Source organism: Camellia sinensis, chromosome 7 (genome assembly GCF_055761805.1).
Source record: "Camellia sinensis isolate YWXY chromosome 7, ASM5576180v1, whole genome shotgun sequence".
Lineage (NCBI taxonomy): Eukaryota > Viridiplantae > Streptophyta > Magnoliopsida > Ericales > Theaceae > Camellia > Camellia sinensis.
This window is the reverse complement of record NC_138967.1, coordinates 29,064,048-29,136,136: the sequence shown is the minus strand read 5'-3', so window position 1 is coordinate 29,136,136 and position 72,089 is coordinate 29,064,048. Positions and strand designations below refer to the sequence as shown.

The following is a 72,089-nucleotide window of genomic DNA, read 5'->3' as shown; positions in this document are numbered from 1 at the left end:
AAAAGGACAAGTTTTAGCTAATTTTTTGGCAGACCATCTATCTCAAACAGAAAGACAAGAGATGATGGAACTTGATATGGCTAGTGTTGAACCATGGCAAATGTGGTTCGATGGATCAAAAGCCAATGGTTTAACTGGAATTGGTATAGTAATTAAGTCACCACAAGGAGTAGAAACCACACATGGTTTCAGAGTGGATGAAATTACTTGTTCCAATAATCAAGCTAAATATGAAGCCTTAATAATGGGACTGGAAATACTTATTGGATTACAAGCTCATGTAGTTGACATATTTGGGGATTCTCAATTGGTAGTTAACTAGGTGAAAGGCATTTTCAAATGTCAAAGTATAAGCATGTTGCCATACTATGTTGTTGCATTACATCTGCTTTCTCAAATTCAGATAGCAAATGTAACTCATGTCCCAAGATTCTTGAATAATAAAGCTAATGATGTGGCTTAGAAAGCTTCGAATTTCAAGAGAAGGGAAAATACTCGAAGGGATATAAGCCAAACAACATATCAAAAAGTAATACCACCCTTGAATAAAAGGAGCGTGGTCCTGGAAGTCAATCATAATGACTTACAAGAACAAGATTGGAGGTATCCAATAATGCAGTATATGGCTGGCCCATCTTCGAAAGCCAGTAGAAAAATTAAATTCCAGTCTATGCGATACATAATGTATGATAATGCTCTCTACAAAAGGGGGGGGGAGATGGGTTATTGTTGGAATGTTTAGGCCCAAAGGAAGCATTGACAGCTATGGCTGAGGTTCATGAAGGCATCTGTGGTGCTCATCAGCCTGGTGTGAAGATGAGATGGCTGCTTCGAAGGCATTCCTACTATTGGCCAACTATCCTTAAAGACTGCATAGAATATGCAAGAGGTTGCTAGGCATGCCAAAAGCATGGCACAATAAGGCACGTGCCCATAATTGACCTGTATGCAGTTGTGAAGCCTTGGCCATTTAGAGGATGGACCATGGATATGATGGGGAAAATACACCCACCCTCTTCGAAGCATCATTGTTTTATCTTAGTGGCCACTGATTACTTCACTAAGTGGGTCGAAGTTAAGCCATACAAGGCTGTAGACCAGACTGAAGTCATTGGATTCATTAAAGATTTAATCCATAGATTTGGTATCCCACAGACTATAATTGTTGATAATGGGACTATATTTGATGGGAAAATGGTAAAGTCTTTTGTGGCTGAGTTTGGAATTAGCCTTCTTAATTCCACTCCCTATTATGCACAAGCCAATGGTCATGCTGAATCATTCAATAAGTCTTTGAAAAGGGAAATACAAAAAGTTGTGGAAGACAATCCTAGGGATTGGGATAACTTATTGTTGGATGTATTGTGAGCTTATAGGACTTCTTCAAGATCAAGTACAGGAATCACTCCATATGCCTTAGTATATGGGCATGATGCAGTGCTACCTGTGGAAATTAATGTTAAGTCCTTGAGGGTGAGATGCCAAGACCAGTTAGATCTTGAGCAATACCATCAGAGTATGTGCTTGGAATTAGAAAGTATAGATGAAGCTAGGATTTTGGCATTAAATAACATTCTTTTCCAAAAGAAGAAAGTTGCCAAAAACTATAATAAGAAAGTCAAGTACATTGGCTTTGATGAAGGTGATTTGGTATGGAAGACAATACTCCCAATAGGGATTCAAAGCTATAAGTTTGGCAAATGGTCACCTAACTAGGAAGGACCATATCAAGTTCATAGAGTTCTGTCTTTTGGAGCATATCATTTGAGTAATTTGAATGGATATGTACATCCCAAAAAGATTAATGGCAGATATTTGAAGCCTTATTATCCAACCATGTGGGAAACACAAGGAATAGAATAAGTGCTAAATAGAAGAACATGAGAACACTTCAATGATAAATAAGAATTTATTTCATAAAGAGTCAAATACATGTAGCCATAGATTGGCCCAAAAGTCAGTACAGTGTTTAAATTGCTCTTTTACAATAGATGCTCTATTCTTGAGGGATGGAAACAATTGAATAGTTGTAGTCATCTCTTGCTTTTGATCAGCTAGCTATTGATTAGTGATTTGCAGCTTGGTAGTAGTCCAATCCAATGCTTGGTTAACTGCTGATAATTCTTCCTCAAGTTGAGCATTCTTCTCCAATAGTTGAGCTCGAAATTGGGAGATAGAGGAATGTTGTTCCTTCAATTCTGACACCTCAGTATGTACTTTGGAAACAAAGCTCTAATCCCTCACCAATTTCTCCTCTGCAGCCTTGGCAGCATGGCAAATGTTGATGTAAAAATCAATGGTGGCCGCTGCCTGAGATAAATAACTTGAGACAGCCATGTCGGATTGCTCAACAACCTTGCAACACTGGAGGAAGCCATATTTAATTATAGGCCTTTGTAAGGCTTCGAAAGGAATCCTCGAAAAAGATGCCAGCAGCTCTAGATAGCTATCCAAGTCTATCGAAGGCAAGGAAGTCTTACCACTGGAGGAAGAGCTCTCAAAAATTTCTAGCAGAGAATCAGCTAGAACTAATGGCTCAGTCTCGTTGCTAGTTAGTGGAGAGATGGAAGGTATGTCAAAAAGACTAGCTAGTCTAGCCTAAAAAATGTCCACCTCATCCATTGACATGGAAGGTGCAGAAAGAGCTCTGGTAGAAGGAAGAAATGACTACATAGGAATTGGAGAAGAAGATGGAGTATCTTTAGCAGTCTCTATGGTTTTTGCTGCCAGTTGGTCAAGAGAAGAAGGATTGGAGTTAGGCAGAGATATTGGACCATGAGTTGGAGAGCTACCAATACCTTCTCTACAGGAATCAGCTACCATCAAAGATGAAATGTCAGCTAGAATTTCCTTAGGAGGGGGAGGAGAAGCAAGGCTCGAAAGAGAATCAAATTGAGTAAAATCAAAAAGACAAATGAGGGAGGTATGGAGTTAAGCCAGAAGAAAGAGGAGCAGGAATACTTGGCCTCAAGAAAGGTATTGAAAATATAGGGCCAGGAAGTGGGAGAATTATTTGAATGGGCTCCACATCTTGAGGTTGTTCAACTTCGACTGAAGCTGATGGAGTCCTTATTAGAAGAATAGGCAAAGTAGTTGTTGCTGCAAAAGAAGAAATACAAAACAATGTCAAGCCTCAACACTAAGAGTTTGAGAAAGATGAATAGAAATACGAAGGAGCTTACTGGTTTCAGAAGTAATGGCTATGATTGGGAAGCTGTGAAGAGTATAGTGTCCAGCAGCTTGCTGTTTTCTTGTAACCTCTTTCTGGAGTGCATCGACGGCAACGACTTCATCCCTGAGCATTTGTTGTTGCTTCCTCTTATCAGCCCTTTGGAATATAATAAGCTCTTTGGAATGCTCTGCTTGCACTGTTTTAGCAGATGCTTCGTGGATAGGATCTCCAGTGAAGTCAGCAAGAGAGATAGTCATCTTCTTTCTTCTTTTTAGGGTGTTTCTTGCTCTTGTTCTGCCTCTTCTTCTTCTGCTGCCTGAACCCCAGGTGCTTCCTCTTCAGGATCAAGTAAAAGCTTCCTTTTCTTTTGTTGCTGTTTGCTCCCGAGTTGGACCTTTTGGGGAGAATCTCCCTGTGAGGCACCCGCACCATCTTCACCAAAAAGAAGAACTATAGGTAAGGCTAAAAGCATTATAAAGAAGAAGAAGAGAAAAGAAACAAGGGTATATACCTTTCTTGGAGGCAGCTCGAGTAACTCTAGGAGGAGTTGAGGCAGTAGGAATAGACTGTGTGGTGGCAAGCACAGGAACTGAGTAGTAGGAGCAGTGGAAGAGGTGACAACTCCAGCTCCTTTGGGCTTGGGCTGGGGCACATCCAGCACCATTAATAGGTCTTGGGGAGGAATGGCCAAGTATACCTCTATATTGGTCACCCACCAGTTTTGGCACCTTTTCAATTAGTTACTTTGAGGAATGAAAGGGATATACTCAAACTCAATCAAGTCCTGGATAAATTTAGAAGTTGCTTCTTCTAGTCTAGATCTTCGAACCTTTAAATCCCTACTAGTAAGACTTAAATTGGTCTAGCTGCAGAGAGCTATTGGGACCCCTTGTGAGAGGCCAAATTGCCTAGCAAATTGAGCGAGACAATAGGGCTCAACAATGCACTTGTAAGCTCTGGGGTTCATAGTCCCAATGAATAACTCTCTGGGGATTAGAATAGAGGCCCATATGTTCTTGTGTTGAGGTGAAGAGCAGAACCTATCACTTAGAAAGTTTTTCAACCAAGATGGGCCAATGGTAGTAGGTTTGAAGGGACGAAAGCTATAAGAAGGAAGGGAAGCTGGAAGCTGGTGGAAGAAAGAGAAGTAAAAAGCAAAGGTAGAAGGATAGAGTGAAGCGTTGGCTAGCCTCGTGCCATGAGTAGTAGGGTTTGGCTCAAAAAATTTAAGGCATTTAGATTGTAGCTCAGTAAAATAAGCAAAAAGCCAAAGCTGAAGTATCCAAAATGGACCCCCTTGATTGGCATCCAAGGGTTTCTCACAAAAAAGAGAACAAGCTCTATATACATGACCTAGAACGTATGGAGCTAAGGCCACATTTTTCTGTAAAACAAGGGCTTTGGCAAGAGGGGCGAATTTAGGCATGATTCTTTGAGAAGAGGTGCAAAAAAGGAATTTGCAAAGCCAATACAATATGAAAGAAAAGAATTCCCGATCAGTCACAGGGCCCTCCCTTTTATTCCCAGCCTTGACAAAGTCACTATAGGATGAGTTAAGAGAAGGGAGGGAAAAAGGGGTTGGTAGGTCAGGATAATCTGGTCCAATGGGGGTTCCAGTGCGGGACAATCCTAATAAATGGCAGATATCAAGAACAATAGGGGCCATCATCCCATATCTGAATTGAACAAAATTAAAGGCAGAATTCCAAAAGCAAAGGGCAGCAGGTATTAAGAAAGGTCTTCTGAGATAGTGAACCTGGATAATTGGAGGGCATCGAAAAGGCAGAGCTCTTGAAGGTCCTGAGTCCTATCAGGGACAACTCGATCATACCATTCTTGCCACTCTGGTCTCACCGTGGACTAGCAGTGATGGGGGTGGTTCATCCTCTAGTTTCCCCAGTCAAGACCACCTTCGTAAAGGAAACAATGGTCTTCTAGACGTGGATATAGAGCTGGAAACTCAATAGGAATCTCTTTGAAGATGGGCCCAAGCACATACTCTTGCTGCTCATGACGATGAGGAATGAAGATGCGTCCGTCAATGGCGCTTTTCTCACCAGCCTTGTACTTCTCACATTCTGTGTCAATAATCCTTTTCAAGGTTACAGACGGGCTTGCACACTCTACGACTGGTATTTTCAAGGAAGAAGAATCCATTGATAGAAAGCTTTCTCAGAGGACGAAGTTGGGAAAGAGAGTAGAAAGAAGTGGAAGGTCGGTAGGGATAAAGGGATTGTGCGGTAGACAAATAGGTGAATTCCGAGCACAAAATAAAAGGGTTTTAAAACTTTTGTGTTTGAAAATATACCCGGTCGTTTGATACAGACGGAATTCACAAAAAGTAACAAAAAATACGGATGCGAAAGGTTTCCCTCAATCTTGATAGTTTTAGAGGGAAACATATCTCAAATACTGATATCAGCTTCGAAATAAAATATTTGGCTTCGAAGCCAAATTTTGGCACCGAGATTCGACAACAAGTAGCTTCGAAGGCAGGAGGCCGACTTCAAAGCACACTCCACGCCTAAGGATGCAAGGATGTTCAAGTATTTGTTTACCTCAACAGGATTGAAAGCCTGTTTTAGGGTTTCTTAGTGAGAGTAAATCCTTCAAAGCAAAACTTAAGATCCCTTAAGGATGGGAATTGTTGTTCGAAGTATCAAAACCAATAGTTGGTTTCATAATATACAAAGCCAATATGTAATTATATGGAATCCAATGTAGAGCTGACTAGGCATATGGGTCCTGGGCATCTTGGAACTCGAAACCATATGGGTTTTATGCAGTTGAACCTTTAGAAGAGTTTGAACTGTCTGAATCCTCTTCTGGATTACTGTTACCAGAATCTGTTTGGGCTTCGGCCTGATCCACCAATAGACGAGCCATTTTGAGCAACTCATCTCTAGATGATTTGGACTTGGGCTTACCCTTGGACTTGGATTTATCCTCTGATTTGGGCTTAACAGTGCTGGGCTTTGCTGGCTTTGATTTATCCTTTGGTTTAACCTTTGACTTGGATGACTTGGGCTTGGAAGAACTTGAAGTTAGACTTCCAAGGTTGACTGTAGGAAGCTGGCTTTCTTGGGTGATTGAAGCAGTTGGGTTCTGCTGAGCTTTAACCATGGCAGGTGTAGGAGCATGAACATTAATCGAGAACTCAGTTTGAACAATTTCAACAATGCGGGAAATTTTGTAGTTATCCCACCATTTAACCATATATATCCTTTGAACAACATCATCAGAAATGCCATAGTGCCATTTAAATATCCAAGAGACTTTGTATTTGGATATAAAAATGAGCAATTTAGGGAATTTTCTTCTGTTGGGGGGTGAATGAGAAGACAGTTGAGAAATAGTTAGCCTGTTCCATCACAGTTAATGGGAAGATACCTGAAATGACACCATAATGAGTCCACCATCTCAAAAACCATGTAGGAAATTCTGATTTAAATTTTTGATCAAATTGAAGAAACCAGGAGTGACTAAATGTATCAGTTTGATAGAGGAATATTTTGAACCAGGCATCAATATAGTCATAATAACTATATTGAAGGGATTGATTAGGCAAATCTCTAAGCTGATAAGGAGAACCCATTCAGTTAGGGAAACAATGTTATGAATGTAGAGTGAATGATCGACAACTTTACTAGTGTAGGTGCGGTCATAGATAGGTTTAATCACAATTGACTGATGGTTGAATAGAATGTCTTTATAGAAAGTGATGGTTTTTTTTGGATGGAGAGGAACAAAATGCCATTCAGGAGGAAAATAGGATTTAACCAAATCATTAACAGACAAACTCGTAGAGTGACTAGGTTCTTTGAAAAACAGATTAGTAGTGGTGGATTTAACATAATCAGAACGGACTGTTTTAATAGGATTAGGAGGGTATGGAGTGACTACTTGGCTGGATGAAGCAAAAGGATCAGTAGCCAAAGCAGAGGTGTAACTAGGTTTAGGAATGTTACCAAGAACTTCGTAACGATTTATCATTTCAATTGGATGGTATTGGGTTACTAGCTCCAAAGGAGGAGGAACAAAAGGTTGACTAGATGGGACCAAGGCTTTTGAAGGAGGCCTGGGACGAGACATCTGTTTAATAAAGAAACAAGGATTAGCAACAATGATTAACAACCACTAAGTAGGTTTAAATAATTTTGATGATAATCCAAACAGTTGTAGTAATCAGCAAGAAAATGGCAACGAGCTTGAATCTGGTGATAATTAATATACTGAGCACGTGCTGTGGTTTTTTTGGCTAATTTTAATTGGGCAATGCGGTAAGCAGTTTGGTGTATCAGGGTTTTATAATGGGTGATTTGTGATTTGTGGTAAAAGGTAAAAGGAGTGGCCATCCCTATCCCCCTTGTAAAAATTCTCGGGTAAGAAAATCAGGAATAGAATTTTGACAACCAGGAATGTATTCAATATCAAAATCAAAAACGCTTAAAATAGATTGTCATCGGGCAAAAATTTGCTTACTAGCAAGATTTTGAACATCATTTTCTAAAACATATTTAGCAGATTTACAATCAACACAAAATAAAATTTTTTGATTTAAAATGTCATCTTGAAATTTACTAATGCATAAAACAATAGATAAAAGTTCCTTTTTAATAGTACTATAATTTAATTGTGCTTTATTCCAGACACCAGAATGATAACGAACAATTTGTTCGGAGGACTGAGGAGTGAGCTTTTGAAGAGGAATGCCACCATAACCAATATCAGAAGCATCAGTTTGAATAATTTTAAATGAATTCTCAGTAGGAATGCCAAGACAAGGAAGCGACTTAACATATTGTTTGACCTGTTTAACAACAGAAGTATGGATAGAAAACCAAGGTGGAGGATTATCTTTCAACCGATCAAACGAAGGTTGACAAGTTTTCCTAAGGTCTTTGTAGAATTCAGCAATGTAATTGAGTGAACCTAAAAATTGTTGTAATTGGGTTTTATCTAAAATTTCATCAGGAAACTTAAACGCAAACTCAATGGAGCGACTAATAGGTAAAATTGTATTTTGGTGGATATCATATCCTAAAAATCGGACCTTAGTTTGAAATAATTTAATTTTAGGTGCAGAAATGACTAAACCATGACTTTTAATAGTGTAAAAGAATGCAGTTAAATGTTTCCAATGTTCATTAATGGATTTGGAAAAAATTAATATGTCATCGATGTAAACAATAGAAAAATGACTAAAGGGGTTAAAGATATCATTCATTATATTTTGAAATTCACTAGGAGCATTTTTTAATCCAATTGGCATTACATTCCATTCATAATAACCAAAAGGTGTAGTGAAAGCAGTTTTATATCTTTAGGATGAATTTGAATTTGCCAAAAATCACTTTTTAAATCAAATTTACTAAAAATAACAGCTTGACTAAATCTTTTAATTAGATCTTTTTTATTACGAATAGGATATCGAATCCATTCTAAGACTTTGTTCAATGGTTTATAATTAATGACTAATCGAGGGACGCCTCATTCTAATTCAGTATTTCTATTAACATAAAAAGCAGGGCAAGACCAAGGTGATTTACTAGAACTAATAGTTCTATTTTTTAATAAGTCATTAATTTCTTTTTTACACATTTCAAGTAATTCATGATTCATTTGAATAGGTCGAGATTTAGTAGGAATTTGTTTTTCATTAAAATTTTTAATATATGGTAGGGTAACTACATGTTTCTTTCTATGCCAAAAGGCAGTAGGTAAGGTAGAACAAATAGTAGTTTCTAATTTTAATCTGAATTCATTAATTTGAGATATAATAACTGGATTAGTTAATTGTTGATCAATTCTTTTGTAATTAATTTCTTCTTTTAAGATATTTCAAATGATGAGTTAAGCGATTAATAGTGTGAGAAATAGAGCAATCTTTTAGTTAATTTAATTCTAACATTTCAGGAGGTGATAAAAATTTAAAAGTAACAGGTTGTCCTAAAATATGGGTAGTTATTCCCTCACTAGAAGTAGTAAATGGATATAATAAAAATATAAATGGTGTACCTAATATAACTTTATCGGTCATATTTTTGACTAAAACAAATGATGTTTTAAAACAAATATTATTTTGACATATATGAACTTTAGATAATTTATATTTAATATGCATACGACTACCATTAGAAGAAGTTAATTTTTCACGGCATTTTTCATAATATTTAGTAAGGAGTAATCCTTCTTGAATACAATTAAGATCAGCACCAGTATCAATTAAGGCAATAACATCTAATTCAAAATCATTAATAATAATTTTAACTTTTGAATACCATTTTTGAATATGGATTTTATTAATAAGATTTAATCTTTTATCTTCAAGGTCATGCGAATGATGTGATCTATTATCAAATAAAAGATTATTAGGATCAGTATGATCAGAATCATGTTCAGATTCGTGAGGAGATTCATTATTATTTTCTTGGAAATTGTCTAAACTTTTAATAAGTTTTAGAGTAATAATTTCATCTTCTAATACTTTATTTTTATTGTGTAAATCTTTAATAGTTTGTTTAATTTGATTGATTTCTTGTTGTAAATCTTGTAAGGTAACTTCTTTTTGTTTATTTTTAAATCTTTCTAAAGTTTTAGATAAGTTAATAATAGGTTTATCAAACTTAGGTTTGGAATCAGTATTGATTAATAAAGATTTTAATTTTGCAGTATATTTTTGTTTTAATTCTAGATCTTCTATTTGACTAATAAGATTAATAAGAGCAACTTCTTCCTGATTTTGTTTAGTAAGAACAGTAATTTGTTTAACAGGTTTGCAATAAACATCATTACATCCTAATTCAATATTGTTATCAGAGGTTTCACCAGGTGAATTATGATCAGATGAAGTAGAAGGATGATCAGAAGAGGTGTTACTATCAGATTGGTTTAATTGGAAGATTTCATATAATTGATCTTTTGATTTATCATCAATTTGGAGTTGATTTACTTTATCTTTTAATTTTTGTTTTTCTTTACATTTATTAGAATATGGCCTTTTTTACCACAGTTATAACAAGTAACATGTTTGTCAGATTTAGATTTTGGATGTGATTTCTTATAATATTTCTTTTTTGGTTTAGTATAGAATTTATCATTTGATTTGGAAGATGAATAATTCTTTTTGTATTTATTAGAATATTTATAAGAGGACTTATGTTTATGTTTAGAGTATTTATGTGTTTTTCTTCGAGAGGGTGCTACAGAGATAAACCATATTGTTCACAGAAATTTTCTAATTCATATTTAGTTTTGTGTTTATCTTTATTAGCTTTTTGACTAAGTTTAAGATCTATGCACATTTTTAATCCTTCTTTCTGAATAGTACTAATAATATCGCCATAAATTAAATTATGATATTCTATAACACCAGTAGATTGACTAAGAACATTTCTAATTTTATGAGCAAAAAGGCTAGGTAATCCATTAATAAATTTTTCTTTCCAAAAAGATTTAGTGCAGTCTTCTCTTAGAATCACACGTGAAGTAAAAACATCTTTATACCATCGAAAATCACTTAATGTAGGACAAGTAAGATTACTAAGTTGATCATGTATGCGAGAATATAAATTAGTAGGGGTACCTATGAAATGGCGAACTATGGTGTAGATTAATGTGTTAATACCATCAGGTATATGGTAGCCAATATTTTCATCGAATATAGGTAGACCATTTTCATCTTTTTGATTAGCATGAAGGATAGATTCACGTTGTTCTTCAGTAAGGTATTTCTCCCACCAAGATTTGAGCATACCAGTAAAACTGGAAGTTATTAAAGAAACAATTTCAGGTTGAGTGTAATCAGGATAATTACTAAGATAACTATTTGCAACCATAGATAAATAATTCAATTTTTGGAGGATTTGATCCTCATTAAGACCATCAATATTCCATTCGTAGAGTTTCTTAGCAGATACAGAAAATTGATTATTAAGAGTATTTTCTTCATATTAGAGATCAGGTGGAGTAGGTCTAGAATACCAATTTTTGGTAGTTTGAGGATTTACTTTTGGATAATGAATTTTATTGAGAGATTGAAACTGTTGGGCTAATTGATTAATTTCATTATCAGTTGTATCAGTTTCAGATTGACTGGAAATATTGTCTAATTGATTTTGTTGATTTAATACAGTAAAACCTTTTTCAGTTGATGGAGAAGCGGAGTTGGTAATAGTTAGTTTATTCATTAGTTTTTCAATGGCTTAGAATGATCATGGGTGCCTAAACTATTTCTTTTAGAACGATTACTGGGTAAATTGAGCAAAGGTTGGTCTAAAGGTTGTTTAGTAAATGTAGTATTGGCAGAGTAATCATCTAGATTAGTTTCTATTTTATCTAATTGTTTACCAATTGTTTGTAGACATTGATTAGTATAATTATTTTGTTCAATAACTTTTTTAATGTCAGGGTCAGTACCAAGCAACTTAAAAGGAGAGGCTAGGACATCAGATCCTTGATGGTCAATAATAATGGTAGCTAAAGGAGGGTGACTAGAACTAATAGAAGTATTTGGAGAAGTTTTCCATTTATGTTTTGTGATTGTATTAACTTTTTTGTAATAATGTTCAAGATATTCAAAGAAAGGAATTTCAAGGCTATGTTCAATCATAAAATCATACCATTTGCGAGTGATGCGGGATTGTTGAGCAGAATCATACTTAGCACGATAAGCATGTCTTTTAGTTCTATTTTCTTTAGATCTAAAGTCAATAAGAAGTTTATCAAGGTCAGGAGCAAAGGCTTTACTAATTGTCATAAGTTGAGGATTGATTGGAGGTATAACTTCGAAATCAGTTTGAGTTAGGGAGTCTTGAGACTCAATATCTTCGTCTTGTAAATGTGTGTGAGTAGAATAAACAGGTTTACTAATTTGGGATGTGGTAGAGTTATCTACTCCTTTCATCTTATTATGGGAAGTTTGACCAAGATGGATTTGACTATTCTTACGAAATAAAGGTGTATTAAATATCTCATTTTCAGTTTCAATTTCAGTAGGTACACTAGATGTACTCTGTCGAGAGGATTGACTACGATTAAATTTAATCCGAATAGATCCATCAGTATATTGTTGAATATCCTAGATATCATGACTAGTAGATTAGTTTTGATGATGTTTGTAATTTTCATTAACAGTAACTCATTGCTCAGGGAAAGTAATATTTTTCCATTCAATCATTTGAGGAATATTTATATGAGTATCATTGTTACTACTTTGAATTAATAGAGTTTTATCTTTGGGACTTTTATGTAGAGCTTTGATTAAGGCCGAAATGTACATCATTGAGGCCGTTAATTAGAATCTCTTAACTTCACTTGCTGGTCAAACTGTATACTTTATGTATGTTGAATGGCAATCAGGTTGTATATCATCGGAGCATAAAATGGGCAAAAAGACAGAATTTGGACAGCGTTGACTTTTTCGCACGTGCGTTGACTTTTTCTGGGAAAGTCAAACCGACGTTTTAAACCTGTTTGGACAAGATTGGAAGTATAAAAAGGCAAGGAAAAGGCTTTTCTAGGGTTCGGAAGTTGTTTTGACCTAAAGAGAGAGGCTAGGGTTTGGAAGGGAAGAGAAACAAAAAGCTTCAAGAATGTCTCCCATGGTGGTTTCTTCTCCATCTACCTCCTTCCACTCCTCCATGAGTGGCTAGTCTCCTTTTCTAGGGTTTTGATGAATCCCTAGCCATGTAATTATTTAGTTTTCTTTTTGATTTTTAATTATGTAAATGTTTGAACATTTGTATGGTGATTTAGAAGTTTCATATATATATATTTCATTATCTCTTCAAATATTTGACTTTCTGTGATTGTTGAATGTTATCCATACATAAGTTTTCTATTCCTTCACATTCAAGGTATGAGACGAACCATGCTACGAGGAACGAGTCGTATCACTACCTTAGTTTAGAGTGAACGATTCGTATTACTTGAGATGGTTCGTGCTCGTACATTGAATGTAATGATCTTCTTGTTATTAAATGCTTTGAGCTTGTAGTTGCGAAGCATTAATCCGTTCAAACCATAGCATAATTGATTTCAATTGGAAACTCTAATTACGTGGCTAGTGGTGGACTCTTTGCCCTAGTTTTTCTCCCAATTCAGTAAACCCAATTTCATTTATTATTGATAATTTAATTCCTTAGTTTAATTTATTTGTTATTAATTTAGATTATGAACAATCAATCTTTTTATCAAAATTAATTTAGGAATTTAACAATTAAATTAGTTTAATTTCACAATTGTCCCCGTGGGTCGATACCTGGACTTGCCATTATTTTGAAAGAATTTGGTGTAGTTTAGTATTTAATTTTGGTGTGTTCAACGATCCATCAAGCTTGAACATTTAAATTAGTTTTGATACATTTATAATCAACTCGATAAATTAAAGCAATATTATGAGTTTTTTCTTTTATATTGGTAAATGAACCATGTAATTGAATGTTTAACGTTAAGGCATCTAAAATATGAGGGTCCCTAAGGCTAAGAGTAAAATCAGGAAAACAGTTAAAATGAATGGGTCCTTTGTGGAGACCAGTTTCTACCATTCTGTAACAACCCCCATACTGTTTACTGATTAATGACGGATTGATTACCGATAATCACCGATTACTGTTAAACGGAACTGATAATGACTGATAACTGACTGATAATTGAACTGATCAAAAGTACTGAACTGACTGACTGAAAATTGGAAACCGAATTGATTGAGTATATGTTAGTTAAATTGCATTCTATCTGTTTGATTGTATGATTATCTGTTCATGCTTATATGTTTAAACTGCTAATTGAAGGCCTTATCGACGGCCGAATTAGAAACTGATTGATGTTTAATGACCCTCGTAATTAATGTGATTTTATGGTATATTTACCTGAAAATTGATTAGGTATGATTAAATTAGATTAAATATTAATTAATCGCATAGTTCGGCTTAATTACCATCTCGCCACTTAGTGGCCACCGCCTCACACCTCATGAACCTTGTATACACTCCACGTATTTGATTAAACCATCATTTCTTCTCACATTTTGAGCCTCAACCGACCTTAGAGAGAGAGAGACTAGAGGAGTTGGTTTTCATCTTGAAATTGTTTGGAGAATTGAAGGAATTGAAGTATAGATTGCATATTTGAGCTCCTAGTCTTCTAATTCAAGCTCTAGGTAAGGATCCTATCTTCTTATTGATGCTATTGAACTAGTTCTTGCATGGTTCATGCTTCATTGTAGAACTAAGTCATGATTTGGGTCATTAATGGTGAATTGAAGCTCATTTCATGCATGCATGTTGGAATTAATGAGTTTGGAGTCGAATTCATGGTAATTGGTGCATGCATGTTCATGTTTATGTTAAATCCATGATTTCACCATGTTTTGAAAAGAATTGGCTCCTTAGAGCATCAAATTGGAGCTTTGAACTGATTAGAATTCATGCATGTTTGCATGTTCTTCCTATTCTTGAATAATGGTTTGAAATTGAGTTTGAATTAAACACCCTTGGACTTTGATTTCTCAAATTGAGCTTTAAAACATGTTATTCTATGTGTTTATAAATGTTTTCCAGAAAATGAGCCCAAGAGAATCGATTTTGATGCTTTTTGACTTGAGTTTTAGCTTGGAGGTGCAATCTGGGTTTTCCAGATTTCGCACTCCCGCTCGAGCGGGTAAATTGGCGCTCGAGCGGAGAATCCGAGCATCCTGTATCTCTGCACTGTTTTACAGTACGCTCGAGCGGAGGATTGGGCGCTCGAGCGGAATCATGTGTCTCAAGCTCGAGCGGGCGTCGAGCGGAGATTTCACCCATCCAGTACTTTTACAGTACGCTCGAGCGGGAAAAGTTTACGCTCGAGCGTGTACCTTTGTTGCATGTCCGCTCGAGCGGGGAAGCATACGCTCGAGCGTGACTCTGTTTTTCTGAAAATTCTGAACATGCTTTTGAATGTACATCTTTTCATCCTCATCCCATCCTAGGCATTCTTAGGCCTAGTTTAAGGCATCTTGTTGAGGATATAGATGTAGAACACACCAAGGCAAATGAGGGATTAAGTGATGTTATTTCCCAACCGTGTAGCTTAGTGTGTTCAATCTGTTAACTGTGTAGGGTTGGCGACTGAAGAGACACGCTCTAGCATACTGTAGCCCGAACTCTGTGAGTAACAATTGTGTAAAGATATGTTCAACTGATTATCTTTTGAATACTGAACTGAACTGTCTACTGAACTGGTATTATCTACTGAATGAATGTATGTCCTTTATTTCTGAACTGTACTGTGGCATCCTTAGTACTTACTGTTTACTGTTACTGTTACTGTGACAGAAATCTCTGTCGGTTTCCTTGTGAAACCACGACTGTTTACTGACTGATGGCCATCATTACTGTTCGGTCTTTTAAGACCTACTGTTACTGTTATGCTAATGGATGTACCACATATGACTGTTTACTGTACTGAGCAACTGAATTACTGATTGAAATGAACTGTTTTCATTACTGTAAGGACATTCATTCTAAACCCCTTTACGCTTTATGTTATTCACTGGGCTTTAGCTCACTGCTCATATATATATGTAGGTGTACAGACACCAGACCGCAGCTAGAGGCGTCAGGGTTACTCCAGTTTTGTCCAGCCAGCCTCTGTGCCTCACCGCGAGGTTCCGAACCTAACGTGTTAGGGCTTAGGGGTGTTTTACAATTCCCCCTTCTGTACTGTTTCACTGTTTTGTATAGACGGAATGTTTTCTGTACTGTTTTGTAGGGTTGAGTCCCTAGTCTGAATGATTGTAAATATTGCACATTGTTCTGTACTGTTTATGTATGAATGTGTGAAAAGTCTTTTTCATATAGACTGTCACAGCTCATTGGACATTGTTTAATTACTGTATTGGCTTCCGCCAGGCCCTGTACTCTGTTTTACTGTATTTCTGTTCTGCAGGCCTTCGGTAATCTCGGATTACTGGCCGGTTACGGTGCTAAACCCATAGGGCCGGGTTTGGGTCGTGACAGAGTGGTATCAGAGCGATACTTACCACGAGTTATACCGCACACACGTGTCCAAATGAGCTATAGGGTGTCCTAGAAAAGTAATTAGGGCATCTCATGAGCATGATAAGTGTGTGGTTATGTTATGACTGAATGTCTGTTAATGTGTTAAACTGGTAAACCAATGACTGCTTATGTTTAAAACTGTTATAACTGCTTATAGTGAAATGGACAATGCAAATGAACCTGAGTCCTCATCTACTGAGGCAAGAATGGAAAGAATGGAAAGAATGATAGAACTGATAACTGCTAGACTTGAACAACAGAACCAACAGCCTCCTCCTCCTCCGGTACAGCCGGAACCTAACGTTAATGTGAATGATGGGGATATAATTGCTCTGACCCAGAAGTTCAGCAAAATGAAACCGCCATCCTTTCAGGGAGGCCTTGAACCGTTAAAAGCTGAAGCTTGGGTTCTGGAAACAGAGAAACTATTTGAAGTGTTTCCGTGCTCAGAAGCGAATAAAGTACTGTTAGCTACCTTCACCTTACAAGAAGAAGCTAGAAGGTGGTGGATGTTGATCCGCGATACAAATGCTGTTATGACTTGGGCTCAGTTCAAGGAGTCATTCTTTGAAAAGTACTTTCCGCAGTGTGTCAGGGATAGGAAAGTAACTGAGTTTGAACAACTGAAACAGGGCACCACGTCGGTTGCCGAATATGAAACAAAATTTACTGAACTTGCCCGTTATGCACCGCACATGGTGGATACTGAGTATAAGAAGGCCAGGAAATTTGAGGGCGGCCTTAATGTTGCAATTCTTGATCGAATAAACGTTTTGAAACTACCAACTTTTGTGGGTGTTCTCGACCGGGCATTGATGGCCGAGTCAAACATCGCAGCAGTGAAACAATCCGAAACACCAACAACGGAATGGCATGGTAAAAGGCAGGGTTTCAAATTTAAGAAAGGCAAGCACAACCCGTTGAACAAAAAGCAAAACACAGGGTCAATGACTACTTCTAGTCAAGGAAACCGTACAATACCGCCCTGTTCTGAATGCGGAAAAAATCATAAAGGAGTTTGTTACAAACTATCTGGAGCCTGTTACAGGTGTGGCAAGGTGGGCCACATGGTTAAAGATTGTCCTTCCGCTCCTCAGGGCAATAGCAAAGCTGCACCAAGCGCAGCAGCATCAAATGCTCCACCAAAGCCTAACCCCAGAGCTACCGGGAAAGAGCCTGTGAGGCAAGGCCGAGTGTTCGCACTAGTACCGGGAGATGTGCAGAATACCGAGACCGTTGTGTCAGGTATTCTCTCTATCTGTACTCAAAATGCATATGTACTGATTGATTCGGGGTCTACACATTCTTATGTATCGCATGCTTTCTCACGGAAACTGAATAGACCCTTAGAACCTATGAACTATCTGCTAGCCGTATCATCACCTGTAGGGGGATCCATGACATGTGCTTATATGTACCCCGCATGTGAAATTATTGTTGGGGATATGCATCTGTTTATTGATTTACTGCCATTGAACATTGATCATTTTGATATAATATTGGGAATGGATTGGTTACAAAAATATCATGCCACTATTGACTGTGTGACCAAGCAAGTTGTTTTCCGTCCACCTGGTCTGCCTGAATTCGTGTTTAATGGGGTTGGAGTAGTACCTCCCCCGTATCTGATTTCATCTGTGAAAGCTCTAAAATTGATTAGAAAGGGCTGTAAGGGATATTTGTGTTCTGTACTGACTGTATCTACTGATGATAATGCTAATGTGAACTGTATTCCTATAGTCAGAGAATTCCCAGATGTTTTTCCAGACAATTTGCCAGGGGATTTGATTGACAGGGAGATTGAATTCACCGTGGACGTGATTCCCGGAACACAGCCAGTTTCTAAAGCTCCCTACCGAATGGCTCCAACTGAACTGAAAGAACTGAAAGTGCAACTGCAAGAACTGTTAGACAAAAAGTTTATCAGACCTAGCACTTCACCATGGGGTGCACCGGTTTTATTTGTAAAGAAGAAAGACGGCTCACTGAGACTGTGCATTGACTACCGTGAATTGAACAAGGTAACTGTAAAGAATAAATACCCATTACCGCGCATTGATGATTTATTTGATCAGTTACAGGGTGCACAAGTATTTTCCAAAATTGATCTCAGATCCGGATACCATCAGTTGAAAGTTAAATCTGATGACATTGATAAAACTGCTTTTAGAACGAGGTATGGACATTACGAATTTTTAGTTATGCCTTTTGGAGTCACGAATGCACCAGCTGCATTTATGGACCTCATGAACAGAACCTTTAAACCATACCTTGACAATTTTATTGTTGTATTTATTGATGACATATTGATTTACTCTAAGAGTATAGAAGAACATGAACATCATCTGAGACTTGCCCTACAAACCTTAAGGGAACAGAAACTGTATGCTAAACTGTCTAAATGTGAATTTTGGCTTGACCATGTTATGTTTTTGGGGCATGTTGTTGGCAAAGATGGGATTTCTGTTGATCCGCAGAAAATTGAAGCTGTAGTGAACTGGCCTAGACCAACAAATGTGACTGAAGTCCGAAGCTTTTTGGGATTGGCTGGATATTACAGAAGATTTGTCAAAGATTTCTCCAAAATTGCCCTACCACTGATACAGTTAACACAAAAGGGGACATCATTTGACTGGACTGACCAAAGGGAATCTGCTTTCCAGGAGTTGAAAACTCGATTGGTGACTGCACCTGTTCTGACTTTACCTTCAGGTACGGATGGTTATACCGTATTTAGTGATGCTTCTCATAAGGGTCTGGGGTGTGTTTTAATGCAGAATGGGAGAGTTATTGCGTATGCTTCCCGACAACTGAGACCACATGAAAAGAACTACCCGACCCATGATCTGGAACTTGCTGCAGTGGTATTCGCACTGAAAATCTGGCGTCACTATCTGTACGGGGTGACATGTGAAGTATACACCGACCACAAGAGTTTAAAGTATTTCTTCACACAGAAAGAACTGAATATGAGACAGCGGAGATGGCTAGAACTGATTAAAGATTATGACCTACAGATATTGTACCATCCGGGAAAAGCCAATACCGTTGCCGATGCATTGAGCCGGAAATCGATTGGAAACTTAGCCTGTTTGCTTACAGGACAGAAAGAGTTGCTTTGTGACCTTGAAAAATCTGAAATTGAAATTGTTTTGAGAGAACAAGGTGGAATCTTAGCTGCTATTTCTGCTCAACCGGCGCTGATTGAAGAGATTAAAGAAAAACAGCAACTGGATGACTTCTTGAAGAAGATCATCGAAGAAAGAGAATCCAAACCGAGACCGGGATTCAAATTTGAGAACAATGTACTGAAATTTCAAGAAAGACTGTGTGTACCAAATGATACTGAACTGAAAAGAAGAGTTCTGCAAGAGGGCCACAACTCAAGATTGTCTATCCATCCGGGGAATACGAAAATGTACCAAGATCTGAAACAGAATTTCTGGTGGCCGGGAATGAAGAAAGAAATTGCCGACTTTGTGTCCAAATGCCTTCATTGTCAACAGGTCAAAGCTGAACATCAACGACCTGCCGGACTATTGCAACCCCTACCCATACCAGAGTGGAAGTGGGAGCATATCACCATGGATTTTATTGTGGGATTACCTCGCTCCAGAAAAGGTATGGATTCAATTTGGGTTATTGTTGATAGACTAACCAAATCTGCTCACTTCTTACCTGTCAAGACGATTTATAATGCGGACAAATTGGATGTCATCTATATTGATGAAATTGTTAGACTGCATGGAGTGCCTGTGTCTATTGTTTCTGACAGGGATTCGAAGTTTACATCGAGGTTTTGGCAAAGTCTACAGACTGCATTGGGTACTGAACTGAGACTGAGTAGTGCCTATCATCCTCAGACAGATGGACAGTCGGAAAGGACCATCCAAACTCTGGAGGACTTACTGAGAATGTGTGTCCTTGATTTTCAAGGAGATTGGGAAAGTCATCTGCCATTAGTTGAATTCGCCTACAACAACAGTTACCATTCGAGTATTGGTATGGCGCCTTTCGAGGCATTGTATGGCAGGAAATGTAGATCTCCAATTTGCTGGGCAGAAGTTGGAGATGGGCCTTTGCTTGGGCCCGAGATTATTTATGAAACAACTGAGAAAGTGAAACTGATACAGCAAAGACTGAAAACTGCACAGAGTAGACAGAAAAGTTATGCAGACGTCAGAAGACGGGACAGAGAGTATGAAGTGGGTGATCACGTTTTTGTGAAAGTGACACCAATGAAAGGCCAGACTCGTTTCGGAGTCAAAGGCAAGTTAGCGCCGAGATATGTCGGACCGTATGAGATTATTGAGAAAATCAATCCGGTGGCGTATCAAGTTGCGCTCCCTCCTGAAATGGAGCATATGCACAACGTCTTCCACATTTCGATGTTGAGAGACTATCTCCGGGATCCCTTCCATGTGATTGAGCCTACTCGTATAGTGCTGAGTGATGACTACACTTACGAGGAACGTCCTATACAGATTGTTAACAGACGGATCAAGAAACTGAGAAACAAAGAGATCCCGCTAGTGAAAGTTGACTGGCAAAACCACGGTGGCATGTATGCCACTTGGGAAAGGGAAGATGACATGGCCAAACGATATCCTGAACTGTTTCCACTGAATCCTGTTTTCTTCCAGAATGAAGGTAACTCGAGTTTAGAGGACTAAACTCTTTATAAGGAGGGGAGACTGTAACAACCCCCATACTGTTTACTGATTAATGACGGATTGATTACCGATAATCACCGATTACTGTTAAACGGAACTGATAATGACTGATAACTGACTGATAATTGAACTGATCAAAAGTACTGAACTGACTGACTGAAAATTGGAAACCGAATTGATTGAGTATATGTTAGTTAAATTGCATTCTATCTGTTTGATTGTATGATTATCTGTTCATGCTTATATGTTTAAACTGCTAATTGAAGGCCTTATCGACGGCCGAATTAGAAACTGATTGATGTTTAATGACCCTCGTAATTAATGTGATTTTATGGTATATTTACCTGAAAATTGATTAGGTATGATTAAATTAGATTAAATATTAATTAATCGCATAGTTCGGCTTAATTACCATCTCGCCACTTAGTGGCCACCGCCTCACACCTCATGAACCTTGTATACACTCCACGTATTTGATTAAACCATCATTTCTTCTCACATTTTGAGCCTCAACCGACCTTAGAGAGAGAGAGACTAGAGGAGTTGGTTTTCATCTTGAAATTGTTTGGAGAATTGAAGGAATTGAAGTATAGATTGCATATTTGAGCTCCTAGTCTTCTAATTCAAGCTCTAGGTAAGGATCCTATCTTCTTATTGATGCTATTGAACTAGTTCTTGCATGGTTCATGCTTCATTGTAGAACTAAGTCATGATTTGGGTCATTAATGGTGAATTGAAGCTCATTTCATGCATGCATGTTGGAATTAATGAGTTTGGAGTCGAATTCATGGTAATTGGTGCATGCATGTTCATGTTTATGTTAAATCCATGATTTCACCATGTTTTGAAAAGAATTGGCTCCTTAGAGCATCAAATTGGAGCTTTGAACTGATTAGAATTCATGCATGTTTGCATGTTCTTCCTATTCTTGAATAATGGTTTGAAATTGAGTTTGAATTAAACACCCTTGGACTTTGATTTCTCAAATTGAGCTTTAAAACATGTTATTCTATGTGTTTATAAATGTTTTCCAGAAAATGAGCCCAAGAGAATCGATTTTGATGCTTTTTGACTTGAGTTTTAGCTTGGAGGTGCAATCTGGGTTTTCCAGATTTCGCACTCCCGCTCGAGCGGGTAAATTGGCGCTCGAGCGGAGAATCCGAGCATCCTGTATCTCTGCACTGTTTTACAGTACGCTCGAGCGGAGGATTGGGCGCTCGAGCGGAATCATGTGTCTCAAGCTCGAGCGGGCGTCGAGCGGAGATTTCACCCATCCAGTACTTTTACAGTACGCTCGAGCGGGAAAAGTTTACGCTCGAGCGTGTACCTTTGTTGCATGTCCGCTCGAGCGGGGAAGCATACGCTCGAGCGTGACTCTGTTTTTCTGAAAATTCTGAACATGCTTTTGAATGTACATCTTTTCATCCTCATCCCATCCTAGGCATTCTTAGGCCTAGTTTAAGGCATCTTGTTGAGGATATAGATGTAGAACACACCAAGGCAAATGAGGGATTAAGTGATGTTATTTCCCAACCGTGTAGCTTAGTGTGTTCAATCTGTTAACTGTGTAGGGTTGGCGACTGAAGAGACACGCTCTAGCATACTGTAGCCCGAACTCTGTGAGTAACAATTGTGTAAAGATATGTTCAACTGATTATCTTTTGAATACTGAACTGAACTGTCTACTGAACTGGTATTATCTACTGAATGAATGTATGTCCTTTATTTCTGAACTGTACTGTGGCATCCTTAGTACTTACTGTTTACTGTTACTGTTACTGTGACAGAAATCTCTGTCGGTTTCCTTGTGAAACCACGACTGTTTACTGACTGATGGCCATCATTACTGTTCGGTCTTTTAAGACCTACTGTTACTGTTATGCTAATGGATGTACCACATATGACTGTTTACTGTACTGAGCAACTGAATTACTGATTGAAATGAACTGTTTTCATTACTGTAAGGACATTCATTCTAAACCCCTTTACGCTTTATGTTATTCACTGGGCTTTAGCTCACTGCTCATATATATATGTAGGTGTACAGACACCAGACCGCAGCTAGAGGCGTCAGGGTTACTCCAGTTTTGTCCAGCCAGCCTCTGTGCCTCACCGCGAGGTTCCGAACCTAACGTGTTAGGGCTTAGGGGTGTTTTACAATTCCCCCTTCTGTACTGTTTCACTGTTTTGTATAGACGGAATGTTTTCTGTACTGTTTTGTAGGGTTGAGTCCCTAGTCTGAATGATTGTAAATATTGCACATTGTTCTGTACTGTTTATGTATGAATGTGTGAAAAGTCTTTTTCATATAGACTGTCACAGCTCATTGGACATTGTTTAATTACTGTATTGGCTTCCGCCAGGCCCTGTACTCTGTTTTACTGTATTTCTGTTCTGCAGGCCTTCGGTAATCTCGGATTACTGGCCGGTTACGGTGCTAAACCCATAGGGCCGGGTTTGGGTCGTGACACATTCCCATTAAACTATCATTATAATTAATAAAACAAGCATCACTTAAATATAATAAAACAGAAGTGTTTTTCCCTTGAGGAGTTAATGAGTTTATTCCAACTTGAATTAATCCTAAATGAATGAAATTATGACCAGATTTTAAATGTCGTTTAATAGTATTAGCATCAAATAATTGACATGTTTCTCTAGGTTTTTCTAAAGCATAAACTTGTTCTAAAGTTTTAACATGCAAATTAACTTTGAAGGTATTTTGCAGAAAAGTAGTTTTATAAATTTCTTTAACAGACAATTTTGGTATATTCCAACTTAAATCAATTTTATCATTTTGTATTTCTACTTCTTCTTCATTAATGACTAATGCTTGATTAGATATGGAGGGCAAGGTTGTTGACCGAGAGCTGACAGAAAAGTTGCTTCTAAATAATCGACTCATGGTTTTGTTAATTAATCTCTTTTACATGAATCTTAATACATTGTCTAAATTTATCATGTTTTCACGTACTCTGGCTTCACACATAACTATTTCGGTTGACCCTTAAATTTCAATACTGCCTAACCAAAGGACTTACCAAGGATTGGGACGAAGACTAGGTGGCTAGTTCCAAAGTGGAAGAACAGATATAATTTTGGACAGATTAAGACGACTGAAATCAGATTAACAGACAAAATAGAGAACGATTAGGAAGAAATTAACAGACAATCAGCAATCAATATCGCCTTGATTAAATATATATATATATATGTAATCACACTTATTTAAAAAGTAGTAATGTATATATAATCACACTTTAATTAGAATGTGTGATTAAAATATATATATATATATATATATATATATATAATCACACTCATTTAAAAAGTGTGATTAAAAAGTAGTAATGTATATATAATCACACTTTAATTAGAAGGTGTGTTTAAAAAATATATAAATAATCACACTTTAATTAGAATGTATGATTAAAATATATATATATATATATATATAATCACAGTTATTTAAAAAGTGTGATTAAAAAGTAGTAGTGTATATATAATCACACTTTAATTAGAAGGTGTAATTAAAAATATATATATAATCACACTTAATTGAAAAGTGACATAAAAAATAAATATTATCACACTCAATCAAATTAAGTGTGATTAAAATATCAATATAATTTTTTTTTTATCACACTTTCAATAAAAAGTGAGATTTTTTTTTTTTTTTGGTCAAAGTGTGATCTTTAACTATTTTTGTAGTAGTGTAGAGAAAATCAAGTTTGACTATAATTGTAAGGTGTCTTCTAGTCAAGTTTATAGAGCAAGAGCCAAGGCACTTAAAAGGATCAATGGGGATGTATCAGATCAATTTGGTAAAATATGGGACTATTGTGAAGAAGTGGAGAAGTAATCCAGGCACCACAATCTTTGTAGACTTAAAGCCTTCAATTAAAGGGGGGAGGACGATATGTTTAACAAAATTTATATTTGTTTTGAAGCATGCAAGAGGGGATTCATGGAGGGATGTAGGCCTGTAATTGGACTTGATGGGTGTCACTTGAAGGGGCCACATGGGGGCCAATGGCTCGCAGCTATTGGCATTGATGCCAATAACCAAATTTTTCCTATTGCATATGGCATTGTTGAGGTGGAGTGCATCAGTAACTGGAAGTGGTTTATTCAAAGTTTGATCCAAGATGTTGGTATAATAGAGCAACAAAAGTGGACCTTAATTACATACAAGCAGGAGGTAAGTTTTGTACTTGTTTTGTTTACATAACACACTTTGACATAATAGATTTTGAGATTTGTTTCATGTTTTATACAAGGGTTAGAGGTTGCAATTGCAAAGTTACTACCAGGAGTGGAACATAGGCATTGTTTTAGGCATTTGCACAACAACTTCAAAGGTGCTGGTCACACCGCACTGAAAGATAGGATGTGGGATATAGCAAAGGCAAGTCATATGGGTAGGTTTCAAGCTCTTATAGAAGAGCTTCAAGATTATGATGAAGAGGCTTTGAAGTGGTTGGCTAAGAAGCCACCAATGTATTGGTGCAGGTCACACGTTAGGACATTGACTAAGTGTGACATGTTATGCAATAACTTGTGTGAGTCCTTTAATGCTAAAATAGTTCATGCTAGCGGAATGCCTATTTTAACAATGTTGGAGAGAATTAGAGTTTATTTGATGGAAATGATGAGAATGAAGAGAGAATTGGCTATGAAGTGGAATGATGATATTGGGCCTAAAATTCGTAAGATTTTAGAGAAGAACAAACTTATCCAACTCCTACATTCCTTCATTGGCTAGTCAAAGAATGTTTGAAGTAAGAGGGATTTTTGGGGACCAATTTGTGGTTGATTTGGATACTAAAACTTGTTCATGTAGGAGATGGGATCTGACTAGGATCCTATGTGCACATACAGTGGCAGTAATGTGGAATTGTTATAAGGAACCATAAGCTTTTGTGGATCATTGGTATAGAAAGGATACATACTTGAGAGCACATAACCACATTATATATCCAATGAATGAGCAAGACATGTGGGTCAAAATAGGTCTTCCAAAAATCAAGCCACTTAAGTATTCTAGAAAGCCTGGAAGGCCAACAAAGATTAGGATAAGAGAACCAGATAAGCAACCCAAGTAGCCTACCAAGTTGAGGAAATACCAAACATCATTGAAATGCACAAAGTGTGGGAACTCAGGTCACAACAAGAGAACATGCAAATCTGAAACAAGTGTACAAGGGGAAAGTAGAAAAAGGAATACCAGAGACAAGGTATAATATTTTCTAACATGGTTCAATATTTTCTAACATTGTCTAATATTTTTTAACAATTGGTTTATGTGAAGCAACAATGCGAGCAACAAACAAACAATTCACAACAGAGCTCAATCAGCTCTAACATCAATTTAACTGCACCAGGTTTTATGCAAGCATCATCACCTAAAGTTAGAAGGCATGCAACTGTCAGAGGTTCTACATCAGTAAGAGGATCTGCAACAATTAGAGGCCCAACTCCATTGAGAGGACCTGCTCCAATTAGAGGCTTTGCTTCAACATTAGTTAGAGATCTTGCTCCTACATCGTTTGGGGGTCCATCTCATACACAATTTAGAGCACCTGCAACAGGGTTACCAATGAGGACTACACAACCCATGCCACCCTTAAGACCTCCTATTATTGGAAGAATGTATATTGTCAATGGGCAATGCCAGTGGGGACCCTAGATCCAATCAGCCATGATTTGTTTGTTTTCTTTACTTAGCTCTTTTAGATTGGGATATATTTTAAGGCTTAGTACTTTGTTTGGAATTGGGTAGCTTTTTTTTTTAGACAAACAGTGGCATAATTTATTGTGTTTATGATTTGCATGACACGCTAGAGATATGGATATGATTAGTTTTGATCTTCCATTCCAGTTATTAAATTCTATTTTTTTTTTAAATTTTTTGCATCTTTAGTGAATTTTTTAAAATTTTATTCACAAATATTTAAATTTTGTGCATTTAAATATTTTAAAATTATTAGAATTTTTTTTTTAAAAATACATAATTTGACCTTATATAAATAAGATGGCCCTTAGTTTTGGCGGGAAAAATTCTCTCCAGACGTTGGTGTAATTTAATAAAGATCATATAGTTAAAGGGTTAATATGGGAAACATCCTAAACTTAAGGGTCCAAAATGGGAAAAGAAACTTAAATTTTGAAATTGACATGGAGTTGATGTGTTGTTGACATGGCAAATTCTGTTAATTTTTTGGATGGAAGTTAGTCTAGGAGTAAACTAGAGAGGATTTCAAACATGAAGTGCCAAAGTGGAAAAAATAAAACTTAAAGGGCTAAAGTGAGAAACGGGTGAAACTTATCCAATTTACATATTATGAAATTTTTTATTCCAATTATAGGCTATTTTGAGAAGATGATTAAAAATTAATTTTTTAATTTTTTTGAATTTCTTTTTTTTTTAATATATAAAAAATATGAGAGATGATATGACCTAAAATAGGTTAAAAGTTAAAAGATGACTTTTAATCAAATTCTCAAAATACCCCTGTATAATAGAGAAGTTCATTTTCTCTTCTATTTTATTCTGTGGTAGGCAAGTGTTGTATTTTTCTTAGTTAAAAAAAAAAGTGTTGTATTTTTCTTGGCTGACAAGTTTAGTGTCCTTTTTATTTTTATTTTTTTGTTTCTAAGAAAATGGAGAAAATTTGTTTTCAAGTTATTTTTGGATTTCTTCTTTACAGCAACATATATTTTAGAAAAGAAAACAATATATAGGTACTTTTTTTTTTCTTTTTTAACATATTACTTTATACATTCTCCTACATGGTGTGGGGTTCACACTCTGTGTGTGAGAGTTCCACACCAGAGTGCCTTGAAAAAAAGTGTAGAAAAATTAAGAAATAATTGCTCTGCAATTCACAAAAGTGGAATGCCACAATTTGTCCACGCTGGCCCCACTCATAACCCACTTTCATGATCTGAACCGTTAATTTATAAAACTTGTTGAGTAAATATCTATATTAAAAAATTAAATTAATCGAATATTACTAATTATACAATTGAATTAGATTTTTCTCCGAAAAATAAATGGCATATATCATTTTCAAAATTGACTGTTTATTTTTTCAGAAGAAAAGGCGATTTGATCGTGAGGCTATTGATATTCGATTAATTACTATTGAAGTTGAATCTGTTAATTACTTTTGAAGTTGAAATCAATCTTATATTATATTGAATCTAGAAATTGAAATTGAATCTGGCCTTGTTTGGGAACAGACTTTTTTAGTAATTTTTTGAATTTTTAACTAAAATATGATGTAAAAAAATTAGTATGTTTGGGATGACTTTTTGATTTTTTGAGAAAAGGTGTGTAAAAAGTAGAGAGAAAATAGAATATTTGACTTTTTTGTATAGATTATTAACTTTTTAATTTTTTTAATGATTTTTTGACTTTTTGGCTAAAAAAGTCACTTGCCAAATGAAGCCTGAAAATTGAAAAAAATCTAATCCGTAAACTGCCCGCACATTCGCGAATCTTATCGGCACAAATTGCAACCTGTGCTGCGGGCAGTTACCGGTTGAATTTTTCCTAAATTACATACATATCGGTGGGTTCAAACCGATTCACAAACTATCTAAAATCGAACCGCAAACACTCCTAAATAGAATGATCACAAAGAAATAAAATAAAATACACTGTTACAATGAAACAATTATAATGGTGAGATACATACCATTTCTTAATATTTTCCCACACCTCTCATAATTTTATTGTTCTTAACCCCACACCGCCACAAAGATACACTGCTATCGTTACGAGTCCAGATCCCCTCCTTGAGCCCCCTCCTTCATTCCCTCCTTACAGGGGCCTTCGGGTCCACTTTGAGGCCCAGTTTTGATAATCCGAATCGTTCATATTTTTAGATTTATTCAGTATATTATACCTGTAAAAAATTAAGTTGATCGGATATCAGAAAGTATGCGTTCAGAAAATTGAGACTACAAACTATTTTTTAATAAACAGTTTTCCGAACACATACTTTATGATATTCGATCAACTTGATTTTTTACAGGTATGATATACTGAATAAATCTAAAAATATGAACGGTTCGGATTATCAAAACTGTGCCTCAAAGTGGACCCGAAGGCCCCTGCAAGGAGAGAATGAAGGAGGGGCTCAAGGGGAGGATCCCAATTCTATCGTTACATCTTTGTTGGCCAATCCAATAGATTCTCAAGAATAATTTTTTTCTTTTTATAGAAGAGTATGAACATATTTGTCTACCAGATTAGATTAGATGAGATTGTTAGTAAGAGAATAATTAGGGAAAAAATTATTAATATGGGAATTGTTAGTGAAGGAATTAAATAAAAATGTATTTATTTTGATAATAATGTGGGAGATGATTAGTAATAGAATTGTTAAATTATTTTTATATAAAATAAATAAAAAATTTATTTCTATATTAAAAAAAAACTAAAATAAATATTAAAATAAACAGGTGCACTTGATAAAAGAATAAAATTAAAAAAATGATGTTTTTATATAAAATATAATCAATCCACTCATTAATTTTTTAATCATACCCAAAATTCAGCTAAGCTAATTCCCCTTAGGGAGATTACTATGCCCCTCACACTGTTAATCTCCCTTCGTAAATCATCACCAAACAAGATAGAAGTGTGACCCACACCCGCACTAATCCAACCCGGTTCCTACTCCGCTAAACAAACATGACCTATGTGTCATGTTACCAATTTTTTTTTTTTTTTTTTTATTCAAAATGTGTCATATTACCAATGAAACAACCCAACAAAATGTGTCTAACTACATATGTTATTATATATATATATATATATATATATATATATATATATATATATATATATATATATATATTTTAAAATCTTAATAGAGGTTAGTATAATTTATTTTAAATATTATGTGTTATTTATCTTAAAATTATAATAATACCCTTTCTTAAATGATATGAAATGCTTTTACATTTTAAAATTAAAAAAATATCCTCTTATATTATTTTAGTCATTCCTATACACTTTTTAATTGAGAAATCATGGGGAATAATCAATTGATCTTTTTTTTTTTCTCATTATGAGATTTTTTGGTTGGTTATTTCTTTTTTATTGAGTTGATACGATTGAACTTGTTAATTATAAATTCAATTGGATTGTTGATTGTGAATTTATAATCTATGATCTAAGTCTTGTGACAATTGTAATATTGTATTAGAAAAAATGCTTAATATTAATAATATCTTGTTATTATTTATTATGGGAAGAACAAATTTTAAAATAAATAAGTACCTTTCTACCTTGAATTTCTAGCTCCGCCATTACCAAGGTGCACAATGTCCTTTTGTTTCGCCATGCCCTGCACAAAGTTGTGAGCTTTGTTCTTTTATTAAAAAATTTACTAAATACCAAAAATATAAATAAATAAATAAATAAAACATGAAAATTCAATATATTTTCTGTATTCTTATGTATTTATTGATTTTTTAAAATATTTTACTTTTTAAATATATTTAAGTAATGTTTATCTAAAAAAGTTATAAAAAAATTACTCAAAATTTTAAAAATATTTACTAAAAACAAAAAAAAAAATATAAAAAATTAAAATCAAACACAATAAATATATCTTGAACTATTACGTGGCTACTCCGGAACCATCAAATGACTTCTCATAAGCTTTCGGAGAAACGTGACATTTTGGCAACGACATGATTTAATAATATAAAAATACTAATAATAAGAAATATTTTATATATTTTTAAAAAACAAAATTTTATTTTTTTTATATATTTAGGCCTCATTTGAGAATAGATTATTTTATTAATTTTTTGACTTTTTATAATATATATATATATATACAAAAATATATATAAAATAATATAATAACTTATAATAATTTTTAATTTTTTGACTAAAATATATAATTGACAAATAAAACCTTACTAACATTATTGGATATTTTAACTTCTCATATTCAACAAGTTTTCGGAGTAAAAGCACGCGATTTGGACATTTTGACAACGATATTTAATAATAATAATAAATATTTTATATATTTTTAAAAAACAAAAAATTAATATATTTTTGTGTACATTTACTAACATTAATTAACAATCACTCACTGTTCATTGGATATTTTAATAATAACCTTCACAAAAAATTAAATAATAAAATAAATAAATTTATTAGAATATTTGGTGCAAATATGGCCTGCTTATAATTTTTTTTATTATTATTTTTATTTTAACCTTCACTCACTGTTATATTATTTTGACCATTCTTATATACTTTTTAATTGAGAAATCAAGGGCAATAATCAATTGATCATTTTTTTTTTCTCATTATGGGATTTTTTTTGGTTGGTTATTTCTTTTTTGTTGAGTTGATAAGTTTGAGCTTGTTAATTATAAATTTAGTTGGATTTTTGATTGTGAATTTATAATCTATGATCTCAGTCTCATGACAATGACAATTGTAATATTGTATTAGAAAAATGCTTAATATTAATAATATCTTGTTATTATTTGTTATGGGAAAAACAAATTTTAAAATAAATATGTGCCTTTCTATCTTGAATTTCTGACTCTGCAATTGCAAGGTGTACCATGTCTTGTTGTTTTGCCATGTCCCAAACAAAGTCGAGAGCTTTACTCCTTTTATCAATCATAGGCTTCGTTTGGGAAGCTATGGTTTGAGTTTTTTTGGCTATTTTAGCCACAAAAAATAAAATAGGCTATTTTAGTCATAACAAATAAAACATCACATCCAACCCATAATCATTGCATTCTTCTCTCACAAAAAAATTCAAAAAAACCAAAAAACCAAAAAGTCCTTCCCAAATCAAGTTTTTAAGCCCAAACTAAAATAGTCAAAAAAATTAAAAAGTTAAAAAGCCAATCCACTTCTCAAACAGAGGCATAATATATCTTGAACACCTCGTAACTATACTCGGGAACCATCAAATAACTTCTCATATTCAATGAGTTTTCGGAGAAATGTGATTTTGACACTTTGGCAACGATAGTGATTTGATAATATAAAAATAATAATAAGAAGAAATATTTTATATATTTTTAGAAAACAAAAATTTATTTGTTTTTATAGATTTACTAACATTAATTAACAATCACTTGCTTTCATTGGATATTTTAACTTCTCATATTCAACAAGTTTTCGGAGTAAAAGCACGTAATTTTCACATTTTGGCAACTGATTTAATAATAATTATTATTATAATAAATATTTTATATATTTTTAAAAAACAAAAATTTAATATATTTTTGTATACATTTACTAACATTAATCAAGAATCGCTCACTGTTCATTGGATATTTTAACAATAACCTTCATACAAAATTAAATAGTAAAATAAATAAATTTATTAGAATATTTGGTGCAGATATGGCCTGTTTATATTTTTTTTATTTTAAAATTTTGTATTAGAGAGAATATTTAGTTCAAATTCTGTTTAAAATTTATTAAATACCTACATGAGTTGAAAATTTTGATGATTGAGGACAGAAAAGTTCCCAAATTTTTTTCTCATTTTTTCCACTAAAAGACAAAAGTTTTGCAAAACCAAAAAAAACACATCCAAACAAAATATCACATCCAACCCCATAATCATTTCACTTTTTCTCTCACAAACATCACATCCAACCACATAAAAACCCAACTATCTTCCCAAACACCAAAAATTTTTTATCTCATAAAAACCTACATCTACTAAAATCTACATAAAAACTCACTTCCCAAACACCATCAATGTTTTTAACATTTGTTTTTAATAATCTTGTTGTTGTTGTGTGAGATTGCGGATTCAATTACCTTGAGTTTGATATCTTTTGGTGTTTAGTTCTCTACTATTATGAAGACTTGACCAAAAAAAAAAAAAAAAGTAGACATAATTTTAAAAAAAAAATCACTAAAAAAAAAAGTTCAAAAAAAAATATGACTTTTGAGTTGTGTGCCAAACTCACCCTAAATTTTTATTGAATTTCAATTGCTTAATTTAATGTAATATTTTTTACATTTAAAATTACTTTTTTATTGATTAAAAAAAATTAGTTATTAATTTTCAACTAATAAGGCTCCGTTTGAGAAGAAAAAAGCCAGGTTTTTTTGGCTAAAATAGTCACAAAAAACAAAATAGGTTATTTTAGTCACAAAAAATAAAACATCAAATTCAACCCATAATCATTCTAATCCTCTCTCACAAAAAAAAGTCAAAAAGTCTTTCCCAAATCAGACTAAAATAGCCCAAACTAAAATAACCAAAAAATTCAAAAGCTAAAAAGTCAACCCACTTCCCAAACGGAGGCTAAGAAAAGAAAAATGATTTATACCCCCACTGGGGGTCGACCCCCAGTGAGGTGGAGGCCCATAATTGGGCGAAAAATTTTTTTTTTTTGTTTTTTTTTTGTTTTTTTTTTTAGTTGGCAGCCAGTGGGGGCGCGCCAACTCACTGGGGGTGCGACCCCCATTGGGGTATAAGGCACAGCTGCTAAGAAAATTTGAAATTGGAATGGGAGAACAACAATGATTCATTCCCCCTTTTCCCCCACCCCCTTTGACCACCTCTCTCTCTCATTGGTTATATTTTCTTTTCTTTTTTTTTTTTTCCTGCTCCTCCAATCACCACCTGCAACGTGACAAAAGAGGGTGAGGAGGTGACCCCAAAACAAGATCCCAAGCATTATTCATGGGAGAAAGTCTTATAAAGATCCATGGCCACATAAATTTCAGGATTGTACAATTGCTAACCTAAAGCTAAACATTTAAGGTTGGTCCAGATTTGCTGACGATTGCTAACCTAAAACTAAACATTTAAGAGTCAGGATCCTCTTTTCAAATTTCTTACTTAACTTCTTAGGTATCGTTTGGGAACTTATCTTTTTAGTTAATTGGAAAATGAGTGAGAGTACTAATTAGTGCTATCACTAATGATGTGGCAGTGGGTCCCACCAGGAATGATTTGATATTTTGGCCTTGGTGTTGTATTTTTTTTCTTTTTTTATTGAGTGTCATGTCATTAGTGGTCTTTTAGAGCTCCAAAATTAGTGGTCTCTATCATTGTTGTTAGTTAATTAGTCAAAAAATTATTAAATTAATTAAAAAATTAACAATTCATACTAAAAAGTCAAAGATTTTCTTTTCTCTCTATTTTTTGCACAACTTTTCGTAATTAGTCAAAAAATCATCCCAAACATACAAGTTTTTTTTACCTATCTTTTTAGCCAAATAGTCAAAAAGTTACTAAATTAACCTGTTCCCAAAGGAGGCCTTAGTTGCTAAGTTATTGGGCTGACTTTTAGATTTAGGTCAAGTTTGGCGTGTGATTAAAAAATTATTATTATTTATTACAATTCAAAAAGTATGACTGCACAATTTTTAATTTTAATTTTTCTCTACATATTAATTTATATAATTTTTTAATATATATTTTTTCATAAAAAGTCAAAAAATTAATCCAAACAATCATATTCTTTTTCTCAACTTTTTAGTCTAAAAAGTCAAAAAGTACACTTATTTAGGACATTCCAAACAACCCCTTAATTTCGATAATCCGAATTGTTTATATTTTAAAATTTGTTGAGTATGTTATACTTGTAAAAAATTAAGTTGATCGGATATTAAAAAGTATGTGTTCGGATCATTGAACTAAAAATTACTTTTTTTAAAAATTTAATAAATAATTTTTCAAATACATATTTTTTGATATCCGATCAACTTAATTTTTTACAAGTATGATATATTTAATAAATTTTAAAATATAAATAATTTAAATTATCAAAATTAAACTTAAAAGTGAACGCAATAACCTAACAAATAGGAAGTGGAGGAGAATTTTCAAGGGATTTGATTCAACATTTAAGGTTGGTCCAGATTTGCTTTATAACTCAAAAACAGAAAAGATGGACAGAGCAATTGGGTTGGACAGAGAAGTGGAACAAGGAGACAAAATTAGAAGGACCACAATCCCTTCCACTCCATGATTTAGATTATAGCGCAATATTTAATAATTTTAACTATTTATTTTATCGAAGCATTTGTACGTATCATTTAAATAAAAAAATTAAAATTCTGTTTGATTATGTTTTCAAAATGTGATTTTATATCATATTTTGAATATAATGTTTTTAAAATTCTGTAGAGAAGTTTGTACCAGGCATGAGTTTTGGAATTTTTTTTTACAAATTTTGCCTGATTGGTCGTTCGGCTGGTCAACCGGCCGATTGATCGAAATAGTGATTTTTTTTTGCAATTGATATGTTAATTTTTATATATTCGAAAAAAATATTTTCTGAATTTTTAAAAAAAAATTATGTGCTTTAAAATAATTTTGAGTTGTATGTTTGGTTATGAATTGTAAATTTTGGTATCGAATATCAAATGTCACATCAACAATTCCCCACTCAATTCAAAATTCTTTTTAAAACTATTTTTAAAACTCTTTATCAAACAGATTTTCCACACTCAAATCACAATTCCAAACCTCACAAACTCAAAATACAACTCATACTCTTAAATCATAATTACAAAACTCTACAAAGCGCAACCTAAGTAAATTTGATATTTGTAATTTATTTCATTTATTTTTTTTGTATTTAAAAAAATAAAAGATTTATTTTTAAAAACATATTTATTATTCATTTTTAATGACAAATGCAACAAATTGAATAATTTATAATTTTCTGATCGTCTTAATTTCTTGTGTTTTATTTAATAGAATTAATTAAAAAAATGAAAAAAATAATTGATCTTCTATAAATAATAAAATTATTTAATTTATTAATTGAATTTTTATTTGTAATATTATTAAAAACTGTTAATTGATTGCATGATTTATTAATAAAATGTGCTATTTGTTATGAAATTAGAAATCTCATGGGTGGAATGTAATTTCCAAAACTGCAGGGGGTGATTTGTATTTTAGTCAAATCTCAAGGGAAGTATCTATAATTTACCCTAATTAAAAATCATAAAATTTTATCATTAATTAAATTTTTTTTCCCCAAAATATACACTGATTTGTTATTCCTCAAAACATACCAAGTGGCCTATTTTGGGAAGTAGATTAAAAGCTAACTTTTTTTTAAAAAAAAAAAAAATTGATTTTTTTAAAAAAAAATATATAAAAGTAAAGAGATGATATGACCTAAAAAACTAAAAAGCCAGTAAATTAACTTTTAACCTAGTTACGAAAAGAGGCCTAACTTTTTGGCTTGGTTTTGTTCTATTAAGCCTTCGTTTGGGATGTGGGTTAGCTTGTTAACTTTTTGGCTCTTTGACTATTTTAGTGTAGGGCTAAAAAGACGCGTTTGGAATAGATTTTTTGATTTTTTTGACTTTTATGAGAGAAAAAATGAAATGATTATAATTTAAATGTGACATTTTATCTTATTTACTTTTTAGTCTATTTTATCTTTTTGTGACTAAAATAACCAAAAACAACCATGCCAAACATAGCCTAACTAACCACTCGACAAATATTATCCCATTTTTAAAGTTCCCCAATGGAAAAGCCTATGGTGTGCATGTGTACCCAAATTGTTATAATTTTATTATAAAATTAATTATAAAATATGTTCTCATCACAAATTAACGTAATAAAAAATATCATAAGTTAATCATAAATTTTTGTAATATAAATTATAAAATTTTAGATATTTTGTTACGTTAATTTGTGACAAGATTATGAATTTTATGATTCACGTGATAAAATTTTGTCAATTTATGATAGAATGCATATAGTATAGGCTTCCCTCATCAATGACGTGTACTTGTCAAAGCCTAGTTGATGAGTGTTTATTGGATGTTTCCGATGTATGGCCACGTAATGTTCTAAAATGTTGTAATTGATGGAAAAGGTAAATCTATAATTTTATATATGATGATTAATATTAGAACATGAACACGTAACACTATAAGAGCATTGGATAATTTTTCCTAGCTGACACATTAAAGAGGTGACGTATCCACCTACGCATCCCCGCCTACGCCGATGGATTTTTTCAGCTTAGATGAAAAAGTAAGAGCATCTGCAATAGTGCATCAATTTTTTCATCAAATTTAAGTAAAAATTTGAGTACAAGCTTCATTTATATCAAGTGCTCTAACAGAAAATTTTGAAACCTTATCAGAACACCAGTTGACCAGGAGGATGTCTGACTAGTTGACCAGTTAGTGTAAATTTTTCTTTTTTTTTTTTGCCCTGAGGTGGTCTACCGGCTGGTCAACTAGCCAGTGCAATTTTTCACAAATTTTTGCTTTGAGGTGGTTATCTAGGAGGATATCTAGGAGGACATCTGACAACAATAATGAACAGTGATTTGATAAAAGGCATATTTGTCCTTAGTTTGATGAAAGAAAAATGAAATTCTCAATTTGATGCAATGCAATCGTTAGAGCAGCAGTCGAACTCATTTTTCATTAAATTAAAGATTTGAGTAACAATTGGAGATGGTCTAAGTTGGAAATAAATTTTTGTTTTCATATTCTTTTTTTAATTAGCTCTTGTGTTGTTTATATTTATCAAAGGAGAAATATTAAATAAGTGATATTTATTATTAAAAAAAAATACTTTGTTTCAAAATAATAGTCTTTTTTGAAAAATTTAACCTTTTCTTAAGTACAATTAATTTCAAAAATATTAACTTTTTAAAATTATTCTTTGACTTTTTTTCAAAATATCAATTGTCATAATTAATGAATTTAAAAGAATGATAAAATAAAAAAATTCATATTATTTTAGTTCTATTTTTTAAAAAGGGATTAATATTTTGGGATAACAAAAAATAGAATAAGGGATTAATATTTTGGGATTGATGAAACACAATTTAGTGAAAATTTTTATAAATATTAATAATTTAAATTATAAACTTTCTCATAATTTCGTAATTATTTTTTGAGAGGTCCACTTAATTGTAATTTCCCCTTTATTAAATATATATATATATATATTATTTAATTTTTTCAATATAACAAAACTAAAACCCAAAATGCTATATTTATTCATCTTTAGTAATTTATTTATGATCTTACATTGGTATTGTTTGGCAAGTTAGTTTGTGGCTAAAATAGCCACAAAAGACAAAATAGGCTATTTTAGCCACAACAAACAAAACATCACATCCAACTTATAATTATTATACTCTTCTCTCACAAAAAAAAGTCAAAAAAGTCAAAAAGTTCTTCACAAATCAAGCTTTTTAGCCCAGGCTAAAATAATAAAAAAAGTCAAAAAGTCAACCCACTTTCCAAACAGAGGCTTAATATGTTATGGAAAAATGCTTGGGAGCACTAATTAGTGCTCCCACTAATTAGGTGGCAGTGGGTCCCGCCATTAATGATGTGATGTTTTGGTCTTGGAGTTGTATTTTTTTTTTTTTTTTTTTTACTTTTTTAATGCATTAGTGCTATTAGTGGTGATGTTTTTAGTGGGATGAATCATTGCTGTATATTATGTTATGTATAATTTTGAGAATAAAGAACAAATACACTCTTAAGATTTGTTTAAAATACAAATTGCCTCCCATAATTTTAGAAATTACATTCTATCTTGGGTAAATTACAAACACACCTCTTGAAATTTACTTAAATTACAAATTACCCCTGTATTTTAGAAATTACATTATAACCCTAAGGTTTCTAATTTCATAACAAATACATCCTTTTATTAATAAATCATCAAGTTAATTAACCGTTTTTAATAATGTTAAAATTTTATTTCAATTAATAATTCAGATAATTTTATTATTGTATAGATGAACAGTTAAAAATTTTATTTTTTCAATTAATTTCGTTAAATAAAAAATTCTAACAGGGATGTATTTGTAATTTTTCAAACCACAGGGGGCAATTCATTTTTTAAACAAACCTCAGGGAGTGTATTTGTAATTACCCTTTAAATTTTTAATCACATAATAAATGTCCTTTTTATTAAAAATATGAAATCAATTATCAATTTTTAATCATCTCATAAATATATTTCAATTAATAATTTTGATTAATTTATTATTGTATAGGAAAGTAATTGTGAATTTTATTTTTTCCATTAATGCTGTTAAATAAAAAAAATTCTAACTAGGGGATATTTGTAATTCTTAGAACCACAAGGGACATTCCATATTTTAAATAAACTTCAAAAAATATATTTGAAATTTATCCTAATTTTTATTAGTATTTATATTTTTTAGGGCAAATTACATATACTTCCTTCAAGGTTTAACTAAATTACAAATACCTCCATGAGGTTTCGGAAATTACAGATACTCCATTGAGGTTTATATTTTCATAACAAATTACCCCTTGAAATTTATATTTTCATAACAATTTGCCCCCTAATTTGTTATACAAATAGTGCCTTCAGAGAGGTATCTGTAATTTCTCAAATCTCAAAAAATATCTATAATTTTGCTAAATCTCGAGGGATATATGTAATTTGCCCTATTTTTTAAGTTATACAATTAAAACTCGCTTCTATTCCACTCCTGGCTCATTCCTGTCCCCAACCAAGTTTTCAGATATGATATGGGACAGGGCCTGGGACTACGTACAATCTTGCCCTACAGCCGACATGTTGCCATCCCTATACACAAAATTAAAATACAAAAAACAAAAATACTGTAGGCACATTGTTAGGTTTAAATTTAATTTAATAAGGTTACTTACATTTTTAATCTCTGAAGTATAAGTTTTGTATGATATAAGCTTTGTATGATTTTAATTCTTAATGTTTAAATTGTATTAATTTAGTCTTCAATGTTCAAATTGTGTCAATTTTATTTCTCAATGCAAAAAAGGTGTTTCAATATTTTCATATTTCTTCTTCCCGAGTGTTTCTCGTTTTATTTTCACTTTGTATGGTGTAAGTCTTGGATTGTTTGGACTCCTGCAAGTGCCGTTTGGCTTCTTTGACATATTTCTTCCAATCAAAAAAAAATTTGGTCTCCCAGCCACATTGACACAATTTAAATACCGTTTGGCTTCTTTGACATATTTCTTCCGATCAAAAAAAAAAAATTTAGTCTCCCAACCACATTGACACAATTTAAATAGGGTGAATTACACGAATAGTCCATATAGTTTGGGGCTAGTGTCACTTTACTCCCTGACTTTTCAACTGTGACACATTTGATCCTGAATTTTGAATATTGTTCCAAATAAGGACAATTGAAGATATCATTAGATTTTTCAAGGGTAAAATCGTCAATTTGATAAAATATAAACTAATTTGACAAAAATAAATGTCAAACAAATATTTTTGAATTTTTAAAAATTATTTCTACCTACTAAAAATAAAATTATGTAAAATTGATAAATTTTTTAGACATTTATTTATTTTTTTTACCAAATTAATTTTTATTATGTATTTGGATGATGATCATGTAAAATTAATTTAAAAAAATTAATCATTTAATTTTTATTAATTTTTATCAATTTTACGTAATTTTATCATGTGGATAAAAATAATTTTTAAAAAATTAAAAATACTTTTTTGAGATTTATTTTTATCAAATTAATTTATATTTTATTAAATTGACGATTTTGCCCTTGAAATTGAACAATGGTATCTTCAATTGTCCTTATTTAGAACAAGATTCAAAATTCATGGTCAAATATATCACAATTGAAAAGTCATGGATCAAAGTGACACAAATCCCAAACTATAGAAACTATTTATGTAATTTGCCCATTTAAATATTAGTAATGAAATTGAAATACTTTTATACACTAGGGATCAAGTTAACATAATTTAACCAAGATGGCACTCGTATTTTGAAGGTAAAAAATGTAATCTAACTTTTTTAAGTATGATTCACATCTCCCGTAAGATGAATTTCACCCACACATCATACTTTCTCAGCAATTTATTTATATTTTAATGCTAGAGGGGCTTTCCATGTGGCCCTTTGAATTCTCAAAATTAAGATTCAAATGAGAATTTGGAAGCCGTTCAAAACAAATTCTTTAAAAATGACTCAAAATTTAGAATATGGTTGTTAAAGAATTTCATATTACATTTGCTTTCAATCAAGTACAACAACCCTACTGGAATTCAGAAATGTAGTTTACATAAGAAGTTAACTACTTCTTATGAATATAGGAATGAATGCATTTTTAATAATGTCCAACCCAATTTTGTTGATCTCTGTGACTGTATAAAAGTGAGAGTGGCTATCTGGATGAGGTCCAAAGGCATTGGGGACTGTTACTCAGTTAATGATGTTGTGTTCAATCTGCAGCAAGTTAGGAGATGCTTAGGGCCATCCAAATGTGAGCAGTGTGGGAGGTTAGAGCTTTATCTGCTGCAGGTGTGTGCTAGTGATTTTTACTGCTGCAGGTGTGTGCTAGTGATTTTTACTGCTGCAGGGGTGTTGGTGTGTTATCTGTTTGCTGGGCTGAAACTACTGGAGCACTCCAAGGGTGGACTTGGTTGAGCTATTGGGTGTATCTTTGTGTTGGCTTTTTAGTTTCTGTTTTTTATTTCCATTGCTCCTTGCCTTTTGTTTGGTGCCTCACCAAGCTTGGCAATGTGCTAGCATATGATTGTGTGTTCATTTTGGTACCAACCTAGTTGAAATGGTTATGTTCTGTTATGATGCTTTTTATTGATGTATTGTTGTTGTATTTGTAAGCTTATGATTCATCAATAAAAAGTTTTTCTTTTGCTAATATAAAAAAAAAGTTAACAACTACTTATTATTGTACCCTAAACAAAGTGGCTAATGCCAAGACCACCAAACTTTTACTTGGCTTTCTTGTTACCAAATCTTCAAGTTTGGGATAGCTAAGAACTAGAGTCAAGGAGGAAATAAAAACTTGACCAAACAACTCCAAATTTCCCTCAAAATACACCCTTTTCATTCCACCAATGAAGCATGCTATGTTCAACATGGATAATATTCCCAAGGGAACCATGAACATCTCTGCACCTTGGAAGTCGAATTTACCCTTCTCGTATTTTTGGAGCTTTTGTTGGTCAATGGCTTTGTTTGTCAACCTGAAATTCACTTTCATGATACCTAACCACTTCAATAAGAAATCTAGGCATCCGAGTAAGTACGATGTCACACACCTTATTATCCATATTCTCTGTTCATTCCACCATGTCCGTAATGAGCCATTGGTAATACAGTATAGAGGACCTCGTATAAATGTTGGCAAAGCGACGATACATAAACAGTTGCAAACACCGCAAACCATGGGTTTGAAACCTAAAATCAACAATTGAGATGAGAGCTAAAAATTTGGCATAGACACATGTGAATTAAACCCGAAGGGTATGGAATGATTACTAACTGATTCCAAAGCTCAATGCAAAAAGAAGTATCACATCCCACTTTAACTTCTAAACAAGACGTATTGTAGACTTTAAAATTTGCTTGGGAAACTAGGAGAGAAAAAAAGAAAAGAAAAGACAAAGTAGGAGAGAAAAATACAGAAATTTTTACATTGTTGGGAAAATTTAGGAGAGGAATTAAGAGAAAATATTGAGTTAACCTCTCTTGTTTGGGGAAGATAAAGAAAACGAAAGAAAACTTTATAAAGGAAAGAAAACGGAAGATTCAAAATTTAATAAAAAATAATTCTCTCCATTTCTCTCTAACTAAGAAATCCAAATAGATGATTTGGAAGGAGAGACTCCCTTTTCTTTTGATTTCTCTTTAAATCACCCAATACCATAAATGGGCTATTAGTTATGTTTTAGACGAGGAATTTCACTCTATATCATGATGGAAATTAGTGCAGCAACAGTGACAATAACTGACCTTCCCTACTAAGTTATAATACGATGTGACGGTGAAGTCATCATTTTAGTATAGTAGGTGTAAATAAGAAAATAATAAGTCAAGAATGTGAAGAGAATTTACCTTGGGGTACAAGGGAATGCCACTGAAAAAGCACAACTGAGGAATGGTTCCATAAATCAAAAAAGAAATTTAGTGAAGGGGTGCAAATGTGATGCTTCCATAGAACATGCTCTGAAGAATTGACGTCCTTGACACACCATAGGTGAGAGGGCTAAACCTTGAGAAAGCAACTTGAAACAATCCAGAGCACCATTTCATAATTTGAATCATGGCATCCTTCATATCAACAGTGGTGCAACCCAAGAAACATGGCCTTTTTCGGTAAAGATAGACAGACCTCCATCCTTTACAATGCAAAAGATACCCTGTGAATGTACTCTCCAACAAGCTATCATAAGCGTAGCCTATCTGTTACCCAAGCAAAAACAAGAATTTTAAATGGTTTATTCAATTGAGCACTAATGTTTCCAAAAACACAAACGAAGAATAGTGTATTAGCCATTGAGAAAATATATAAAGCACTGTAATGAGATTTAGTACTTGCCTCGTTTCCCCATTTTGTGCCTTTCTCAAAGGTGCAGCCGGCCAAAATCATGGCCTCTTCTACAATAACATCTAGTGTAAATTCCTTTCCGTCGATGTCTTGGTCATTTATATCCTTTAATGAAGCAATGAATTTGCTAGACAAACCAAATGTTTTTTTTGGCTCATGAAGAAAAGCACCTATAGACCCCCAAAAAAAAGGTTAAAAATAAGGAGAATAATTAAATGTAAGTCATATGTTATGTTAACTTTAACATATAGAATAATACTTCTGAACACTAATATGAAACCTTCTTGATTTGGAGTCCCATATAATGCCTTTCTCTTCAAAGAATAGCCTGTGCCTGTGATCAAAGGGCCTCTTAGCCCATCCATGCCTTGCCACTTTATCTAAAATTGGAATATTTATGTATTAACCAAAATAGTCATAGGTAAAGGCTAAACCTTAAAATCTCGTATCCAATGTATTTAATGTTGTGGTTGAAGTGCAACAAATAGAAATTGGTTTAAGCCTATGTGCCTTATAAGTTGATCTTGATTGGTTATCATAGATATTATTCTTGCTAACATTGTAGAACATTTGAGGATATTGAACAAAAGCAAGAGAGCAAGAGATCTCAGGATCAAGATGGAAGCACATTGCTTGTCGAGCTGAAGTTGGGTCATTGCAATACATATCACAATCCAATACTAGCACATAGGGGTCATTGCTCATTATCCCAGAAACTCGAAGCTGCAATAACAATGGTAATGCTATGATTGTCAATTTCAGAAACAAAAGATAGAGGGATTAGAAATGTGGTACGTACGAGAGCATTGAGGGCTCCAGCCTTGAAACAATGAGGGTGAGATGGTCTTTTTTCTCGAGATACATAGACAAGAAGAGGCATCTAGTCCTGTTGATTGTTGATTATTCCATGCTTTCTACTATCATGAATAACCTACAACATACAAGCAAATTGATTGGATGGTACGTTGATTTGAGCTAATTCTTGTACTCTAAAGTTGATATTGTCGGTATTAATAACGAAGAGGTAAGGTACATTGACATTTGATTAGGGTTTATGACAATTACAAAGATCTCTCCTAATATTTTTATGAAATGAAATTAACCTCCCTACTAGTTTATTTATGAATTGCACTTTGCCCCTTTTGTTAATTGACCTAACAGATTTTGTTAAAGTCGTCAAACTAATATATTTAATTTCTCATACACTTTTTCTTTTCATTGTGTAGACAAAAAAGTACCCTTAATACCCACTACAACATCTATATTTCTTTCAATAATGTCAAGGGCCAAGAACTCGGATCAAAAAAAATTGCGTGCGGTTCAAATTCAACACAATTTTTCTTGATCATTTTCAGTCTGAGTTTTTGATCCCTAACATCATTGATCTTTCCCTTCCTTCCCTACCAAACCACCATCCACCACGCCCCACCACACTTGCCATGTCCACCCCACGATCACCATTGCTAGCCCCACACCCCACAAACCCCCACCAATGAGTAAACATTTCCCACATAGCCTGTCTTGACAATGAGTAAACATACTCCCGACCCACAACCCAAGATCAATAAATCCACAACTTCTCACGATTTCAGAAACTCCCAAGGACTATCTAAGTTGTCATAAGTTAAATACCTAGCAATAATCGAGGTCCATGTAATAGTATCTTTCTGGGGAATTTCGTCGAACAACTTGAGAGCAACATCCAAATATTTGCATTTGGCAATACGAGTACTGATTTTAATCAGAGCCAACACAGATCCAAATCAATCCCATCACCAACCATCTCTTTCACACATTCGGCAACACATCCCTCATCATCCATCTTCCAAACCACGATCACCGTTAAAGCCGTACCCACATTCCCACTGGGTTTGGTTTGGATTTATACAAATTAGAAGGCGCTGGAGAAATCAGTGGCGATCTGGTGGTGGTCCTGGTGATGGGGGGTCGGGTCGGGCTGGGTATGGTGAGTCCGTGTTAGGCATGTGTGAAAAAAAAATTGGAATAAAAAAAAATTACCAAAAAAAAAAACTCAAAATTTGACCTTTTTTTTTTTGATAAATAGAATTTTTTAATTTTGGGTAAATTACATTGACACCCCTTGAGATTTATGTTTATTATAGTTCCCTCCTCACATTTTGAAAATTATATCTCCTTCCCTAAGGTTTAAAGTTTCATTACAGATTGATCCCTTCAACAATTTATTTTTTTAAATACCAATTTTGCCCTCACTGGGTAAATTACATTGACACCCCTCACATTTTAGAAATTACAATCGCCTCCCCAAGGTTTAGAGTAGCATTATCAATTGCCCCATCGGTTAGTATTAGTTAAAAAAAAATAATTGAAAAAAAAATTATTTGAAAAAAAAATTAACTGAAAAAAAATTTATTTGGAAAAAAAATTATTAATCAAAATTTTAAATTTCTGTTTAAAAACCAACTTAAATTCATTCCTCAAATTTACAAACTGAGATAACCGTTTATAAAACAAAAAAAATTATCAAATAAGTTTTTATGATAGTTTTTAAAATTTTTGTAAATATAAATTGAAAACTGAAAACGAAATGGTTACCAGACAGGTCTCAGATGGTAAAAATGTCATAAAATTAACAAATAATTAAATAACTTACCAACGTAAGAAATAACTTATCAAAAGATTCTTAGGCTATGTGTTGTTTGATTTTTAGAAAAAAAATTTAAAAATTAAAAATTAATTTGGTTAAGAAATAAAAAATAAAAAATAATTATCATTTTTATATAATTTTTATCTTTTCGAGTGTAATAAACATAAACCTCAAGGGTGTCAGTGTAATTTTTGTCTTGCATTGGTTTTTGAACAAAAATTTTAAAATTTGACTAACAAAATTTTTTTTCAATTAATTTTTTTTCCAATTTTTTTTTTTCAACTAATACTAACCGAGGGGGTAATTGGTAATACTACTTTAAACCTTGGGGAGGGGATTGTAATTTTTAAAATGTGAGGGGTGTCAATGTAATTTACCCAATGAGAGAAAAATTGGTATTTAAAAAAATTAAATTGCTAGAGGGAGGAATCTGTAATGAAACTTTAAACCTCAGAGAGGGGGATTTAATTTCTAAAAAGTGAGGGGGAGAACTGTAATAAACATAAATCTCAGGAGGTGTCAATGTAATTTACCCTTTAATTTTTAATAAATTTTAAAAATTATAAAATAAGAATTAAAAATTAAAAAAAAAAACTCAAAATTTGACCCTTATAACAAAATAAATTTTTAATTTTTTTTATTTAAACCCTAAATTTTTTTAGAAAAAAGTAGTGATAAATCCAATTTAGAGAGTACTTGAGCCGTTAGGTCCACTAAATATTTTTTGTTGATGACAAGTCCACCATTTGTAAAATAGTTTGGTGATAAGTCCTTTTGTTATTTTTGGAGGATATTTTACTTCCAATTTTACCTATTATCTATGTGTTTAATTTTTCTCACTATCTATTTAATTTTTTTTTAATTATTTGTTCAAATATTTTTTTATCTGTTTAATTTTAATTTTTTTTTAACCTACCTGTTGTCAATTTTTTCTTTTCATATTCAATTTTTTCCATTATCTGTTGAAATATTTATAATTTTTTATTCTCTGTACAAATTTTCATCAAATTTTTTTTAATATGTTTTTCATTCCAAATTTTTATATGTACGTGTTTTTTGATCTATTCAGATTGGTTCTATCTTTTCAAATTTCAGCATTTCGCCCTCTCATTCTATCTGTACAAATTTCTTCACACTTTCATTTTTTTTTTTATCTGATCTGTTTAATTGGTCTACCCTCTACAACTCAGCCATCGGAGTCTCAGATTCTAATCTGTTCAACACAACCTTTGATATTGAAAATTATTGAATCCTCATAAAGCAACGATTTTTTTTATGGCATTTTGCCACGTTGTTTTTCAAACCAAAACAACAACTGAATAGGAAAGCTCAGAGATTTAGAAGGGTCCAAGCACAATCATTGATTTTGTGAACCTAAACAAAACCTACAAGATTATAAAAAAACAATTAAACAGATTAGACTTGGTCCAAAAAACACGACAACTTAAAATAATTATTGAATAAATGTATTGTATTGTATAGTTTCGATTTTCAAAGAGTGATTTTGCAGTAGTCTTATTTGACATTGCAAGGACGATTGGTGGTGGTTATGGAGATCGTGACTTGTTTGGAGAAGAAATCCTCCATCAGACCTCTGTTTGATCAATCCATTATAGCAACTTCCTTTGCATATATATATATATATATATATATATATATACACATACATGAGTATAAGAAATCATGGCGAGCGTCGGTGAGGAGGACAACGACGCTGTTCTGAGCGACGTTGAGGTCGACAATCCGGTGCGGATTTCCATTAAGTCGCCGGAGGATTTGACAGAAGGGCTTACTGGTGAAGTTCGGCGATTGGCAGAGAGAGAAGGGCAACGACGACGCTGCTTCTCTAAGGAGAGAGAGAGAGAGAATCGCCAAATCGGCATCCTCCGTCGTCACTCCCGGTGGACCTCAGCTACTGTATGGGTGAGGGCATCAATGTACTGAAACAATGATGAGTGAATCATGTACTCCCAATGTGTTCCACAGCTTGACTAATCGATCTTTGCAGGTCGAAACGATTTGACGATTGTCAATTGAAAAAGCGATGGCGCCGACATCTTTGGTGTTGTCAAAATCTTCTGTGTAAAATAAAATAACTTGAAAATAAATTCAAACAAAATAAATAAATAACATACCGGATTTATTTATCGAACCGAATTAAAATTAAGACCAAGTCGAGTGTGTGACACTCTATCCTTAAGACAGATTCGCCCCGCTACGGTGCTTACAGTTGAGTGGCGTCTATCTCCCAGGATACAATGATCTTCACAAATTGTAGTAGCACTCCAAACAATTTGTTCGGCTAACTAGAACCTGTGTTCTATTCTCTCTTTGTTATTTTTCTTAAAACTAGAATGAAGGAAAATGCACTAAATAAAAGTTAGACAGCAATATAAAGAACGCAGACTGAATTTCGGGATCAATCAAAATTGGAATGGGGCTGCCTTTATATAGGTTTTGTTGGCACCTATTCAATTTGAATAGAAAAGGCATGAAGAAGGGACATAACCCTTCTTTTAAAATAAAGAGACATCATGAAAGGTTTGCACCATTTCATTCAAATGGAGGTTTGACCCTTCCTTTAAAACAAAAAGACACCATGAAAGGTTACACCCTTTCATTCAAAATAGAGTCTATTTCAATTCACAACTACCTCTTCATAAATTTTCCAACAATCCCCCACATGAATGAAATTGACAGAGAGAAAATGCAACAACATGATATAATTACAGAGAGTACAAAAATTGGAAATATTCTGCAAAGAATAGGTAGCTTTTGGCTTTGAACCTTCCCTTGTGAGACACTATCGGATTTACTAGCTAACCAGTGAACATGATGTCTTGAACTGTTCAGCCGTTTGTGTAAACCAAGACAATAGAACTCACACAGTATATTTCCAAACACAGTTTAGTTCTCACTATTGTGTTCATTTTGGCCCTGAACAACCTGGTCTTTCATGAGTGCTTTAAAGACTTGTAGCCCTTCACAAATCTTATAGAACCGGCCCAGTTCACACTCACATAGGTGATTCTTATGAAAAGTATCATGCCATACTCCACTAGGTTTACCTAGATATAAGAATCATTAAAAGTATTACTTAACCTAAATCGCTGCAGACATCACTTATTTCATCATAGAAATGAGTAGGAGTTGGACTCCACAGTGATCTTTCTGAGTCAATCACAACTCGGTTATCCCTTTGAACCTAGATCTTGGGATCTCCAGTCAACTAGGTTGGGTTGCCGCTGTGGTAACTCTTATTTCATAGGCTTTAGTCTCATTCCCCTCGATGAATTCTCAACTAACTCTCTTGCTAACCCTTTGGTTAGTGGATCCACTATGTTGTCTTTAGACTTAACATATTCTATGGAAATAATTCCATTAGAGAGTAGTTGTCGTACGGTATTATGTCGACGATGAATGTGTCGTGACTTACCGTTATACATATGACTCTGTGCTCTACCAATTGTTGATTGACTATCACAATGTATGCATATAGCAGGCACCGGTTTTGGCCATATTGGAATATCTTCAAGGAAGTGGCGAAGCCATTCTGCCTCTTCTCCTGCTTTGTCTAAAGCTATGAATTCAGATTCCATAGTAGACCTAGCAATACAAGTCTGTTTGGAAGATTTCCAAGATACAGCCGCCCCACTAAGAGTAAAGACATACCCAATGGTGGACTTCGAGTCTCTAGTATCCGATATCCAATTTGCATCACAGTATCCTTCAAGTACTGCTGGATATCTAGTATAGTTAAGCCCAATGTTACGAGTAAATCGGAGATATCTTAGAACCCTTATCATTACTTTCCAGTGTTCTACTCCCGGATTACTCGTATATCTACTTAATTTACTTACTGCATAAGCTATATCTGGGCGGGTGCAGTTCATCAAGTACATTAAGCTTCCAATAATTTGGGCATACTCTAATTGAGAAATACTTTCCTGTATATTTTTAGAAAGATATAAATTAACATCTACAGGAGTTCTAGCAAGATGATCATCATCTTTGCTGAATTTGTCAAGTATTTTCTCAATGTAATGAGATTGTGACAAAGCATATCCTTCTGATGTTTTGGTAATTTTCATACCAAAAATTACATCAGCAATGCCCATGTCCTTCATGTCAAAATGTTTATTCAACATTTTCTTGGTAGTTTTAATCATATCATTATTACTACCTATGATGAGCATATCATCTACATAAAAACATACAATGACATAACCTTTATCTGTGTTTTTAATATAAACACATTTGTCACACTCATTAATTTTAAATCCATTTGACATCATTGCCTTGTCAAATTTCTCATGCCATTGCTTTGGCACTTGTTTTAAACCATATAATGATTTAACCAATTTACACACTTTCTTTTCTTTCCCTGGAACAGAAAACCCTTCTGGTTGTTCCATGTAAATTTCTTCATTTAACTCACCATTTAAGAAAACGGTTTTAACATCCATTTGATGAATTTCTAGATTGTATAGAGATGCAATGGCAATTAGCATTCTAATGGATGTGATTCTAGTAACCAGTGAGTATGTGTCAAAGTAATCTAGACCTTCTTTCTGTCTAAAACCTTTGACTACAAGTCTTGCCTTGTATTTATCTATTGATCCATCCGCTTTCAATTTTCTTTTGAAAATCCACTTGTACCCAAGAGGTTTACAACCTGGTGGCAAGTCCACTAATTCCCAAGTGTGATTTTGCAAGATGGATTCAACTTCACTGTTGACAGCTTCTTTCCATAAAGGAACTTCAGGACTGGACATAGCCTCTTTAAAAGTTAAAGGCTCATTTTCTAACAAATATGTTAGAAAATCTGGACCAAAAGATTTTGAGGTTCTAGTACGTTTACTACGCCTAAGTTCCTCTTCCTCATTTTGATCTAACTCTTATTCTTGATCATGTTCTTGATCCTGACTAGTAATAGCATCAAAAGATCTTTTATGAGTACTAGTCTCTTGTCCAGTCTTCTTTGGAAATACATGTTCAAAGAAAAATGCATTCCGAGATTCAATAATAGTATTTACATGCATTTCAGAATGTTCTGATTTATGAATCAAAAACCGATATGCACTACTATTCTTGGCATAACCAATGAAAATGCAATCAATAGTCTTAGGACCTATCTTAGTCTTTTTAGGACTAGGAATAGCCACTTTAGCCAAACACCCCCACACTTTTAAGTATTTGTAGGATGGTACTCTTCCATGCCACAATTCATAAAGTGTTTGATTTATTTTCTTTCGGGGTACTTTATTTAAAATATAATTAGCAGAAAGTATTGCTTCCCCCCACAAGTTCTGAGGTAATCCAGAACTAACTAACATGACATTCATCATTTCTTTTAAAGTCTTATTTTTCCTTTCAGCAATTCCATTTTGCTGAGGTGAGTAAGGAGCGGTGGTTTGATGAATTATTCCATGTTCTTTACAAAACTCACCAAAAGGTGATTCATATTCACCACCTCTATCACTTCTAAGTTTCTTGATTTTCTTACCAAGTTGATTTTCAACTTCATTCTTATATTGAATGAAAGTTTCCAAAGCTTCATCCTTGATTCGAATTAAATAAACATAACTATATCTAGTATAGTCATCTATAAAAGTGATAAAATACTTTTTCCCACCTCTAGTTTGAATTGATTTAAAATCACAAATGTCACTATGAATTAATTCAAGTGGTTCCGTACTTCTTTCAATTGAATGAAAAAGAGTTTTAGATAATTTTGCCTCAACGCAAACTTTACATTTATGATTTGAAACAATATTAAATTTAGGTAAACATTCCATATTAATTAATCTACGCAAAGATCCATAATTAAAATGTCCTAATCTACCATGCCATAAATCTGAAGACTCAAGCAAGTAAGAAGAAGATGTAGTATTATTAATAACTGAGGGTACAACGGTTATTACATTTAACTTGAAAAGGCCATCAGACATGTAACCTTTTCCTACATACATCCCGTTTTTGGTAAGTACAAACTTGTCACTTTAAAAAACTAGCCTAAACCCGTTCTTACTCAACAAAGATCCGAAAACAAGATTCTTGCGAATGTCCGGTACATGCAGCACATTGTTAAGAGTGAGTTCCTTTCCAGATGTCATCTTGAGTACAATCTTTCCTTGTCCGTCAACTTTGGAAGTTGAGGAGTTTCCCATAAAGAGTTGTTCACCATTATCCACTGTAGAATAAGATGTGAACATCTTTTTGTCGGCACAGATATGGCGAGTAGTACCAGTGTCCACCCACCATTCTTTAGGATTTCCGACAAGATTTGCCTCGGAAACAACTGCAGAAAGATTTATGACATCTACACCATTGGAAATTTTATCCATTTCGGTCTTGTTGGCTTTAGCAATCTTCTTACTTGATCTTCCTTTGCCTTTGCAAAAATCAGTTCTTAAGAACTTTTCTGGTTTTTCACCATGATTCACTAGCACAATCCTAACATAAGGAGAGGTTGGCGTAATGGCAATCATCATACCAGTACTGGTTTGAACATAAGTTTGACCAGTTTTAGTAGCCATAAATTCTAAATTATAAAATAAAATTATAATTAGAACTTTATACTACACAGAAAACTAAAACCAAAAACCACAGAATTTTAAATTCTGTAAAAATAAAAGAAACAAGAATTGTAACTTTTATTTTCAATTAATTTGAAAATAAAATAAAATTTTATTTAAACAAATTAAACCAAAACTACAGAAATAAATTCTGTTAAAATAAAATAAACAAAACAAAATGTAACTTTTATTTTCAATTAATTTTGGAAATAAAATAAAATGAAATGTTATTTAACCAAATTAATTCCACACAGAAAACTAATCCAAATTCACAGAATTAAATTCTGTAAAAATAAAAGAAACAAAAATGTAACTTTTATTTTCCAATTAATTTGAAAATAAAATAAAATTTTATTTAAACAAATTAATTCCACATAGAAAATTAAATTCTGTAAAATAAAAGAAATAAAAACTATAACTTTTATTTTTCAATTAATTTGGAAATAAAATAAAATTTTATTTAACCAAATTAATTCCACACAAGAAATTAAATTCTGTAAAATAAAAGAAATAAAAACTATAACTTTTATTTTTCAATTAATTTGGAAATAAAATAAAATTTTATTTAACCAAATTAATTCCACACAAGAAAATTAATTTCAGTAACACTTTAATAATTAAAATACTGAAATAGAATTTTAATTAATGAAAACTCAGAAAATAATTTCTAAAACCCAAAATTAATTTCTGAAAAAATTCCACAAAAATATATTTTGAATTGTTAATGACACCAGTATCGTACTACTAGTTGTTGTCAAAGAAAAGAGACAGTATATTACTACTATCTGTCAAATAGCATATAATCACTATTTATTTTTCCAACCAGAATATTATTTTGTAAATCCACAGAAAATAATTTTTTTCCGAAATTATTTACAAAGAATGAAAAAGGAAAACAAACGAAATATTCTGTAAACAGAATAATTCGAATCTGTCTTAAGATTGTTGTCAAAATCTTCTGTGTAAAATAAAATAACTTGAAAATAAATTCAAACAAAATAAATAAATAACATACCGGATTTATTTATCGAACCGAATTAAAATTAAGACCAAGTCGAGTGTATGACACTCTGTCCGTAAGACAGATTCGCCCTGCTACGGTGCTTACGGTTGAGTGGCGTCTATCTCCCAAGATACAATGATCTTCACAAATTGTAGTAGCACTCCAAACAATTTGTTCGGCGAACTAGAACCTGTATTCTATACTCTCTTTGTTATTTTTCCTAAAACTAGAATGAACGAAAATGCACTAAATAAAAGTTGGACAGCAATATAAAGAACGCAGACGGAATTTCGGGATCAATCAAAATTGGAATGGGGCTGCCTTTATATAGGCTTTGTTGGCACCTATTCAATTTGAATAGAAAAGATATGAAGAAGGGACATAACCCTTCCTTTAAAATAAAGAGACACTATGAAAGGTTTGCATCCTTTCATTCAAATGGAGGTTTGACCCTTCCTTTAAAACAAAAAGACATCATGAAAGGTTACACCCTTTCATTCAAAATGGAGTCTATTTCAATTCACAACTATCTCTTCATAAATTTTCCAACATTTGGTGTGTCTGACGAAATGGAGAGCGATGGTGTTAGTGGCGAGGTCTCAGAGGCGGAGCTCGCTTTCACTAATAAATGTTATGTTTGATTGAGAGATTTGAGGATGGATTTGAAAAGCGAAGGTAAAATGTGTATGAAATTACGTGAAATATAGATATATTTTGTTCACATTTTACTTACTTTTTTTCTTTTTTTTTTTTAAATTCCTTCTTAAATCTTTCATCTAAAGACAATGTAAGTGAAAGTTGTGGGTGAACGGTAGTGAGGGAGAGGGCTTCGATGGAGGTGGCAGTTCAAAACCCCAATCTTAGAGAGAAGAGAGAGAGAGATCTGAGAAGGGAGAGAAATGTGAGATTTGAGATAATTAAAACGCGTAAGAAGGGTGAAGGAAATTGAAGGGTAGTTTAGTTATTTTGTAAGAGTTTGTCTATGTAGGCAAATAATTGCAACGCTTGGACTTTGGGCCTAATAAAATTTAAATTTGAATTTTTGAGCCGAGCACCCTTTCTTTTTATTTCCTTTCAATCAAAATAATTTATCTATTTTTGTTAAGTAAACGGCAGAAAAATGATATTTTAGTCATTGAACTTAACAAAAAAAATATATATATTTTAGACATTTTATATACACTTAAATTGAATCTAAAATCACTTTTTCTTTCTGTCAATTTTACTTAACAAAATTAAGATACTGGTTTATATTAAAAATAAATCAAAATTTTAAGTGTTAAATTAACAAAATTAAAACTCAGGATGTATTTTTTATAATGGTCAAACTTTGAGATTTTTTCAAAATTTCTTTTAAAGAATACTATTTTATTTTTTTATTTTTTTTTGTCAACCAACATAAGAGGAATTATAAATATTAAAAATATTTACATCATACTCGCCTACAATACTTAAAAAGTCAAGTTTAACACACAAAAGGTATTATACAATTAGTAGGCCAAAAATGTTAACCTCGAAGAAATGTCAACACTGGTAAAGGGAGATTTTTCTCATTTTAAAAATTTAAGGAGAAATTTATGTAATTTCATGAAGTTTCAAAAGAGGTTAATCTAATTTACTTTGAAGAAAAAAGATTGCAAATATAATTTGCAACTTATAACATTATTTTAGGAGTTAATTACACTTTTTAACCTATATAATTTAATCTAGATTTACTTCTTTAAAAAAGATTGCGAGTAATATATATTGTTCAAGAGGTTAAAATAATTAATAAAATAAAATATTACATTTTATATATTCATTAATTAATTTTTCTCTTACAGCTACCCATTCAATTACAAAAAAAATTTACAAATCTCCCAAATACAACTTTTCTTCTTCTCATAAAATAGTTAAGTTTATTAAGTCAAAAATTAATTAAAATAATCAAATTCTCAAACCAGGACTAACAACAATTTCAAAAAATAAAACCATGACCAGTCTACTTTTGTAGACAAACAAAATTTCTCTATGCAATTAAATTAATTTAATGGAAGTCAACACCTTACAACATCTTTGCTACATACCTGGATTTGAGCAGGTCGATCATGCAAAACATGATCTGCAATCCCGTCACATTGTTCTTTACTAGCCTTCTCCACATTTTTCTTGAATAATTTGTATGTTGACTGCAAAACCAAATTAATATGATACAATATTAGTACGTCTCATAGCCATGCTTTTCACATTATATATATTATATTAGTGATCATGATCATGATCATGATGATGACGCTAGTTACTTGCTTTAATCACAACCTACATTAATATTAATCATAATTAAGAACCACTCACCCAATCTGAGATCTTTGTGTTCAAAATTGTGAAAGTGTCGAGAGATATGACACTCACTGAGGCCTTGTTTAAAAATAGGCTATTTTAGTAATTTTTTGATTTTTTAGCTAAAATATAAGATAAAAAAATTAGTATGCTTGAAATGATTTTTTTAGTTTTTTACGAAAAGATGTGCAAAAAGTAGAGAGAAAAAAGAATTTTTAACTTTTTGGTATAAGTTATAGGCTTTTTAATTTTTTAGTATTTTTTTAGCTTTTAGACCAAAATTGTGGCATGCCAAACGAGGCCTGAGTAGTTGAAATTTTTGACAAGATATTATAAGCTCCGTTTGGGATACACTTTTGGGCTAAAATAGCCATATAGGACAAAATATTGTATTCAATCTATAATCATTTCATTTTTTCTCTCACAAAACTCAAAAAAATCAAAAAAAATTATCCCAAACTAGCCACAGGCTAAAATAATCAAAAAGTCAAAAAACTGACCGACATCCCATACGAACTCATAATATAACTCAAATCGCATATGAAGATAGTCAATTAGGATTGATTAATTTTTGAAATAAACACGTATATAACATAATTTGACAATACAAATGTCAAATATGTTAGATTAGTATCAAAAACTCAATAATGGTGATTTTTTTAGACATGATACATTATCAAGACACGAACATATACGGACTAAAAATGAAATAACATAATAATATAAAATAATAAATAAATTGAGTTAGTATTCAAATAATTTTGATACAACATGAATACGACTTAACATGATGTCCACCTGCCATCTCAAATAAAGTTACATAAATATGATTCCCTATTCGACATTTCTAATAAATATTTTGTTTGGCTGTTAAAAAGTTGTAAATAAAATAAGGTGGACAACTCTTACCTTCCGTTAAGAGTATCTTCATTAAATTTGTTAAAAAAATTAGATAAAAAATTAATCACCTTGTTTGATTTGAGTATTTTGAATTTACTTTTTAAAAAAATGAATTTTTTTGTTTTTCATTTTTTTTTTCTATTGATTTTTTAATATTTTAAGTTATTTTTTAATTTTTAGATATACTTAACATAAATATACTTTAAAAGTATAATATTTGTGAAAAAAAAATCTTTAAAAAAATCACTAAATCCCAAAAATAAAAATATATATATATACATAAAAATTCAGTATATTTTTTGTATTCTTGTGTATTTATTGATTTTTTAAAATATTTTTTTACAAATATTTTATTTTTTAGATATATCTAAGTAAGGTACATTTAAAAAAGTAAAAAAAATTACTTAAAATTTTAAAAATATTCACTAAAAACAAAAAAATAAGAAAAATAAGAAACTCAATTTTTTAAAAATTGAATTTAGAAAATTGAAACCAGACATAGTGAATATTGTTATTCTAATGATGAGAATCAAAATTTTCATCAATTTTTTTTTAAATATCTAATCTATCCTAAAAACCTTATTAAAAAAAAAAAAAAAAAAAAACTCATCTCTAACGGTTCATCTTTTAATAATTTCATCAAACTTACAGTAAGAAACAAAAAATTGTTGCAAATTTAATGACAGATTTAAATTTATACATTTTGATGAAATATTTGGTAAAAATTTGATTTGATATGAGTCTGATAAAATAATTGAATCTCAATTTTATCAAAATTTTCATGAAATTTAAATTTAATAAAGGATTTGATAATAGTTCGAAGATATCTAACAAAACCACGTAATCTCAATAGCACGCAATAACATATTTACATCAAACATTCTCGTAGAGAGTTAATAATAATGGGTTTGTTTAGGAAGTCGTTTTTTAAGTAGTTTTTTAACCAAAATATGGGGCGAAAAAGATTGAAATATTTAGGAATAATTTTTTTTTATGAAAAATTATGTACAGAGTAGAGCGCGTGTCAAAGAATCTTTAACACTTTTATATGAGTCGAAAATCTTTGAACTTTACTAAAATTATCTTATCCCAAACAGACCATAAATATACGGAAAACTTCACTCTACTCCTATAATTTACTGTGTTTAATTTATTTTCCTACCGTTCCAAATTAAACATAAACACAAAAATTAAAGAGTTTTTTATTGATAAATTCATTCTAGAGTTGTTATAACTAATTAGGTCCACAAAGGAATATTATAACCTGATTAGTCCCATAAACTTTTCTTTTTATTCCATAAGGTCTATTTTTCTAATTTAATATATTTACCTGGACTATTTTGCCCCCATATATATAAAATTTGGCTATAAACCCCCTTTACCTTCCTTTCATTGTTAGAAGGACTAAGAAAAAAATTATACTATGTAAACCCCCTCATAATTATGAAATCTTGCATAAAGGACAAAATTTATTATTTAAATATTTTATCAGACTATTATACCCTCACATATACACAATCCAGATACAAAATTTATCTTCTCTCTCGTCTCTCACTTCTAACCCTAGCTTCCTCCATGGCCGGAGCTGTGTCATTCCTAAGCTCTGACGATCTCTCTCTGCATCTTCTCAACTCTCCTCCTTCAATGTTCATCTTCTATCTCATCTCTCTCTTCTAATCCTAGCTTCCTCCATGGCCGGAGCTGTGGAGAACTTGCAAATCGCGCTGATACATATATATATATGTGTGTGTGTGTATTTGTGTGTTTTGAGATTTGAATTCGAATATATAGATTTTTGAAAGCTCAAAGTTTTAAAAATCTGTAAAATCTGAAAAATCTGAAGAACCGCGGTATGAAAAATTGACATTTCTCTAAAATTTTCAGATTATAGGCCTAATTCAAGGATTATAGGCATGATTCAATATTTTTCAAAGTAAACATCGATTGATTCAAGGATTATAGGCCTGATTCAAAGCTCAAAGCTCAAAGTTCCATCAATTTTTCAGAGTAAACATCAAATTTCATTTGATAGAACCAGAGTAAAATTTGGTTCTATTGCTCTGTTTTTTTCATTTGACAGAACCAGAGTAAAATTTTACTTTTATACAGAGTAAAATTTTACTTTTAGCTTCAGAGTCTTATAGTTTACTTATTTTTCAGAGTAAAATTTTACTTTTATACAGAGTAAAATTTTACTTTTAGTTTCAGAGTGCAAAATTTTACTTTTATACAGAGTAAAATTTTACTTTTATACAGAGTAACATTTTACTCTGAAATACATAGTGAAAATGTCTTAATAGGAGAGCTGATAGATATGAGGGTAATATAGTAAAAGAAACAAATTTTAAAATATCAGGGGGTTTTGAAAGTACTTATATAATTCTTGTCTTTTTGAAAGAAAAATTAGATAACGAGGGGGCTATGACCAAATCCCCCTATATATATATATGTATAGTGTTAATACGTATTTACGTATTACGTGCCTGTTTCCTTGCTGATTCAGTTTGGCAGTTTTTATTTTATGTTTTTCATCATCAATCCAATTCCAAGAGATACGTTTATGTTTTGCATGCTCGTTCCAAGGATTGGTTGTGATAGGGTTTCATTCTTGCTGTTGTAGTCTGGTTCTGTGGTTTGCGAGTGAAGACGACGATGAGGAAGGTGTTCGGCTGTCACATTTTCCGGGCTATAAGTAGTTCAAATCAGTTGTTTTCGACTTTCTGGACGATTGTAGGACTGCATGATTAAGGTTAGTATCAATTTGGTTATGAATACATGTTCAATTTATGGTTTCATTCGTATGATGGATCAGATGCTCTGTTTTTGGATTGATATGAATTGGATGCTCTGGTTTTTCAATTATATGCTTTTTACGTGGTCCTGTGGAGGGGAGTTCATTCATATTATGTGAAGAACAGTGTTAGTTCTCATTTTACTTGGATGTATGCGTAATGAGGATCTCTGTGGATGATTTCATTATCAGTATATATGTCAATGTGAATGTTCACATTTTGTTAATGTGGAATATGTGAAGAATGTGGATGTTCTCATTTTAAATTGATGTTTGCTTAACGAGGCTCTGTGTGTGTGATATAATTCAGAGTGTATGTGTCAATGTAAATGTTCACATTTTGTTAATATTATGTGAAGATTGTTGATATTCTCATTTTTATTTTGATGTTTGCAATTTTGGCATCTTGTTAATATCAATGTGAATGTTCACATCTTCGTATTGTGAATTATGGATTTAGCACTTGAACTGTACACGTAGTCATTTTTTTTTTTTGCACAATGTGAATTTTCATGTTGATTTTGATTAAATGTGTAGTTCTCATTTTACTTTGATGTATGCATAATGAGGCTCTCTGTGGATGATTTGATTATCAGTATATATATCAATGTGAATGTTCACATTTTGTTAATGTGGAATATGTGAAGAATGTGGATGTTCTCATTTAAAATTGATATTTGTTGAATGAGGCTCTGTGTGTGTCATATAATTCAGAGTGTATGTGTCAATGTAAATGTTCACATCTTGTTAATATTATGTGAAGATTGTTGATGTTCTCATTTTACTTTGATGTTTGCTTAATGTTGACATGTTGTTAATATCAATGTGAATGTTCACATCTTCGTATTGTGAATTATGGATTTAGCACTTGAATTGTACGCGTAGTCATCTATTTTATGCACAATGTGAATTTTCATATCAATTTTTATTACTGTTCATTGTTGTGTTTTTGTGTTTTTACAGGAGATGGATACCTTTATGCTGTTGGTGTGTACATATGGTTGTAGTACAACTGTAATAAATGTTGCCCGCGCAATGTGTTATTCTCGTTTGGTGGAGTGTTTGTATGAGAAATGGGATGAGTTGTCTGCTGGTTCTATTTCATTGTTCTGTAAACTATCTGGGATTAGCAAGTGTGATTTGGACAATGAGGAAGAATTTCAGAACATGTTACTGCTTGCTAAATCAATGAGGGTACAACATGTAGAAGTTGTGGTTGAGTTGAAAAGTGATATTGGTCAGTCAAGTAGTTTGGGATTGGTGCGTGTGGGGGTTGAGGAAGAAATTGATGCACTACGGAGATTTTGCCACCATAAGGAGAATGTGTTGTTGTCAGTCCCTTGGGCAAATGGTATTACGCATGTGGGACAACGGTTTGTTGGAGGTGCACAAGAATTTCGTGACGTTTTATGTAAGTATGCCATCCAATGTGGGTTTCAGTTTACATACGTGAAGAACGAGACAACAAGAGTTACTGTTGTGTGTGCGATGCGGGAGGAGAGGGGCTGCTTGTGGGCTATACATTGTAGAGCACAACGAGCAAATGATTTTTTCTACATCAAGAGTTTTAGTGATGTTCATACTTGTGGTACAGATGTCCGAACATCGAAGAATCCGCGAGTCAGTTCGGATTTGGTGTCGAGTACCATATCTGAAATTGTGAGGGACAAGCCGTTGATTGGGCCGTGTGATGTTGTGACTATTTTGAAGAGGGATTATGGGCTAGATGTGAGTTACCATGTTGTATGGTTGGCAGTGGAGAAAGCAAAGGCTGGTATTCATAGAGATCACTCATTATCGTTTGACCAGCTGCGGTGGTATTCGGATACTGTGATGCGGTACAATTCGGGGAGTTATGTCAATATTGACTCTGATGCGAGTAGTCAAAAGTTTTGTCGTTTCTTTGTGTCATTCGCTGCGTGTATTTCTGGGTTCAATTCTTGTCGGCCTTTATTATTCTTGGATGGAACATTCCTCAAAGGAAAGTACAAAGGTCAACTACTTGCGGCAACGGCGAAAGACAGAAACAATGGTTAGTATTTTTTTTACTTGTATATTCATGTCAATATTCACATTGACATGCATAATATGGACAAATAAGTGATTGAAAAATTATAAGTAATGTGAACATTAACATTAGTATGCACTGATGTGAATGTTCACATCTATGTCTGCTAATGACAGTAATGTGAACATTCACATTATTATACACTGATCCATTCACATTATTATACATCTGTGTCTGCTAATGACAATAATGTGAACATTCACATTCACATCAGTGTATACTACTGTCAGTTGATCCATTAATGAATAGTACTGTGAATGTTCACATTATCAATTACTGAACAATAAAAAATGAATTATTAATGGTCGTTAATGTGAATGTTCACATCATTGATGTTTATAAACTTGAATCCAGAAATAACAATAGTAATAGGGCAATGTAGATATAAACATTCACATGGCCTGTTTCATTTATATTGTTTTCTATTCACTTTGGAATATTGTGAACAGTTGCGTATTGGTGTTGTGTTGTAGGTCTGTTTCCTGTTGCATTTGCGATTGTTGATTCGGAGACCACGGCGAATTGGTCGTGGTTCTTGCATGAACTTGGGAAGGTTGTTGATGGTAAGCGCCAGATTACTTTTATTTCGGATCGTAATCTTGGCCTGTTAGAAGCTATGCCGAAGGTGTTCCCATCGGCTCGTCACGGTTATTGCTTACAACACTTGAAGAGCAATTTAAGAGACCGGATGAAAGGACTTGATAATGGATTCAGGGATCACCTAGTAAGTGGTTTGGGTAATTGTGCTTATGAGCCAACTGTGGTAGGGTTCCATGAAAAGCTTGTAAAATTAAAAGAGGAGGGTAAACAACGAGCACATGATTTTTTCAAGGACTTGGCACCTGAGCACTGGGCAAATTCATACTTCAGGTAATAATAGTTTCATAAAGTGTTCCATTTGTCAAGTTCAGAATGGTAGCGATGTGAATTTTCAGTTAAGAATTGTAAAAATCTTCCAATTGTGTTTCATGTTCAATGTCAATGATGTGAATGTTCACATCCGATAATGATGACTGATTTGAATGATGTGAATGTTCACATCTGTTGTCATATTTTGGTGTTGTTAACATTCACATCATTCTGTCATTTAAGTTGATGTTAATGTTCACATCTGTCTATTGTGTAAGTTGATGTTAATGTTCACTACAAATGATGTTAATGTTCACATCAGTCAACGTGAATGTTCAGACCTGTTAAATTTCGTATTGTAAAATATTTGTGATATTGTGCAGGGGCATACGTTATGGGGAGATGACTTCCAATGCGGCAGAGTCATTTAATAACTGGATTAAAGAAGCACGTAATCTTCCTATCACTCAAATGGTGGACACAATTCGTACTCAGTTGATGCGGCGAATGTCTGCACGGCGTGACCAAGCAAACAAATGGAAAGAGCTTATTTGTCCTACATTCGAAACAAGGCTTATGGATTCGTTCAATGACAGCAGGTCTTGGCAAGTTAGCAAAGCCAATGAGAATGTGTTTGAAGTTCATTCGATACCATCTGTTACTGTTGATGTTGCGAGGCGTACATGTTCGTGCTTCAAATGGCAAATCAACGGATTCCCATGTAACCATGCTGTTGTTGCCATTCAGAAGAGCCGCTACAATCTCAATGATTGTGTGGAACATTACTTTCATGTATAGACATATCGTGCAGCGTATTCTGGTGCCATATTCCCTATACCATCGGTGGAGAAGCCGCCTTTTGATCCCATGGACTTCACTATATACCCGCCAACTGTGAAAAGACAACCCGGAAGGCCGAAAAAGAATAGGATCCTATCAAGGGGTGAGAAACTGAAGCAAATAAGGTACGGGAGATGTGATAAGCTGGGGAGCCATAATCGGAAGTCATGCAAGGAGCCGATATAGGATGTACATTTTTCATTTCAACGTTGTGTTTTACATTGGATTCTTATATTCATTTTTGAAATAAGATTGTGTTGTGTTGGCAAGCAAAATAATGATTTGGCAAACTTAGTATTTCATTTGTGCTTTTTCATTTTCTTTTTGTGTATGAAATTGATATTTTGTTAAAGTTGTAATGATAAATACATGATGTGGACATTCACACTTACGTAAAAGAATCATATTATGTGAAAACTTGCACATGGGTTGAGCTTTTTTACCTTATTGTTGGCAATGTTGACATGAATATAAGCTGTGATGTGAACTTTTACATGCATAAAGATTGACATGGTGTGAACATGCACAACTGTTATGAATGAAAAGAAATGTGAATATTCACACCTGTGTATGTTACCCGTAATGATGTCATGCAAACAATGTGTACATTCCTGCACAAAGTATGTGTATTACATAAAAATCAGGTTCCAAAAATCGCATCAATTATGCTCATCACAACACGGCATTATGAATATCATAAGTGAGTATGAGCATTCACATCAGTGTTGCAACTGTGAACATTCACATCTGTCAAACATTAGTGCATATGAATATCATAAGTGAATGTTCACATTTGGCAGAGAATCATAAAACATTCACAACTGTTATGAACAAGAACAAATGTGAATATTCACACTTGTGTATGTGATCCGTAATGATGTGACATAGATATTCCTGCAGAAAATATGTGTACTATAGAACAATCGGGTTCAAACCATCGCAAAAATTATGCTCATCACAACACAGCAGTATGAATATCATAAGTGAGTATGAACATTCATATCAGTGTTACAACTGTGAACATTCACATCTGTAAACATTAGTGCATATAAATATCATAAGTGAATGTTCACATTTGGCAGAGAAGAATGACATTTACAACTGTTATGAGCAAGAACAAATGTGAATATTCACACGTGTATATGATCCGTAATTATGTCATGTAGACCAAGTGTACACTCCTGCACAAAGTATGTGTATTATAGAACAGTCAGGTTCAAACATTCGCAGAAATTACACTCATAACAACACAGCAGTATGGATATCGTAAGTGAATGTGAACATTCACATTAGTGGTACAACTGTGAACATTCACATCTGTAAAACATAACAACATCAAAAGTAGTTCAAAATTCGCAGCTGGCTTTTTCCCATTAACAGATGTTGTATCACTGTTTTACAATCAGTTGTTGTGTCAAAATATCAAGGCATTCCATATTAACATTCAAATCGACTGTTGGTTAGTTTGTAGGTGGACACCCCCCACCTATAGGTTTTAATGAAGCTCTGATTTCTTATGATTCAAAAAACTATACACTAACAAATCTTGTAGTCCACACCATTCTGAACTACTGAGGCTGCCCACAATTTCTTCATGGTATATGTGCGCCCTCATGATGTAACATACTGTAGGTCCGCAGTCCACTCTGTAAATGCGAAATGGTTTTGATTAGCAGTTGACATGAATATTTGCATAATGGTTATGGAGGATTTGAAAAAAATGTAGTGAGGCTTACGAGTCGTCGCCTTGCTGAGGACAAATATCAACACTTTTGATTGGTTGTGTTGGATTTTGGCCTACTAACTTAGTGTATAGCAGTGATGACTCGCCAATAACGCTCACAACATGCTCAATGTACTTCCTCTGTGTATGGAATTTCAAGTTAGGCACCAACAAACATATGTGTGTGTACAGTCATTTAATGCATGAGAACAAGTCATGTTTGTGTTCAAAAATAGCCACTTACAACTTCATGTGCTTGGTCGATATGTGGGTCATGTATGCTTGTTCTTGGACGCAATGAGTTGTAATGTCTCCACAAATTGTCTTTAGCATCATACACAATTATCGTCCAGTGGTACTCATGATGCAATGAGAATAGTAGGTATCTCTCTCCTTGGTAGTTTTTGACATGTGCATCAATGTGTTTACTCCTTTTGTGAGGATGGTACTCTCGTATCACTTTCTGTACATATTTGACAAATAATTAATGGACTGTGAAGTTTCACATTCAAATTACAAATAATGGAATGATAGATTTTACCAAACACATGCTCGTGAAGATGAATAAGGCTTCATCCGAAGTTGGGTTGACCACCTCTTGTTGTTCATGCAACAGTTCAGCATATACATCTATGAGCTGCACAAACATGGGGTCATATTATATAGATTTTGTGGCTGTGAGTGTGTGTGTGTCTGTGTGTGCATATGCATGAAGAGTGAATTATGTTTGAAATGGCATACATTGCTGTGTATTGATTCCTCCTTGATAAGGTTGACAATGTCATCAAAATACACATGTGTAGCCTTTGAATCTCCTTTCCACACCAGCAGCCTGTGCATTATGAACAAACCAATGTGAATATTTACATTGCACAGATCTGAACAAACCAAAAAAATTAAACACAGTGATGAATATAGACTATTACGGAATGTGAATGTTAACATTAGATGTTTGTACAGTCACTTACTCATCGCCTCCACTTTTTTGTAAAGCTTGGACCTTTTGTTTGTCTTGTTTGGACATCTTGCTCCAGACTTTGAACTTGTTGGTCAAGGATAATTTTTTTGGCTGCTTCGCTGGTGGGTGTTTCTCCACATCTTCAACCATTTCAACAGGATGGGGCTGCTTTTGGCCAGGTAAGTTTGGGTACTGGAAGTCAGGCAAGCGATGTTCTTTGTGATCTTTTTCCTTTATACGCTTGACCCTAGAAGGTGGGCTGATATTGTGTTACATTGGGCTAGGGGGTTGCTTTTCTGCCACAGCCTGTGTGACAATGTGGACTGACTGGTCATCGTAAAGATCTTGAAGAATTATTTTATTGCATTCTAAGTCAATGACCAGCTGCGTTAAGTGTTTGATTTCTTTATCCTTCTGCTCCATGCACTTCTTTATTTCGATATTCACGTTGGGCGGGATGGATTGGTTGAACAATTTGTGTTCAAAATCAGCTATGACTCTTGCCCTTAACTCCCATGAAAATTAAAGGTGTTTGCACTTTGCTTCCCATTGCCTTATGACGTCCCAAGCCTTCCGATTTTATTCGATAAGCACATCAATGATATCAGGTTGGTTTGTGTTTGGTATTACAATAGCTCTGTCATAATGTTGGCTGCTAAATGGAATGTGAATGTCCTCATTACTGTCGTTTAGCTCCACCACATCCCTAAAAAAGTGGGAGTTGCTGCCATTGTGTTGTTCTCCCTTGATGTCAGAAAGGTTGGGAGATGTTGTGGCTGGTTCATAAATTTCAGGCCCCACCTTCAATGTTTTACGCTTGAACTTTTGTAATTCTGTTGGGATTGCAAAGAGTTCACCGGCATTAACCTGAAAATGAAAAAAATATGTTACTTAACGTATATATTTGGGTGGTGTTATAATGTGAATGTTTTGATCAGTAGTTGAAGGCCCTACCTCATTAAAACCCAAATCAGCTAAAGAGGTGGTTTTCATTTTCTTCTGTAAAGCAGTCAGATCCCACTTCACACAGCGAGGAAAAGCATTGGGTTTGTGAGGTTGTAGGATGGTTGTGTGCTCACACAACCAGTACTTCAATAAAACAAGAAACACATATTGTTATTTAGCATTTGCATAGTAATGGCAACATATGTGAATATTAATCACAATGGCACTGTTGTGAACATCCCAGTAGTACATTATCATTGAATGTGAACATTCACATCAGTGGTTCAGATGTGAACATTCACATTTGTGAAACGTAAGTGATGTGGCACTGTTGTGAACATTCACAGTAGTATGTTATGAGTAAATGTCATCATTCACATCAGTGGTTCAGATGTGAACATTCACATCTGTGAAACATAAGTGATGTTGCACTGTTGTGAACATGCACAGTAGTATGTTATGAGTGAATGTGATCATTCACATCAGTGCTTTAGATGTGAACATTCACATTTGTGAAACATAATTGCCTACGGAGCACTGTTGTGAACATTCACAGTAGTATATTATGAGTGAATGTGGACATTCGCATCAGTGATTCAAATGTGAACATTCACATCAGTGGCACTGTTGTGAACATTCACAGTAGTATATTATGAGTGAATGTGAACATTCGCATCAGTGATTCAGATGTGAACATTCACATCTGTGAAATATAATTGCCTATGGACATTCACATCAGTGGTACAGATGTCAATGTTCACAGTTGGCTTAGATGAACAACACTGGAGGACATGTGAATGTTATTATTTGACAACATGGGTACTTACCATCAATAACATGACACAGTCGGTGACTTTTGCTGGATTTTTGTCATTTTGGGAAATAGAGGATGTCAACGTTGTCCTAATTTGCTTGGCCCAATCATATTCTTGCATGCTTTCCAATGGGACCATATGTGCGTAGTAGCCCCATCCTATTATCTCTCCGCTTGTTGAGAAAAAAAGCTTTTGGTCCATTTTAATGCCAGTGAACTCTTTGCAATCCCAACAGAATTACAAAAGTTCAAGCGTATAACATTGAAAGTGGAGCCTGAAATGTATGAACCAGCCACAACATCTCCCAACCTTTCTGACATCAAGGGAGAACAACACAATGGCAGCAACTCCCATTTTTCTGGGGATGGGGTGGAGCTAAACGACAGTAATGAGGACATTCACATTCCATTTAGCAGCCGACATTATGACAGAGCTATTGTAATATCAAACACAAACCAACCTGATATCATTGATGTGCTTATCGAAGAAAATCGGAAGGCTTGGGACATCATAAGGCAATGGGAAGCAAAGTGCAAACACCTTCAATTTTCATGGGAGTTAAGGGCAAGAGTCATAGCTGATCTTGAACACAAATTGTTCAACCAGTCCAGCCTGCCCAACGTGAATATCGAAATAAAGAAGTGCATGGAGCAGAAGGATAAAGAAATCAAACACTTAACGCAGCTGGTCATCGACTTAGAATACGATAAAATAATTCTTCAAGATCTTTACAATGACCAGTCAGTCCACATTGTCACACAGGCTGTGGTAGAAAAGCAACCCCCTAGCCCAATGTAACACAATATCAGCCCACCTTCTAGGGTCAAGCGTATAAAGGAAAAAGATCACAAAGAACATCGCTTGCCTGACTTCCAGTACCCAAACTTACCTGGCCAAAAGCAGCCCCATCCAGTCGAAATGGTTGAAAATGTGGAGAAACACCCACCAGCGAAGCAGCCAAAAAAATTATCCTTGACCAACAAGTTCAAAGTCTGGAGCAAGATGTCCAAACAAGACAAACAAAAGGTCTAAGCTTTACAAAAAAGTGGAGGCGATGAGTAAGTGACTGTACAAACATCTAATGTTAACATTCAAATTCGGTAATAGTCTATATTCATCACTGTGTTTAATTTTTTTGGTTTGTTCAGATCTGTGCAATGTAAATATTCACATTGGTTTGTTCATAATGCACAGGCTGCTGGTGTGGAAAGGAGATTCAAAGGCTACACATGTGTATTTTGATGACATTGTCAACCTTATCAAGGAGGAATCAATACACAGCAATGTATGCCATTACAAACATAATTCACTCTTCATGCATATGCACACACAGACATACACACACTCACAGCCACAAAATCTATATAATATGACCCCATGTTTGTGCAGCTCATAGATGCATATGCTGAACTGTTGCATGAACAACAAGAGGTGGTCAACCCAACTTCGGATGAAGCCTTATTCATCTTCACGAGCATGTATTTGGTAAAATCTATCATTCTATTATTTGTAATGTGAATGTGAAACTTCACAGTCCATTAATTATTTGTCAAATGTGTATAGAAAGTGATACGAGAGTACCATCCTCGCAAAATGAGTAAACAATTGATACACATGTCAAAAACTACCAAGGAGAGAGATACCTACTATTCTCATTGCATCATGAGTACCACTGGACGATAATTGTGTATGATGCTAAAGACAATTTGTGGAGGCATTACAACTCATTGCGCCCAAGAACAAGCATACATTACCCGCATATCGACCAAGCACAGGAAGTTGTAAGTGGCTATTTTTGAACACAAACATGACTTGTTCTCATGCATTAAATGACTGTACACACACATATGTTTGTTGGTGCCTAATTTGAAATTCCATACACAGAGGAAGTACATTGAGCATGTTGTGAGCGTTATTGGCGAGTCATCACCGCTATACACTAAGTTAGCAGGCCAAAATCCAGCACAACCAATCAAAAGTGTTGATGTCTGTCCTCAGCAAGGCGACGAATCGTAAGCCTCACTACATTTTTTTCAAATCTTCCATAACCATTATGCAAATATTCATGTCAACTGCTAATCAAAACCATTTCGCATTTACAGAGTGAACTGCGGACCTGTAGTATGTTACATTATGAGGACGCACATATACCATGAAGAAATTGTGGGCAGCCTCAGTAGTTCAGAATGGTGTGGACTACAAGATTTGTTAGTGCATAGTTTTTTGAATCATAAGAAATCAGAGCTTCATTAAAACCTATAGGTGGGGGGTGTCCACCTACAAACTAACCAACAGTCGATTTGAATGTTAATATGGAATACGTTGATATTTTGACACAACAACTGATTGTAAAACAGTGATACAACATCTATTAATGGGAAAAAGCCAGCTGCGAATTTTGAACTACTTTTGGTGTTGTTATGTTTTACAGATATGAATGTTCACAGTTGCACCACTAATGTGAATGTTCACATTCACTTACGATATCCATACTGCTGTGTTGTTATGAGTGTAATTTCTGCGAATGTTTGAACCTGACTGTTCTATAATACACATACTTTGTGCAGGAGTGTACACTTGGTCTACATGACATAATTACGGATCACATACACATGTGTGAATATTCACATTTGTTCTTGCTTATAACAGTTGTAAATGTCATTCTTCTCTGCCAAATGTGAACATTCACTTATGATATTCATATGCACTAATGTTTACAGATGTGAATGTTCACAGTTGTAACACTGATATGAATGTTCATACTCACTTATGATATTCATACTGCTGTGTTGTGATGAGCATAATTTCTGCGATGGTTTGAACCCGATTGTTCTATAGTACACATATTTTCTGCAGGAATATCTATGTCACATCATTACGGATCACATACACAAGTGTGAATATTCACATTTGTTCTTGTTCATAACAGTTGTGAATGTTTTATGATTCTCTGCCAAATGTGAACATTCACTTATGATATTCATATGCACTAATGTTTGACAGATGTGAATGTTCACAGTTGCAACACTGATTTGAATGTTCATACTCACTTATGATATTCATAATGCCGTGTTGTGATGAGCATAATTGATGCGATTTTTGGAACCTGATTTTTATGTAATACACATACTTTGTGCAGGAATGTACACATTGTTTGCATGACATCATTACGGGTAACATACACAGGTGTGAATATTCACATTTCTTTTCATTCATAACAGTTGTGCATGTTCACACCATGTCAATCTTTATGCATGTGAAAGTTCACATCACAGCTTATATTCATATCAACATTGACAACAATAAGATAAAAAAGTTCAATCCATGTGTAAGTTTTCACATAATATGATTCTTTTACGTAAGTGTGAATGTTCACATCATGTATTTATCATTACAACTTTAACAAAATATCAGTTTCATACACAAAAAGAAAATGAAAAAGCACAAATGAAATACAAAGTTTGCCAAACCATTATTTTGCTTGCCAACACAACACAATCTTATTTCAAAAATGAATATAAGAATCCAATGTAAAACACAACGTTGAAATGAAAAATGTACATCCTATATCGGCTCCTTGCATGACTTCTGATTATGGCTCCCCAGCTTATCACATCTCCTGTACCTTATTTGTTTCAGTTTCTCACCCCTTGATGGGATCCTATTCTTTTTCGGCCTTCCGGGTGGTCTTTTCACAGTTAGCGGGTATATAGTGAAGTCCATGGGATCAAAAGGCGACTTCTCCACCGATGGTATAGGGAATATGGCACCCGAATACACTGCACGATATGTCTGTACATGAAAGTAATGTTCCACACAATCATTGAGATTGTAGCGACTCTTCTGAATGGCAACAACAGCATGGTCACATGGGAATCCGTTGATTTGCCATTTGAAGCACGAACATGTACGTCTCGCAACATCAACAGTAACAGATGGTATCGAATGAACTTCAAACACATTCTCATTGGCTTTGCTAACTTGCCAAGACCTACTGTCATTGAACGAATCCATAAGCCTTGTTTCGAATGTAGGACAAATAAGCTCTTTCCATTTGTTTGCTTGGTCACGCCGTGCAGACATTTGCCGCATCAACTGAGTACAAATTGTGTCCACCATTTGAGTGATAGGAAGATTACGTGCTTCTTTAATCCAGTTATTAAATGACTTCACCGCATTGGAAGTCATCTCCCCATAACGCATGCCCCTGCACAATATCACAAGCATTTTACAATACGAAATTTAACAGGTCTGAACATTTACGTTGACTGATGTGAACATTAACATCATTTGCAGTGAACATTAACATCAACTTACACAATAGACAGATGTGAACATTAACATCAACTTAAATGACAGAATGATGTGAATGTTAACAATACTAAAATATGACAACAGATGTGAACATTCACATCAT

General features: G+C 33.6%; 1 protein-coding gene, 2 long non-coding RNA genes and 1 other non-coding gene across 4 annotated transcripts; 2 read left to right on the top strand and 2 right to left on the bottom strand.

Annotated features, from left to right (window-relative positions):
• The first annotated feature begins 24,852 nt into the window (after positions 1-24,852).
• Positions 24,853-25,650, top strand: LOC145795697 (uncharacterized). Its single transcript, XM_082880564.1, has 2 exons — positions 24,853-25,039; positions 25,166-25,650. The coding sequence occupies exons 1-2, from the start codon at positions 24,853-24,855 to the stop codon at positions 25,648-25,650; spliced, it is 672 nt and encodes a 223-aa protein (XP_082736690.1).
• A 215-nt stretch (positions 25,651-25,865) lies between these two features.
• On the top strand, positions 25,866-26,760 carry LOC145794622 (uncharacterized). Its single transcript, XR_014334546.1, has 2 exons — positions 25,866-26,122; positions 26,197-26,760. It is a non-coding gene; the product is annotated as an uncharacterized LOC145794622 (long non-coding RNA).
• Positions 26,761-41,571: 14,811 nt separating this feature from the next.
• Positions 41,572-43,112, bottom strand: LOC114257289 (uncharacterized). The gene is made up of 3 exons (XR_014335109.1): positions 42,765-43,112; positions 41,969-42,107; positions 41,572-41,893 (listed from the first exon to the last, which is right to left on the bottom strand). It is a non-coding gene; the product is annotated as an uncharacterized LOC114257289 (transcript).
• Positions 43,113-43,244: 132 nt separating this feature from the next.
• Positions 43,245-45,186, bottom strand: LOC145795015 (uncharacterized). Its single transcript, XR_014335110.1, has 4 exons — positions 44,890-45,186; positions 44,057-44,188; positions 43,538-43,980; positions 43,245-43,427 (listed from the first exon to the last, which is right to left on the bottom strand). It is a non-coding gene; the product is annotated as an uncharacterized LOC145795015 (long non-coding RNA).
• Positions 45,187-72,089: the final 26,903 nt, after the last annotated feature.

Coding starts and splice junctions, on each gene's coding strand:
- LOC145795697 (XM_082880564.1), top strand. CDS start 24,853: ATGGAGGGATGTAGGCCTGTAATTGGACTTGATGGGTGTCACTTGAAG. Junction 25,040..25,165: donor AAGTTTGATCCAAGATGTTG/GTATAATAGAGC, acceptor GTTTTATACAAG/GGTTAGAGGTTGCAATTGCA.